This window comes from Gobius niger, assembly GCF_951799975.1.
Source record: "Gobius niger genome assembly, chromosome: 16".
NCBI lineage: Eukaryota > Metazoa > Chordata > Actinopteri > Gobiiformes > Gobiidae > Gobius > Gobius niger.
The window spans coordinates 27,173,142-27,245,056 of NC_136867.1; the positions used below are offsets into that span (position 1 = coordinate 27,173,142).

At 42.4% G+C, this 71,915-nt stretch overlaps 1 protein-coding gene and 1 long non-coding RNA gene across 3 annotated transcripts in view; both read right to left on the bottom strand.

Moving 5' to 3' along the window:
- The window catches only part of LOC306975845, a 54,834-nt gene extending 29,509 nt beyond the window's left edge, over window positions 1-25,325 (bottom strand). The window contains exon 1 of the long non-coding RNA XR_013793725.1: window positions 25,162-25,325. This is a non-coding gene — a long non-coding RNA (uncharacterized lncRNA). The remainder of the gene's footprint in view (window positions 1-25,161) is intronic.
- A 4,476-nt stretch (window positions 25,326-29,801) lies between these two features.
- bag5 (BCL2 associated athanogene 5) lies at window positions 29,802-56,078 on the bottom strand. 2 transcript variants are annotated; one of them, XM_079573520.1, is made up of 7 exons: window positions 55,868-56,078; window positions 36,298-36,601; window positions 35,338-35,586; window positions 35,109-35,276; window positions 33,772-33,995; window positions 31,469-31,724; window positions 29,802-30,211 (listed from the first exon to the last, which is right to left on the bottom strand). In XM_079573520.1, exons 1-7 carry the CDS (start codon window positions 55,888-55,890, stop codon window positions 29,927-29,929), a joined length of 1,509 nt encoding a protein of 502 aa, XP_079429646.1. In that variant the 5' UTR covers window positions 55,891-56,078; the 3' UTR covers window positions 29,802-29,926. The 2 variants fall into 2 exon arrangements, with proteins under 2 accessions (XP_079429646.1, XP_079429645.1); XM_079573519.1 differs by lacking the exon at window positions 55,868-56,078 and adding an exon at window positions 54,799-54,930.
- Between the last annotated feature and the right edge of the window lie 15,837 nt (window positions 56,079-71,915).

Sequence of the window (71,915 nt, forward strand, 5' to 3'; positions counted from 1 at the left end):
TGAACACTGCTAAGCCGGCTTCGTGCTTACAAAGAAAGTTTCTGAAAACATAAGCGTTTTGTCAAAAGTGAACAACAAAATTGCATTCAGGTGTTGGGTTTGTCCTGAGCAGCATGTTTATGGAGGTCGGGGAAACCGGAGCACTGCCTTCAGTCTCCTCGGAAACGATGCAGCACCTCCTGGGTTTGTCCCTGTTTCAGAGCGTGGTGTCCTGCACTGCTCAGCTCCTCCTTCTTCTTCCTCCTGAGCCGCTCCCTCCGCTCCACAACAGTCTTTCACCATCTCCTGGGAAGAGCAAATATAATCAGTTTTATTCTGCAGATCTGATAATCTGTTAAAGTTAAGGACCGTAATAAAGAGATGGGGTGTATGAATAAACAAATAAATAAATAAATAAAATCTACTGCCCAATATTGTTGAGCTGAGACGGAATAAACGGCTATAATAGACCTTGTCACTAATATAAAAGATCATTTTTTCTTCGGGACGTTTCGTTTGGAGTAACATATGGATACTCCGGCTCCCGTCAGCGCAGACTAATCTGAAAACAACAGTGGATCAAGTCATGGCATGAACATGGAGTCTCCCCGTGCAGTTTCTATGTATCACAATCTGGAACACGCTGTTCTCTGATTCAGCCCAGTCATCCTCCTGATGCTAACGCCGCCACGGCTAACGGCAGGTGCAAAGAGAGAGAGAAGAGAGAGAGAGGAGGAGCAGGGATGGAGGAGAAAGAGAGACAAAAAAAGGGACGGGAAAATGGAGGAAGAAGGGAGAGAAAGGAGTGATGGCGAGGACGATGGATGCAGATGGAGAGAGAGTCTTTCACGTGTCTCCAGCCCCGCCCCCTGCACCGAGCTGCCAGGGCTAAATATAGACCGGAGCAGTGCACAACGGCTCTTTCCTTATTCTCAACACAGTCTCCCTCATCCAAACCGCCTACGCTTTGATTTGTAAACAAGACACGGGAGTAATGCACGGTCTGAACAGTCTGGAGGAGGTCGTTTCTGCCTCAGCATTAACGACATGTCCTTGATGGGTTTCAGAGTGACAATATTACACTGTTTTAATCCAAACACAATCATTAAAACCTTTGAGAGATCTGTCTTTGTATCATCCCTGACCCAGTTTGAGCATTTCAGCGTCTGTGTCTCGGTAAATCATGGTGGGGTTTCCGCTTTTGTACTTCTGGACACTTCAGGTCAGTTACAGCTGCTGAAAATGGCAGCACTTGTGAATAAATGTTTCCCTTTGCTCCAGTTCCAGACAGTCACTTTGTGTTTTATTCTGTAAACTTGCTTCTCGAGTGTTTGTTGGTTATTGGTTGCAATATGTTTTATGGTTGTGGGAACTTCCCTTTTTGAAAAGAGGGTTGTGATGTTACTGCGGGTCAGTGAGGAGTGACGGGGCTGGATGGGAAGTTTGTTCAAAACAGTTTCAGTCGTAAACAGGCTGAGGTCGAGGGAGCTGCACTTTTGCTGAAGAGACATTTTGGCAACACTTTATTTTACATCACCCCTGATGTCCCTATACCACATTTAGTACAGTGTAATGTGCAATGTAACAACCTGTAATAACTTGTATTATACTTTGTAGGACACGAGACCCTTGGGTTATGTCTTATTACACTATGTACCTACAAAGTACTAATACAAGTTATTCCATTGTGTATCTAACCCATAAGTACAAGTTATTAGAGATTGTTATAGAGTACATTACATTGTACTAAATGTAGATAGGTACAGTGTATCCAGGGTACTGTAAAATAAAGTGTTACATTAAGGGTATCATGTCTTATTAAGTGATGTGCCTCCAAAGTACTAACACACTTTATTCTATTGTGTATGTGCTACAGGTACAAGTTATTACAGCTTGTTTCAAAGCAGATTACATTGTACTAAATTCAGTTAGGTATAATGTATCAAGGGAGCCGACATCACCTCCCGACTCAAAAGGAAAATGAACCAATTATTATAGAGTGTTCTTTGAAGCCCCGCCTGGAACCGCCACCTTAACGTGATGGAGGGGTTTGAACACCCGAATGATCCTGGGAGCTCTGTTGGTTTTGTGCCCCTGGTAGGGTCTCCCAGGGCAAACAGGTCCTAGGTGACGGGTCAGACAAAGAGCGGTTCAGAAGCCCCTTATGAGAGACCAACAGGCCCGGTTTTCAATCGTGAGGCCGTCCTTCTGTGGACCCACCACCTGCAGGAGGCGCCATAGGGGCTGGTGCAATGTGCTTTGGGCAACTCAGACAGCTGCCCCCACGACCTGGCAACGGACAAGTGGAAGAAGATGGATTGATGGATGTTCTTTGAAGACAGAAGACTTGTTTACCTGTTTTACTAGTTTCAATCAATTCCTGTGATCGAATTTTCTGTTTTAAAGGGGCTAGATGCAAGTTGGTCATTTTATACTCACTACTGCCACCTCAGGTCTTACGTGTAACTGCAGCTTCTATATTAAGCTTGTGCATGACGGCACTTCAGACACCTTTGTGAGTGACAGTGCAGGATTTTAGAGGCAGTTGTGGTGAACAGGTCTGGGCTCATTCTGACATGGCTGGAACATGTAGTGGGAGGGAAAAAACTTAGTTTTAACATTTTTAAACTCCATATAGTCCCTTTAAATGTGCTTGACCTTTGATCTTCCTCGGTAGCATCACCTGGTGGTGAAAGTCACATGTCATGGGCTGTTTCCCAAAGGTACCTCGACCTGGGAAACAGCAGCTTACCCCACCCTCTTGCAATGATCCGACATGGCTGATTGGAGATTTTCTTGCAGTGCTTGTTCTTTTCTTGCTGTTGTTTGTCTGTGGGCTGTATTGGTTTTCCCAGTACTCACGTTATTGGAAGTGGATTTTAACAGTAACTTCAACATAGATTCAGAAAAGTGACGTATTTCCATCTCTCTCCTTCTTTATTATTGTCTACGTTTATATCGTGAGTCGTCGTATTTTACATCACTCCACACGACACAAGAAAGAGAAGTATCATAAGGAAAATGACAGAATATTAACTCACACTGCAATATTTAAACATGTTACTGTGAAGATGAGGTATATGTGAAGGGCCTGTACTTTAACTCCTCTGCTCCTGAAGTCTTTCATCCCTTAATGCCGTTCCACTCCTGTACATTATCATCATCATCATGTGGAGATTAAACAGCGGTTAATGCACGGATGCAGCGGATCGTAGGAGTGAAGCGTCTGCAGGCTCTTCACAGCTGAGAGAGAGAGAGGGAGGAAGGGAGGGCACGAGAGGAGCGGTGAGTAATGGCCGCCGTCGCTGTGGAAACGGTCCAAATATGGCCGTGCGTGTCCTTCAGACTCAGATGGCGCTGAGGAGAGAGAGAGAGAGAGAGAGAGAGGGAGGCTGCTGTTTGTCTTTCTATGGATGAGTTCACCGCTTTACACTTCAAACACACACACACAAGTGAATGTCCTCTGTGCCAGCCCCAAACCCGGACAAATACAGAGACCACGTTTTAAATATGACTTTGAAATAAGTGTATGATGTGTCTGTTTGCCTGCTCAATGTATTTTTCCTATAAAGTACGGGAAATTCCACAGTTACCATGGAGATCCGCCATCTTTTCAGCTGTTAGCATACATTTCCATTGACTAACATTAGCTAAAAACATTATTAAAAAGTTTTCCATTAGTTTACAATTGCTGCTAATCCCATAATGCTTAGCGATATGACATCACATTCCCGAACTCTATAGCTGCTAGCATTAGCCACCAACACCGAAAAGCATGAACCATCCAGATGTTTCCGGTCATTGTTTACTCATTAGGGCAAAGCCTCGTTATAAATCATTAATGAAAGTCCACACTAAAGATCAACTGCTTTTACGATTACCACGATTATAAAAGGAAGATCAACCGTAAGAATTTTAGAAACCACGGTTACTGCTGAAATCTCGCGATGTCTGAGCAGCTGCACAAACAGAATATGGCCCTGGTGTTGTAGAGCCTCAGTACTCGAGCAGTATTATCACCGAGTGCTTTATCTCCCCCTCATTTCCTCTTGACTGGTGTCCAAGTCAAGGAACAAACCTTGCATTTCCAATAAAGTTTGTCCAAATGTTCAGAAATAGATTCCGCAACTGGCTCAGGATGTAAGCAAAAAGCTCCTCTGCATAGCAACAGAAAGGAAAATGAAAGTGAACATAGTGATAATCAGCCGTTCAACTGAGTCCCGTTAGTGCATCTAAGAGACATGTTTAATCAGTCTGTGCATTTTAAACACAACAACTAAAAATATCAGCTGTTTCCTTTCATTTGGTGGATAATAATATTTTATCTCACAATAATGGTGATTCAAAAATGTTAAATCTTGGACTCCCAGTACAGATATGCCATGACAAAACAAAGCCTCGCCATACTTCAGTATAGCGCCTGGCTTCCCTAATCACTTGTGTGTGAGATAGAAGATAAAATTTGACCTTGAGAGGGATTTGCCGACATTGCTCATCGATAATTACTGCACAAGGTCATCAAAAAATACAGAAAAGGCATTGAAAATAAAGTATCAATTCTGCCCCACTTTGTCTAAGCTCCTTGTCATCCAGGACCTTTCCATAAAGCTGTAAAGGTTTACCGATGTCGGCGACTGGACCAGGCTGATTGAGTCGAGGCGTTTCATGTCATTTCTCTGCAGCTTCTTCTCGCTCAAACCTTCACCTTCGGATGCTTTTAGTCCTTTTTCTTTCATTTGTATTGAGTTATTAATAGCGGATGAAAATATCTGATCATTTGAGTTATGGTTTTAGCCTTGATTAACCACTTTCACCCAAAGACACACCAGCAAAGTTTGGACCTTTTGCTTTGTACTTGTTTTTTCTAAGTCTGAAACATTTGTGTATCATATTCTCCTCCGTCCCTCTCATGTTTGTCCACATTTGTGCCAATCCAGTGTTTAAACCCTCTGCTCTGACTGTGAGTCGTTCCCACAGAAGCCTCTGCCGTGATTCGGTCTAAAAAGAGGAGGAAGTCTTGATTCCGCTCCATATAAATCCACACACAGGACTTCGAGGAATGCAGGATTAAAACGCTCCCAGACTCTTCTCATTAAGCTCTCAGGAATGCTCTTAAAACATCGGCTCTCAAACGTATGTTTACGACTATAGGAGGAATTGTAGTATCATGGGACGAGCTGTCCGGAGCAAAACATCCCCAATGAACCTGAGGAGGGGGGAGGCAGGGGCACAGCTCGAGCCATTATGAACCCAATATTTACCTAAACACTGTTGCATTTTTAGCTGTACTTTTGTGTACAGTTCTTTGGGCAGTAATGTGCTTTATGCATATATTTGACCTTGACCAACATTGCTAATCAAACAAACTAAATGTTTTACAATTTGGTGCATTTTAGAGTCCCAGCAGCTTCGAGTGTGGCTCACTTTCAATAATACAATGTTATAGCCTTTTAGTGACTTCATATTTCAGGAACTTTCTACATTCTCCCGTACGGACAAAGCACAGACCTGTTCCTTTGGCGGTGGATTCAAGTGATTGAGTTGCCTTGTGTGTGAAATGCGTGGCATAAATAAAGTTGCCTTGCCTCTTTGAATCCCACCTATACAGGGACTGGGAAAGAAGAACTGAAGCTCTGACAAGGACTGGACGTTCCGTGGTCTCGGCCCGTCTGCTGAGGGACTCCCATTGGCCCTGGGTCTTTCTACAGTATAGCCTGTCCATCCATGGGAGTGGATCTCTCCTCTTTGGTTCTCCCACTGGGTTTTTGAGTGTTTCCTCACTGTGCTGGAGAGTCGAAGGATGGGGAACGCCTCTGAGGCTCGTCACCTCCTGCTGCCGACGCTTATTTGGACATTTCACTTGCCTGAACTTTACATTGTCTTAGATACTGCTCTGTTTCATTGCTTTAATGCTTGTCCAGTGATATTGGGCCATGCAAAACAACTGATCGATTGACACAAAATCGAAGTTCTCTCAAACCCTTGTTGTGGGGCAGAGGGTGCGGATGGAAGCTGGCCCGTGGGTTTGACAGTCTCCTCCCTGAAGGCATTACTGGGTGCATAGTGTCTCTGGAGATTCTGAAGGCTTTGTGGGTGAGACGGGTGGAGTACATGTCCTTAAGCTCTTAACCCCCACTTTAACGGAGCACATATTCTCCACTTCGGCTTTACCCAAATCTAAAAACTTCTTAGCTAAGACCGGCAAGACTGAAATAAGTTATTCCATGCATCGTCGCTTTTTTGACTCTTTTTTTGGTCATGTTTTTGTTGCTTTTTCATCTTCGTTTTCGCCTCGTTTTCATTGCTATTTTGACGCTTTTTTCAGGAAGCTTTTAGATTTGGGTAATGCCTGGATAATAACTGGGGAGAGAGGCTCCGCTGATCTTCTCCGCTGCTCTCACGATGCGCTGGAGGCTCTTTCAGCAGGACGCAGCGCTGGCACCGTCCCACACAGTGATGCAGCTGCTCAGGATGCTCTACAGTCCCTCATTAGCCAGAACAATAGAGGGATAGAAGCTTGTGTGGCTTAGCTGTAAGTCATGTCCGGATACCTACTCATCTGTCCCTTTTTTTGTTTCCCGTAGCACCTTGTGTAACGTCTCCACTGTGCTGCAGGTGTGGGGCCTCTGGATACTTTTTAATCATAGCTTCAGTATTATTATTATATTACTTTGACTCCAGTGCGAGTGAAGGAGACGCTTCATGGGAACCACTGCTCTGAGGTGTTACATAACCACATCAAACGCTTCACGGTGACCCCTCCTGAGCCGACCTTTGACCTTTCACCCCCGTCTGTCCCCGTTTGATGATGTCAGCGCCGCCTCACGCTGCTCACAGCTTCATGAACTCGAATAACGGGGTTCAGTAAATACAGCTGCGCCGCCGCTCGCTCACAACAGCAGCTAAAGCTCACACCGACAGGCGGCTAATGATCAGCAACAGATTTATGGAACTATAGCAACATGTACGGGAGGGGATAGTGTGTCAAAACACGCTTGGAAATGTTTTTATTCTACTAATTCTTCTGCTTTATCTTCATTTCTATGACCTTTATCACCCTGACTCGAATGACTCAAAGTGAAGAATATTTTGCACACATTTATCAGCAGAAGATAACAAATAGTAAACATTTTGAGTCTTTTTGAGGTTTTACTTAAAGGAACAGGCCACCATGTTTCCACACTGTGATATGTTCTTACCTGAGCTTAGACGAGCGTCCCTTTAAACGCACAGAGACCAGACAGGGACAAATCAACTCATCTCAGCTCAGGTAACAACATTATCTGCAACATCGCAGATTTTTGCGCATAACTTTGGAAGCGGTCTTTTGTGTTGGAAACTAGATATTTGAAGCTTTCAAATGAGCCCTCTTTGGTAGGGCTGTGCAATTAATCAAAATTCGATTACGATTTTGATTATTACACTAAACAATTACAAAATTAGCATAATCGAAAAAAACGATTAAAAAGAAAAAAAAAATATTGTTATATATATATATAGACTTAAGAAGATTATTTTCCCTTCGCATTTTACGTGCCATGGCTCGTGCTTTTGCCTGACATAAAAACAAACAGCGCTGTGTGATGATGTCATCAGGCCGCGTTGCTCAGTTTACTTGCGCAGGTGTGAGGGCTGGCCAGCAGGGGGCAGGTGTGAAACAGAGACCTCTCCTTAATCGAGGCAAACTTGAAATCATTTGTACTTTTATGAGTGTTCAGAAAACAGAAAATATTCAGCATAAATATATAAATAAAATAAAGACTGTTTTTAAGGCAACAGATAATCGTGATTTCAATTATGACAAAAATAATCGTCATTATTATCGAGCAGCCACTCTTTGGTCTACGCCCCAGGGGAGCCGTGTATCATCACGGTGAAAATTCGTGAATTTTCTCCAGAAGTGGAGGTTCCTCCTCCTAAAGAACTGTTGTGCGTTTTATGATGCACATGCTCAGATTTATTTTTTATTTTTTGATGAATAGATAATCATAATGTAAAATAACAATGATAATCATAATAAAATAAAATAAAACAAGCCTTAACCATATCCAAAAAGTGTCCAAGGGGATTGAAAAACAAAAGACAAACAACTATAGCATGTTATGTGGATCAAGAAACATGCAGAAATATACACAAATCTTCATCATCTTTTTTGGGGGGGTGGAGTTCAGTCTTGCCAAGGGCACCAAATTGTCTTGGGCCGGCCCTGAAAAAACAGTGGCCTGTTCCTTTAACGCCTCATACATTTCCCTGTGCATACTTTATTTATAAAAAAGACCTGATAGCTCCCTTTAGATATTAGATTATTAAACAAACTGACATTTCAGTGGATTTCAGCTGCATCAGAGCAGGTCCTTCATAAGTTTGTCAGTTAATTATCTTTTGCAAACTCTGACTGTGTTAGTGTCTGTTGCTTCAAACTACTCTGAACCCAAGAATCGGAATCGGATGGGAAAAGGTGGTATCGGAACAACACTAGTTTTCGTACAATATGTTGCGATCCCTACATGTGAAGTGGGGGAGGTGCGGGACAAAGTGAACTCGCTGTTTCGAAGGTGGTGCATTTCCCAACAGAATGTGAGAATGCAGCCATTCTGGGTCAGCGACATGGAGCGTGTTATGAATAAAGTCTGATCGATCGGTGGCCCATGTGCAGCGACACTAACTAACCCCTGTGGTAAAGCCTTGGAAGCGCTGACAGTGACTCCCCGCGTTCAGCTCGACGCTCCTTTGTCAGTGAAGTGCTCATCATCCTCCTCCTCCTGTTTACAAACACATCGCCCTCTGCAGCGCCGCGTGGGCTTTTATTTCAGACCGAGTACATCTGGGCCCGCGGTGTGTTCGCTGCCGGTCGGACGCTTCGGTTACGTCATGGCTCTCAGCTGTGGAGCACTGGAGCGTTACTCGCTTATGTAACCGGCCTCTCCTCCTCCTCCTCTTTCTCTTTCTCTCTCTGCTCGTCTCCTCTGGATGGAAACGTGATGCTGCTGCAAATGAAGGGCTTATGGAGCAAGTGCACAAAGCTTTCTCAAACAAGGCGCAGGAAACGATGGTGATTTAAACATGCATTGGAATCTCAAAAACAAAGGTGACGCGCTCGAATGTTTGGTTGTGGCGCCTTTAAGTCTCATTGCTTTCACTGTGGTGTTGTTTTAAAAGCTTCTGTAATGTCTAAAGATCCAGTGTTCCATTTTGATCTTGTACTGATGATGGGAGAGTGCATCCACATTGCAAAGACTTCTCTAGCACATCCCAAAGATCCACTCTTTCACAATGTGAGCCCAATGAATCCTTGCATTGTTATCTTCCCTACGATGAATACTTCTTGGATGAATGAGAGCCTGCATGAGCATATTCAAAGGCAAAGGCTTTATCTACATGCAACACAAGGAAACTGACAACAAACATCCTCATGGTCGGAGGTGTCACTCCGAACATGGAGGTTGAGGTGTCGCTGTTACTGACTCACCGTGTGTTTTCCATCTATCCATCCATCCATCCATCCATCCATCCATCCATCCATCTATCCATCCATCCATCCATCCATCCATCCATCCATCCATCCATCCATCCATCCATCCATCCATCTTTTTCCACTTTTCCGTTTCCAGGTCGTTGCACCAGCCCCCTATGGCTCCTCCTGCAGGTTGTTGGTCCACAGAAGGACGGCCTCACAATTAACCGGGCCTGTTGGTCTCTCATAAGGGGCTTCTGAGCTGCTCTTTGTCTGACCCGTCACCTAGGACCTGTTTGCCATGGGAGACCCTACCAGGGGCACGAAGCCCCCGATAACAGAGCTCCCAGGATCATTCGGGTGCCCCCTCCACCACCTTAAGGTAGTGGTTCCAGGAGGGGATGTTTTCCCGGTGTTGCTACAAAAAGAAAACAGCGACACGAGGTCAGCTTTTATTTCTATAACACATTTACAACAACCATAGCTGCCCATCTGTCTTTGCACATAATACTGTGAGGATGTTTTTTGTCAGTTTCCTTGTGTTATGTGTGGATGGATCAATCCTCTTTAAGATTCACTAGATTTGAATATGTTTGTGCAGGCTCTCATTCATCGTAAAGAAGCTACCATCCATCCATCCCATCCATCCATCCCATCCATCCATCCATCCATCCATCCATCCATCCATCCATCCATCCATCCATCCATCCATCCATCCATCCATTTTCTTCCGCTTTATCCAAGGTCAGGTCACGGAGGCATCACTCTGAGCAGAGATGCAGACCTCCTCCAGCTGTTCAGGGCGATCCCGAGGCGACACCAGGCCACAGAGACATGGTCCCTCCAGTGTGTCCAGGGTCTTTCTGCTCAATGTGACGGAGCAGCGACTCTTCTCCTGGGTCACTGGGTCATCCGATCTCGAAACATGCGCCCAGCCACCCTGCGAAGGAAGCTCATTTCGGCCGCTTGTATCCGCGATGTTGTCCTTTCGGTCATCACCCAACTCTCATGATCATAGGTCCGATACAGCGACTACATCACTGCCAACGCACCGATCCGGCTATCGATCTCACACTCCATCCCTCAGTCGTGAACAAGACCCTGAGATACTTGAACTCCTGCACTTAAGGCAAGGACTCCCCACCTTTTGGCTCCTTCACATCAGGCGAAACCGATTCATTTTCCAAATCCAAGAGAAGCTACATGTTCAGGAGAAGTTTGATAACATAACATCACTGTGGCCGATCTGTTGAGCTATATATGTGTCAGAAATGATTTATAGTTACCAAGCTCCAACAACAGGAGCTTGTTTCTTCCTTGCGTGGCTTTGTCGCAGCTGTTTGTCACAAGTGCAGCTTCATATGGGGCTGTGGTGTCTTTATTTTGTTTACCATCCTCTTAGGGCAAGAACGTCCCTGAAATAAAGAACGTGGAATCTCGGTGGGACTTTCCAGGTTACGTAAAGGACAAATGAAACATGATTTCTTCAGGAGAGTAAGGAGGGAGACTGCTCAACTGAAATGCCGGGGAACATGTCATATCATTACAAAACCATGAACAATTTCCACAATCTGCGCATTTGCAACTATAGCAACTTCTGCACGCGCGTTTATATATAGCCCTGTTCTCTGCTCAGGGCCATTTGTCAAACAGAGCTCCCATAGACTCGCACAAAACCTCCTTCATGAGCAGCGGAGTCCAAGCGCGTCGAGGTGCTGAATAAATCAGGAGGCACCGGGAGCACATGCTGTTCTGCTGCAATGCGCGGCTCACGGCTGGTTTTAGGGGGGATTCTGCATGAATATTTCACGTTGTCATTCTCCGACGTGAGTCTAAACCGGCGTGGGTTTGCCGTGTTTTAGTCCGGTGCGGTTCCCGGGCTTTGGGAACGTGCGGGTTTTTCGGCCGCCGCAGTGCCATCTCTCTCATGTAAATGTGAGTCTGCAGATGGAGAAGTGATTCAGCAGAAATTGTGGTTAGCGCCTTTGAAACGACCCCCACTGCAGAGAGAGAGGGAGTGAGGGAGCGGGACGGGGGGTGGAGGGGAGGGTTTGAGGGCCCGGGAGGAGGAGAAATTGATGTGTCATGGAGCGTGTTTAGTTTTTGAGTTTGATTCCTTGACTGTTTTGGCCTTTGTGTGTGGAGTTTGCATGTTCTCCCCGTGTCTGGGTGGGTTTCCTGTAGGTCAGGGCAGTGATGGGCTGAAGGAGCCGAGGCACCGACGCACGGATCAAGCACAGAGAGCGACACCCTCGGCCGAGCTGTGTCATGTCATGAGCGGATCATGTTAAAGCGGGGGTATCATGCTTTTTTTCAATCACATAGCACCATATATCACACTACAATGATGACGAAACCTTCTGTTGGTCTGTAAATGCAGTGAATTAGAATAACTGCCTTGTATAAAATTGCTCTCTCAAAATGGCTGTAGTGAATGTCTTGAAATAGGCCTCTGTCTCTTTAAGAACCTCTGACCCTTTCCGACACGCCCCCTCCACACGCTGTCTGTGGCATCAGTGGGGAGGGGGTTCTGCTGAGGAGCAGTGGTTGGTTACTCGGCTGGTGACGAAAGCTCGGAGGCGTCTCCAGGAGGTGGGGGCGTTCCTAGGAGGACTCAGGCAAACCTATCCCTAAAATGGCCGCCATCAGAGTTTTTACAGATTACTCAAAAATATGTGAATGTGCCAAGGCAACACTTCAGGCATGTTTTTAATGAGGGAATGACTTAATAACATGATGTAAAGCTTGAAAAAGTCGATTTTGCATAATACCCCTCCTTTAAAGGAACAGGCCACTGTTTTACATACTGAGATATGTTCTTACCTGAGCTTAGACGAGTTGATGCGTACCTGTCTGGTCTTTGTGTGTGCCCTCAGTCATGCAAAAACACTAAAGATGTTGCTAGCATTTGGCCTCTCCCTACATATTGCTATGGCTCCAAACGGGGTGAAGTTAGAAGCGACCAAGCTCTTCCAAGGGCACAAAGACCAGACAGGTCCGAATCTAAGCTCATCTAAGCTTAGGTAAGAACATATGTGTGTAAAAACGGTGGCCTGTTCCTTTAATACCTTTACTGTGTCATGTTGTATCCTATAGTGTCGTACATATGCAGCAGCGAGCAGCAGTTGAACGAGAGCAACATCAGTGTCATTTTGTGATTAGGGATTTCTGCACCTGGCGCTGATCCCGTGGGTGCTTCTGGGCTCGAGCACCCGCCCTGTGCTGCCCAAATCCAAGCGAAGCTGCCCTGATTACACAATGTTTCAAAAGATAACGTGAAGCACAAGAGCCAACTTTTTTCTCTTTCACGTCCTAGTGCGAGACAATTAATAACATAAATATAGTGTATTGTTTACTATCTCCTATAGCTTTGTGAGGAAAGAGCCCGGTTTGAAGGGGTTTGAGCGCCCGAATGATCCTGGAGCTCTGTTGTCGGGGGCTTCGTGCCCCTGGTAGGGTCTCCCATGGGGTCCTAGGTGAAGGGTCAGACAAAGAGCGGTTCAGAAGCCCCTTATGAGAGACCAACAGGCCGGTTTAATCATGAGACCGTCCTTCTGTGGACCCACCACCTGCAGGAGGAGCCATAGGGGCTGGTGCAATCGGATTTGGGCAGCTCCCACCATGACCACAGACAAGTGGAGGAAAATAGATGGATGAATGTAACTCTCCATTGTGCTCTGTGACTGTCACAAGCAGAAGTATCCTTTATTAAATCTTGGTCAGTGACTTCATCATTGATACTTCTCATTCATTTGTTCCTATTCTCATTATCCCGAGCAGTTTTCCTCTGACTGAATTATCGCTCTGAGCTCATTCAAGACGATTTGGTTCACATTTCTGGACGAGAATAAATGAGCTCAGTCAGTGTTGAGTTCACTGTTTTCAGGCTCAATGGTCTTGTGCTTTTTCACCACCAGAGGGCGCCAATACCATGTAGCCGGCCAACACAGTGTGACACAGTGTGATACAGTTATGAAAGTTTGAGGAATCATCTGCCCATCACAAGGTCAGGAACCAATTATACTAATAGTCCTAATCCTAATCTGAGAGGTTTATTGTTTCTTTGTTTAAGGAGCCCCAGCTAATGTTTACTTCAGTTTATGTTGGTTTGTGAGTCCTTCACCCTGGAAGATTTTACAGTTTTCTTCAGGGCTGCACAATATATCTAAAAAAATATATCGTATCCTGACATTAGGTTGTAAAAGGCCACGATATATCGCAACATCACTAAAGTCTTCATCCGACTCAGATCGATACAGAACAAACAACGCATTGAACTTATAAATGTGTAAAAGTTCAGTTTTAGTTAAATTTTAGTCCATGTTTGGTGTTTTTTCCCTGTCTTTTGACACAATTTGCTGAAAAACTAGTTACTTATGATTTGTGTTTAATCGGGATGGACCAAATCACGTTGAAATGGTTTAGTGAAACATCAAGGAGGTATCCGGGCATGACTCGCGAAAGCCTTCCATCTCTATTATTGTTCTGGCTGATGCACATTCACTGGAGAATAAGATTTTTGTATTCACAGTCCTTGCTAAACTGTAAGGCGGAGTTTCACAGGTGACCCTCAGGTGACAAATGGTGTCAGAGCCCTGGGAGGAGGACAACAATGAAGATGAGAAGGAGCGAGAGGAGGGAGCTGCGGAGGAGGAAGAGGACGAAGGAGGTGGAGGAGGAGCAGGACACCATGTTCTGAAACAGGGATAAACCCAGAGGATCCAGTGCTCCAGTTTCTCCTGCCTCCAAAAACATGCTGCTCAGGTTGGCCCACCATGGACTACAATTGTATCATGAAAGCATTTACCTACTTACTAATCGCCCTTCTTGGTCTCTCATCAAAAGGAGCTTCTGAACCACTCTTCCTCCGTCAGCTGATGGACTCGTTTACCATGAAGACTCTACAAAGCCCCTGACAATAAAGCACCTGGATCATTATCAAGGTCATACATAAATCATTCTTATTTCTTAAACCTTCTGAGACGCCAAAAGGGGTTTGGATCTTGTGCCTGATGTTGCAACTGGACCCAACAATTTTGCTTAAAGGAGCTTCTCATCAAGTTCCTTTTCCACGCTCAAAACAAAAGCAGGTTTTGAACAATAACACAGGATACGTCCACTTCAGTTCAGCCGAGGTGTGTTTTAGATTCGAGGGCACTTCTCGTCTCCTCTTGGGCTGTTGGCTGTAATCACCGGCTTCAGCTCTGGACAGCGAGGAGTTAATGGAAGGGTTAGAGTCAAAGCAAGTAATCACTGTCATTTAGGGCGATACAGACTCCTCCTGCCACAAATATAACCTGACTATACTGTCAATTGTGCCTCTTACAGCAAGAACAGTTTCAGTAGTTGTGAAGTAAGTATGTCAAGGATAACCAAACATAATATCATTTTTCTTCATTTAACTTTCTTATTGTAGCATATTCAGTTTCAGTCAAGCAGACGATTTTCAACAGTCGATTGTTGAGATAAAGATAAGGCCACATAAATCTCAAAGGGCGAAATCAATTTGACATGTTATAAAGCTAATAACCCTTGGTATTTCTGAATTTCTCTGCCCTGATTGTGCACACACAACGATGCATTTTAGATACATTCATTTCTCAGTAAAAGGAAATGCGATCTTTCATGTTTATTCCTCCACACTGGCTGCTAAAGGTCACCCTGTTGTGTGCATAAAGCCCACAGTCCGCCATTGCACTCCCTGACGCTCCCCCTCTTGCCTTCCCTCTACTATCCCTCTCTCCTCCTCTCTCCTCCCCTGAACTTTACTCCCCTCTCCTCTTCATTCCACCCTTCTCTCCTCCACTACCGTTTCCTCCCCTGTTCTCTTCTCTTCTCCCCTCCCCCTTTCTCCCCTCTCCTCCCTTCCCCAGTTCTCCCCTCCCCTTCTCTCCTCCCTCATCCACTCTCCTCCTCTCTCCTCTCCTCTTCTCCCCTCCCTTTCCCACTTCTACCCTCTCCTCCCCTCCTCTCTCATCCACTCTCCTCTTCTCCCCTCTCCTCCCCTCCACTCTCCTCCTCTCTCCTCTTCTCCCCTCCCTTTCCCACTTCTCTCCTCCCCTCCTCTCTCATCCACTCTCCTCTTCTCCCCTCTCCTCCCCTCCACTCTCCTCCTCTCTCCTCTTCTCCCCTCCCTTTCCCACTTCTCTCCTCCCCTCCTTTCTCATCCACTCTCCTCTTCTCCCCTCTCCTCCCCTCCACTCTCCTCCTCTCTCCTCTTCTCCCCTCCCTTTCCCACTTCTCTCCTCCCCTCCTTTCTCATCCACTCTCCTCTTCTCCCCTCTCCTCCTCTCTCCTCTCTCCTTCTCCCCTCCCTTTCCCACTTCTCCCCTCTCCTCCCCTCCTCTCTCATCCACTCTCCTCTTCTCCCCTCTCCTCCTCTCTCCTCTCTCCTCTCCCCTTCTCCCCTCCCTTTCCCACTTCTCCCTTCTCCTCCCCTCCTTTCTCATCCACTCTCCTCTTCTCCCCTCTCCTCCTCTCTCCTCTCTCCTCTCCCCTTCTCCCCTCCCTTTCCCACTTCTCCCCTCTCCTCCCCTCCTCTCTCATCCACTCTCCTCTTCTCCCCTCCCTTTCCCACTTCTCCCCTCTCCTCCCCTCCTCTCTCCTCTTTTCCCCCCCTTCCCCATTTCTCCCCTTTCCTCTCCTCCCCCCTCTCTCATCCACTTTCCTCCCCTCCCCTCCCCTCTCATCCCATCCCCTCCCCTTCGCTCTCTCCTCTCCTCCCCTCTCCTCCACAGCTGATGTCCCGCAAAACCCCGCTCTGTGATTGGCTGCTCGTGATTGGCTCGCGCTGATTGGAGGCGCGTGATTGGTGGATCGGCGTGATTCATGTGCTGGATCGCCTCGCAGTTACGCAACGGGAGTCTGCACAGAGACATTCAGCACGCAAGAACTCAAAAAGGGAACCGCCCGGGAGGAGTGTGGCGCCCTCTGCTGGACATGAGGGGAAACGACAGGGCTAATCCGAGGAAACTAGGATTAGGAAGGACTTGGTGTAATAATAGATAAATGACATAACATCACACACACACATTATGAGCAAGAGAATCCACATTTTAAACACGCAGCCTATGTTTCTGAAGCCTCTCGACTGTCCATCATGTAGAACTGTTTAGATGTCGTCGACTAGATTGGGTTGGTGCTAAATTCCACAAAGCATGATATAAAACCTTGCCCTTTGTCCCGCCTCTCATTAGAACGAGTGTAAAGCAATAATGCAGAATCTAGGATTAAGAATGTTGGGAATCATGTTTTGTGCTTTTTGACATGACAATATGGTCCTCACACTTCTTATGTGGGTCATGGTGTGAAATGACTGAATAAGCATGCTCTATGGTTCAAAAACATAATTAAAGGGTACTTCACCAATAGTTAAAGCAGAACTAAGTAACTTGTTTACCTTAATAACTCCATTCCGTAGTCCCTCTGTGGGTAATGCAAGTGTTAGTGGGATGATTGGTGGGTCTTTCATCTCCCCCTGGTGTTTCTGGCCAGAAAACCACCAACACACACTAATGGAATCACGTGGAAGAAGCTAACAGGCTAACGGGCAAAGCTAACTGCGGGCTAGCGCCACTTAAACAGTATTTACAGCCAAGTTTAAGTGAAAAAAATTATTTCCATTGTGTAATTGGATGAACAATATCCCTCTGTCCCTTTGTCTTTTCTGTGAGCGTAGTATTTACTCTCACGGACAATTAATGAGCAAAAAAAATCTCAACTTGCTACGACACCTGTAGTGGTGTTTATGGCCTCTAGGGGCATGAGTTACTTATTTTTACATTTTTTTGTGTGTGTTCCTATTGGAAGTTTCTGGAAAAAAAGTTCAAAAAATTTAGCAGCAATTTGCTGTCCCTTTGCAACCCTAGTAAGGAGCGAGTAAAGTAATTCCTAAATGTGCAAAACTCTAACGCTCTAACGCTTAAAAATGAGCATGAAAAACTAGAATGATCAGTGAATTCAATACATTTCAAGTCTCGATACCTGGTTCCAGAATTGAAATATTGACATTTTAGTATTAATCCGGCCAAAACTATACACACAAAAACATGTAAACAAACTAAAACACAAAGTCAAGTGTGAGCAAAAAAGAGGAGATATAATCTGCTAGCAAAGACTTTCAGACTTGAAATGTGCTGTGAGTGATCAGAAAGAGGAGCTACAGACTGATCATGTCAAACATATCTGGTCTCTAAGTGAATTAATCAATCAATCAAACTTTATTTATAAAGCGCTTTTTAAGGTATCACAAAGTGCTTTACAGATTACAACATTTAAAACAATACGCCTGGCACAACCTCCCATATATATATTTTATATATTAGGATTAAATAGATTAGTCAGTTAAAAGCTAAGTTAAAAAGGTGGGTCTTGAGCTGCTCTTAAAAACATTTTCGTTCTCTGCAGCCCTGAGCTCCTCCTCAGGTGGTTCCAGAGGCGAGGGGTGTAATATTGAGTCTTTTTGTTGACTTTAGGAATAACTAGAAGACCCCTGAGGAGGAGCGAAGGGGCCATGAAGGTTCGTAAGGTAAAAGCAGTTCTGAAAGATAAGAAGGACCAAGACCATTAAGACATTTAAAAACCATCAAAAGAACTTTAAAATCGATCCTGAAACACACGGGGCCAATGCAGCGATTCTCAAACCGGTGTAATGTGGTCCCGCCTCCTGGTCTTCGTCAGGACAAGAGCTGCTGAAGTTTGTAAAAGTTGTAAACCTGAGATACTCTTTATAGGAAGACCTCTGGTGATAAAAGCATGCATGAGCGTCTCCGTGTTGGCCCGAGAGAGAATGGGGCGGACTCTGGCTATGTTCTTTAGATGGTAAAAAAAACGATCTTTGTGATATTCTTAATGTGTGGAATAAACGCCAGCTCAGAGTCAAAGATCACACACAGGTTCTTCACCTGTGAGGAAGGATTAATGGACAGGGCTGTAGTTTGGGTAAAAGTCTCTCTCTCTGGGGCTCAGGGCCGATGATTAACATTTCAGTTTTGTCCTGGTTAAGGGGAGACACTACAGGCAAAACTCCATTTTTTAAGTTTTCAGGTTTTGGGCCAAATTGGTCTCTGAACATATAAGCTTTCATGCCTAATCTTCACAATAACATGTTTAAATATTGCGCTGATTCAATGTTCCCCCATAGACTTATATGGGAGAATGCAATTTCAAGGGCCTTTTTCTCAAAACACATTTTTCTGTCATTGTGGCGACACTATGTCCACGTCAGTCGGACCTAAAGACTTCACATTTTCCAGCCTTGGACTGAATAATATTTGGAAGATTTTTTCAGAGGGATTTTTTATTATTTAATCCCTAGCCCCATTTATTGAGCTTTGAATCTCAAAAAATAAGGCGAAAATTAATTTTTTACAAAATTTTCCACTAAAAAACAGCTTATTTTAAAACTAAACAAGAAATCCAAAATCCCCTATGAAAAAGTCTTGGCAACTCATTTATCAATAAAATGAAACCATAAATTTGAACGTAGCTCTATCCATTATTCAGATTTCATCGCCAAATGGTGCTGTTACAACTGACCCCGTCTCCCTTATTCATAATTCAGCGTTTGTTAAAGTAATGGTGGAGAAATGAGAGAAAGTTCAGTTTTTCCTGTCTTTGTTTCCCTCTCTGCTGCTCATCTCTGTTGCATAAGTTTCACCTTTGAACACAAACAGCACAAAATGAGACAGTTTTTCTGCTGAAAGAGTTTATTTCGTCCGGTCTGTTTCACTCACACGACATTTCACTTCACTGTGTGCCTCTGTACAAAGCAACGGCCTCCGACACCACGACACCAAACGCTCGAGACGTCGCACAAAGTCTCCGCAAAGTCTCCGCGCGATTAAAGGCGACGTTTAGAGAAGACACGATTGGAAGAAAAAAATGAAACCTTCACGTCCTTCACAGTAACACCGTCGAGGACTCCGACAGCAGCGACCAAGCAAAAGGAAACAGAAACGTGTGAAATTACAAAAAAAGTGCATTTGTCGGAAATTTACAGGAAAATTAAAATCATTCATCGGCTTTAGGTTTTCCCCAGTCAGTTTCAGAACAGTATCGTGCAAACTTTGAAGAGAGGAGGGCCACGCAACTCATGCTGTCACAGGGACGTAGTACTTTTCTCTATAGTAGGATAGGTTTAAAATAGTAGTCATCTGGACGAGGTTATCCTGGAGCTTTAGGAAGAATACCCAAAATACAATTAAACAACTCAATAATGGAATCCTGAATTTGGACTTCATTTTGATTAAAACATACTTGTAATTGTAATTAATTAACTAAAATGACTTGAAAAGTGCTATTTATGCTGATTTTGAGTAGATTTTGATGATTTTATTGTCTTTTTTAAGGGATTTTCTTGATATTGACTTTTTTGGTCTGATTTCAAGTTCTTTTTCCCTTCTTATGTTATTCTTTTGTTATCAGTGTTGGGAAAGTTACTTAAAAAAAAATATATATATGCTATATTTGTGCTTTAAAAATGTAATATGTTTTGTATTACATATTACTGTTTAAAAAATGTAGCTGAGTTACACCACTTCCAGTTAATTTTGAGTTACTTTTGGCAAAACATAAACTGAATATAGTAATAAATCCACTGAGCAGAAGTGCAGACAGAGATTTGCTTTTCCTTTGCTTTCCCCCATTCTCTGGTGTTTACATTAACCTCTTAACTCGCCCCTGAACCGAGAGGATCTTTTTCCTCACGTCATCAGATTTTTTTTCCATCATTTTTTTGTTGGGTGTTCAACTCAATTTTTTTTGTCATTTTTTGTCACATTTTTGTCATTTTTTCATCAACTTTTTGTCAATTTTCTATCACATTTTTGTCATTTTTTTGTCATTTTTTCATCTAATGTTTGTCATTTTTTCATCTAATTTTTGTCATTTTTTGTCACTTTTTTGTCTTTGTTTTTGTCATTTTTGCCACTTTTTCATCACTTTTTCATCACATTTCCATCATTGTTTTCGTCTCAGTTTTGTCGCTATTTTCACACCTTTTTTTCCAGAAGCTTTTGGATTGGGGTAAAGCCAAACTGGAGAAAATGTGCTCGGTTCAGGTGGGAGTTAAGGGGTTAACTACAGACGGCAGATCTTATACACCGGTGTCAACATGCTTTTTATTCATGTAATGACTAATGTATTCCAGTGTTTTAAGTAATATGTTATATTCCTTAAAGGCACACTGTGTAACATTTTGGACTATACTAACACTCCTAATGACCAGCTCGACACAGAAAATGCTCTTACTGTAGTGGACAATCAAAGAATGGATTTGGACCCACCCACTCCCTGTAAAGTTAGAGTCATATGTTAGTCGAGCTGAGCCGCTCACAGCAAAGGCTCATGTTTGTTTGTACATTTATGAGGTATTTCTCCAATGATGGAAATATCTGTTATAAAATAAATGATTTTATTAAAATGTTTTTATTGGGGAAAATTCTACTCGGTGTGGCTTTAATTACTGAAAAAAGTAATACATTTTAGTTATTCTTTACTTTTGTAATACTGCTTATTGCTGGGTTGCAGCTTCTAGAATATGATGATGTCACCGGACCCAGTGGGGGGCGGAGCCAGTTTTTCCTATTAACAGCATCACACTTCCACAAGTCGTAGCTAAAAAGAAAATGTATGAATTAAAAAAAATGATCATTAATATCAGTCACTGGGTCCGTGATCTCTCTGTACAAGACCAAAAATTTCCTCAAAGACAAAATAATTTTTCCTCTATATCAGGGGTGTCCAAACTTTTTTCTTGTGGGGCTGCGTACTGAAGCGTACACAGGGTGAAGGGCCATATCGGTGGTTAGTGCCGCAAAACCTTTGACTAGCAGAGGTTTAAATTGTGCCCCACACCTTTATTTCTGCTCAAAACCTTCATGCCAGCTCTGTCTCACAGTAAAAGGTTAGTTGTTAGGTTAGAATTGTGTGGAATTATTACATTTCAAATAAAAAGGACTATCTCTGATGATGTGTCCCGATTCAGCAAAAAGGCAGAGGGCCACCAAACATTGGTCTGAGGGCCGCATTTGGCCCCCGGGCCGCACTTTGGACACCCCTGCTCTATATATTAGTATAGGCCTTTAGAAAGCTGTGATGTCACCTGCAACCCAGCAAAATGGCTTGTTCTATTGGCATCTCATTTTCAGAATAAATCATTTCAATTCAAGCACTTTTTAAGGACTATTAGAGATAAGACGGCATTTTTTTAACAGAATGTCGACTTAATTTAGAATTTTGTTAAATGTTAATAAATAATAAAGTGCTGAAAAGTCTAAATCAGAGAAGACATAAGTGTCTAGTTTCACTTCTCTAAAACCCAAATAAATAACAACAATTTCACTTCAAATGACACTAAGGTTAAGTCTCAGGTTTAGTCCTGGTTTAATCCAGGTTTAGTCCCAGTTTACCTTGAGTTTAGCCCTGGTTTAAGTCATGATTTCAATAAACTTAAGCCACTTTTGTGTTTATTTCTTTGATAAGTTAGATTCAAATACAAAAAGTTACATTTTTCCCCCTTATATTGTAGCAAACCTTTTATATTTCCGACTCTTAAGTCAAACACATGAACAGTAGATTGTGTGTCCCTCCTCAGCTTCCGTACATAAACAAGTGAATAACATGAATCATTCTCCACATTTGTCAGTCTTTCTCCACAAACAGCAGATCAACTTAAAGAAAAACTTTGGTGCAAGCGACAGAAGCAACAGAACATTCAGAGACTACATTCAGAGAGCGCGAGGAACGAGGGGATTCATCGTGAATTATACGTTTGTGGATCATTATTATTATCGTTATTAAGGAGAAAGAGGCTGAGGGGGGGCCCGGTTACGCTGCTGGTCTGCTCCCGTTTTCTTACAAAAGTCAAAAATCTTAAATATTTTCTGTGTACAAATGCATTTTACAAGAATGAGCCGTGGATTTGGGCCAAGTCTCAAACGGCGTACTTCACTTCAGAGAAAACAAATTACAAGTTTAAAGGAACATTTGTAAAGCGAGACGCTGCAGGTGAACAAGAAACATAAATAAATATAGACTTTTGCTGTAGATCACGGACATGAATATAAGGAAGAAATGTTGTGCAAGTTTTCTGTCATTTTGTGTTTCCATATAAAACTAAGGCATTTTGTGCATAATAATGGATTGAGCCAGGTTTAAATGTTGGTTTTACGTTGTTGATATATTGCAAAGGTTTTTCAGAAGGATTTTGGACCGTGTTTAGTTTTCGAATAAACTATACAAAGGACAAAATCTGTAAAAAATAAAATTTTGCCTTGTTTTTTGTGCTTCAAAGCTCAATAAATCAGGCAAGAATTTAATATTTTTAAAAATCTCTCTACAAAAATCTTCAAAATGTTGTTAATGCTTTTGAAAATATGACTTACAACAGATATTATCCAAATAAATAAGTAATATTTTAGTGAAGAAGTAGTTTTAAATAAGAAATGTCGGGCAGGAAAGCTTTTATTTTCATTATTAAGCTGCTGACAGGAAGTGACATAGATAGAGGTGAAGCTCCATAGATACAAACGGCATCTCCATATATGGTCATGTTTGAAAACAGTTAAGGGGGAAAACAATTTGGAGAAAAATCTAATCTTTCTCTAATTATTCAAAAACTACTAAAACAAATGCTGAATTATGACCATAGTTTTCTACTAAATAAAGATACAAAGACATGGGGAGGAGCAAAGTGGTTCAACAGCCCAGAAATACATAAATAACGGAGAATGCTAACTTGATGCTACATGTTAGCATCGTGCTAATGCTAACGGGCCGTTCTTTCCACTGCTACTGAATAATCTGCTGAGAGAAAATATCCATATGGGCCCGATTTACACTTGACTTTATTTGTATGTGATAAATAAGTTCATATTCCACCAGAAAATGTCTAAAAAGAGTGAAGAATAGCATTTCCCAAAAAATTATATTTTCCCTTTCGGCGAAGCCACGCCCCCTTCTATGACGCGATGCCGTCTGTATCTATCTATGTCACTTCCTGTCAGTGTCCAATCAGGAAGTGAAACTATAAACTTCTATGACCAGATGCCGGCTGTATCTATAGCAGTTTGACCCATTTCCCATTGACATAACATGGTTGGCACGGCAACAGCTTGCCTCCATCTATGTCACTTCCTGTCAGTGTCCAATCAGGAAGTGAAACAAAGTGTGAATGTGAATGAATAAGCGTGGGGAAAGACCAGGGAGCGCCGCCATGTTGGGAGTTATTTCCTGGAAAACTCTGAAGCGCTGCTCGATAAAACGTTATAAAATAATCATCGTGAAGCGTGAGTTTAATCTACTTTTTACTCTGACATTAAAACTAAGATGTTCAGGGAGAAAACTAGACTAAAAAATGTATGTTTCACCTGCAGCATCTCACCTTTAGGGGCCATATTACATTCTTCTATTTAAATTATATGTAGTTTCATCTACTGCTTTGAGTCTAATGTGTTACTTTTCTTGTAATTGCTTGAGAAGTACGCAATTTGAAACGATTTCCAAGTTATCCCAAAAAAACTCTCTCAAAACACTGATTTGAAATGGGCTTTTCGAGCTGATTTTATAAATATACGTCGGCTAAAATATTCTTAACACTATCAGTCAATATGTTTAAAAATCAATATGTTACAACACTGTTTCAAAGGTGCGATATTAGAGATTTAGTGTAACGGTTTTTGTCGTGTTGCTGTGAGTTTCATCGCTCTTGTTTAAAGTAGCAGAGATTTAAAAAAACGATATCAAAATCTCTTCCACTTCCGAAACGTTATTGTCCAAATGTCAGTGTTTTCCGGGGCTTTAATACTGATTGAAAAAAGGTTTGACTTTCCATACAAACAAGTGCAAAAACAAAGGTGCTCTCCACAAGAACACGGTGAAAACACACAGTAGACAGTAGAGAAATGGACGAGGTTCGCCGCAATGATGAGCCACAGTTTTAAAGCAAACACTTGTAACTTTTGAGGTGCACGAGCCACAGCTGGACGAGTGAGAACGAGAATCATTTAGTCAATATTGTGGACAAAAAGTTCAAAATCTGCACTGTGAACTGAATTCCAAATATAAAACGATGTTGACCTCTCGCAAAAGCCCCGCCCCCTTAGTTACTGTTGCTACCTCGGTCAGGAAGTGGAATTTAATTTAACAATACATTTTGTGATGCTGTTATGACAGAGAAATGAAAGGGGAGGTAACTAGGGATGCACCGATACCTTTTTATTTTTGAAGTGAGTAGACAGTTTATAGAGTGACATTTCCTTGAGTAAAGTAGGCGACACTTTTAAGAGAAGTTATATCAAAATTGAACAGATGGCATTTTATTTTTTTCATTCAATATTATTTTTATTTTTTATTGCATTGTCCATCAGACAGAACAGCTCCTCAATGCCTGTGCTTTATTCATTTATGTATTTTTATTTAACAATAGTATTGAGATGTTACTTATTACTGCCGATAAATGGTCTCTTTTCGTCTTTACTTCAGCTCTGTGTAGATTTTCTCGTGTGTTTATAGTAGCTTTATAATAGCTTATCCAGTAGCTTCAGCATTTTGATTGTTTTGCTGCAGGTCATTTTCGCTCAATATAAACATGCTGTATCTCTTTCATTTGGGTTTTCTGAGGACTTTTTAGTCGATGGGTTAGTTTTTCAGATGAATAAGCTCCTGGGAATAAAACAGAGTAAGGATTGCCAGAACTGTTAGCCGTGAGTTTGCGGCTAGTTAGCAACATTAGCCTGTATCTTGTAAACACTGCAGACGCTGCAGCACTAACAACATCAAGCTCTGGTTAAATCCAGCTCAGACTCTGATTCAAGGAGTGTCGTCTGTAATAAAGTCAGCTCTATGTGGAATATTGTGTTTCCACTAAACAATTCTCCAGTTTGTTGATATTTTCTCTCCTCAGTGGAGCTGTGTCCTGTAGAAGCGACGGCCAAACGTCAAGTGGTATCGGTTTCTGGCATCGGGGCCTGATGGCATGTGGTATCAGCCCGATACCCGATACTGGTATCGATGCATCCCTAGAGGTAGCTACGATGTGTCCCTGTGTGTAATCCACTCAGTCATTGGCCGCTGTTTTCTCCGAGTGTCACTTTTGGATCGGTAATATCCCCCATTCTTTTCCTGTGTGTCCTAAATCGGGATTAAAAAACCAACATGTTTGATTTCCTGCAACTGCTGTCTAGTCGTCTGTCTGTTTTGTCGGCCATATAACTCGAATGTGAGTTAAAATATGTGACGAAGAGTAGTCAGCAGTCCTGTTCTGTTCTGTTTCAAGTTTTCGAAGGAGAGAAAGCAATGGTTGCTATGAGGTACGACTGGACAATGACCGTTTGGGGGCGGGGTTTTGCGAAAGGTCACTTGCACTTCCAAAACAGTGCAGCCCGACATCATGTGACAAATATATTCACCTAAATCAAATCTTCATCCACGAATGATCTACTGTCTACACATTACACAGATATAGTTTAACAACACGACTATGACGAGACAATCGAGAGCGAATGATAAAAATAAAGGCACAATGCTTTAGACTAGTCCCTCTCTGGAAAAGAACAACAGAATCAAAATCGTCTTCATAAATGTGAAGTCAGTTCCACTCCTCTTCTCGGGGACAAACAAACGCTGAAATCAAAGGGGCAGTAGCAGCACAATTCTTCAAAATGCTCACGGTTTTCATCTCAGCTTCAGCCGTTCTCGGGCGCTTGTGGGGAAGAGGTCGTCTCGTAAAAAATGTCCTGTTGTTGAAGTTTCGCTGGCAGCCATTTTGTGCGAGACGGAGAGGGAGGAGGAGGAGGAGGATCGATGTTTCTTATCAAAGTGTTGCTGGTGACGCATGGAGATCGTGGGAGATTTTCACATCGAAGCTGGTTTTTGTAACGTTTCGCCAAAGCTACTCGTCTTAAAGGTCCCATAATGCGCTCATTTGTTACTTTAAAGGTGTTAAAATGTAAAAAATATTCGACTTGGAGTGATTTTTTTTCATCCATAGATGCTCGAAATGCCTGGGTACCGTAAAACGACATCAGTCTGGTATCGGGAAAAAAATGAAAATATGAAAAGCAGGTACTGAAAAAAATAAATCTTTAATTTATAGATCCAAGTTTTGAATTTTTCAGCTCAAGTAAGTTTTTTCCCTCAATTTTCCCCCATTTTTCCCCTTTAATTTTTTTTTTTTTTTGCCCCAATTACTTTTTTGCCCCTTTTTTAAAATAAAATTTCCCCAATTTTTGCCCTTTATTTTATTTTTTAAATATTTTTTTATTTTATTTTTTTCAATTACATTTTTTTTGCCCAATGTTTGCACACATTTTTTTCTGATCTTTGCTCAAATATTTTCAAATTTTCCCAATTTCTCCCCCTTATTTTTGCTCATTTCTCATGACTAATATTTTCCGGCACGGTAGCGCAGCGGTTAGCGCTCTCGCTTCACAGCTCGAAGGTCCGGGTTCGATTCCCACCTGCACGGGGCCTTTCTGTGTGGAGTTTGCATGTTCTCCCCGTGTCTGCGTAGGTTTCCTCCGGGCGCTCTGGTTTCCCCTACCACTAAAAACATGCACAATAGGCCAGGATGAATGATGTGTGTGAGTGAATGGTGGTGGTCAGAGGGTCTGTTGGCGCAGACGTGAATAGTCGCGAAAGCGCTTCTGACAGTCTCCCCCAGGGGAAACTGAAGCTACAACCATAGCTAACCACCACCGAGTATGGTGTAAAGCGCTTTGTGACTATATGTCTGTGAAAGGCGCTATATAAATAAAGATCTTCTTCTTCCCAATTTTCTCCCATTTCTCCCAAATCACTCCCCCTTGTTCACACATTTCCTCACATATTTGTAATGATCAGGTCAGTTGTTTATATTAATGTAAACTAAAGCCTGTCATATAAAGGACATTTACTGTAGTTTATTTAGTGATCCCTGTTAAATGTAGAGTTTATCAATAGAATTAATTGATAATTGATCTGTAACATCATGACAGTAAAACATGACTTTATTGAAAATGGAGAAAAGAGACATTTTTCACTAATTTTTAAGAAAGTCTCTTGGTATCAGATATGGGCCGATACTCAAACCCCAGTATCTGTATCAAACTGGATCGGTCTATTTCTAATTTTTAACGCAACATTGTCTTTTTACTCACAAATAGTGCTTTTAATTGATTACTTTCTATATAAACTACAACACTCCTGAGGTGGGAGGTACACGGACAACCTCTGACAGGACCAAGGGGTATGCGGGGCAAAAAAAGGTTGGGAACCACAGTTTTAAACCATAATATTTGTATTTTTGATGTTTTTTTTTCACATTTAGACACTATGTATATATTTACGAAGTGGTAATCAGACAGAATCACTTGTTTTCTGCCACTTTTAAGGCGGTTCCCTCGGGTCCATGCGCCCTCTTCTGGCACTAATGGTGTTGTGCGCACAGAAATCCAGCCTGAGTTACTCCTTTTCCTTTCATTTCCAAAAAACGAGGTAAAGTTTTGTTTAAGAAAAGCGCATTACAGGACCTTTAAGTCGTCTAACTTCAATCGCAGAAGCTTTTGGGAAAACTCCAAACTTGATTGAAAGCGATTGACAGCTTCCGCTTCTTAAAATAAAAAACGTGTCCTAGTTTTTCCCAGGGCGTTCTCTTTCCAAGGTCTAGCAGCATCTGTCAGCTTCAGTAACGAGGTCAACATTATGCGGCGCAGGAACGGGGGCCGTAATGAGAATAAAGTGGTGACGTTTTAATCGATGTATTTTTTTTCTTTTCGGTTTTTTAAATGAGAGCGTTTGGAGCAGCTTTGGCAGCGGACACTGAGGGGACGGGCGGACACCGAGCTCGGACAGCAGAGGGCGACAGAATCCTCTCGGACAAAGAACTGGGGCTGCTGCAGTGCACTCTGGGAGTTGGAGTCTATTTACAGGCTGCGGAATGACCAGTGTTTGTAATGTACATGAGCTCAGGGGAGTGAAGTCCAGCAGGTGCGACGGAAAGAGGCGGGTAAAGTTAGACGACTGGCCACTACAGAGTCCAGATCATTGTTGTCAAACTTTCCCTTCACCAATAAAAGATCTTTGGGAAAATCAATGCAACAATGGACATAAATAAAGTGTGAGACATTGCAGGATTGTGGTCAAAAGGAATATAAGAGTGTACAGTGGGAGGAAAAAGTGAATACACCGATTGAAATTTCTCACATTTCTTCCTAAATTGGTCATAAAATGTGGTCTGATCTTTATTAAAACCACAGGAATGATTAAACAGTGTCTGCTTAAACTAACACCACCCAAACATTTACATGTTATCATATTTTTATTGGCCATAGCATGTAAATATTCACAGGACAGCATGGCATAAGTGAGTACACCTCCTGAATCTCGCTGAACTGCAGCAGTTTCGTGAAGAGGAATGATCCAAGATTGAGCGTCTGATCTGCAACTACAGGAAAGATCAGACAGATATTTGATACAGGGGTTCACTTACTTACTCCATATGCATGTTGTGAATGTCTCAGGTCTCTCACTGAGGCAACAAAACAGCCCCGCACTGTGATTCTCCTGCTCCAGACTTCACAGTGGGGAGAGGGTTTTGATGTTGATGTGCTGATCCATTTATTTATTTATTTTTAGACGCTCAAAACGATCAGGATGAATCTCGGATCATTCCTCTGCTGCAGTTCAGCGAGATTCAGGAGGTGTACTCGCTTATTCCACGCTGTCCTGTGAATGTGTACATGTTATGGCCAATAAAAATATGATCAAATGTAAATGTTTGGGTGGTGTTAGTTTAAGCAGACACAGCTTAATCATTCTTGTGATTTTAATAAAGATCCGACCACATTTTATGACCAATTTAGGCAGAAATGTGAGAAATTCCACACGTTGTACTCACTTTTTCCTCCCACTGTATTGTAGTGCTTAGATGATTCCAGGCTTACTTTTGAGCTTGCGCCCCATGTGACTCCGACCAGACTTTTCCAATTCAGTCGTTTCCCACTGAGGGATTAACCTCTTACTCAAGCACATCTTCTCCAGTTCGGCTTTACCCAAATCTAAAAGCTTCTGGACTGGTGCTCACCGCCTTTAAGGAAGAGTAACGCCTCATTTGAAAGACCTACACGTGATTGATGCTTTTCCAGCACATTGTTGTCGCTCTTTTGTCATTTTTTTTTGGCTTTTTTGCATTTGGGTAAAGCCAAACTGGAGACAGGATCAGGTGGGGGTTAAGAGATTAAAAGAATAATGTTTTTGCGCAAGACTTTTCAATATTGTGCAGCCCAACGGAACTGTCTGACAGTCCAGGAGGAAGTCACATGTGGATTCTGTGTAAATAATCCATTGAGCGCAAGACTTTACGTTGTTATTTTCATCGAACTGGACTCGCAGTTGTGTCAAACCCGTACAAATATCTCACGAGACCAGCCTGCCCCGTCGGCTAACTTTATTCCCCCCCCCCTCTCTGCAACGCTGCCGGGCCTCACTCCGCTGAACGCGCTCGTGGTCTCGCTCTCAGTACTCCCACTCGTCCGTCTTCATGTCCAGGTAGTTGAGGATGTTCTGGGCGAACTTCACGGCCTGTTTGCGGGACACTTTGGTGGGCTCGTGCCCCTGAGGGTCCACAGCGTCCAGAGCCAGCAGCTGTTTGGTGAGCAGCTCCTCCAGCATCAGGTAGCTCTTATCGGCCCGTTTCCCGTCGAAGCCCAGCACCTGCGCCTGCAGCTCCGAGAGGTTCCCCAGGACGTTCCACACGGTGCGGTAAGCGTGAGGCTCGCCGGGGCAGGGCTGACGAAATGTCTGTGCGGAGAGAGGGAGATGGTGAGTCAGGAGAGGGGACATGTCAGACAAAAACAACTTCTTTGTTCAGGTTTTGACCAGGCTCTATTGTCTTGAGCAGTGGTGTTCATTACTAAAAGTACACGTATTACTGAGGTGTTTAGTACTGAAGTATTTGAAGTACAAATGAACAGCGGTATGTGAACAGCATCTTTCCAGCTACAAAAACATGAAAATTGCACCACCCGTACGATGGGGACAAACGTTGTCCTGAGTCTAGTATCCCTTAAACCCGTAGCAAGAAACAGCGCTCCTCGTAAATAAGGACGTTTTTGGAAAGGCTTCCTGCCGCTTGTTGCTGCAACATATCTAGCGTTGCTCTGATTGGTTGATGCCGTCTGTCAATCAGACGAAATTATTGAGCTCATGTTTGCTCCCAGACTATATGCCTTTGAAATATCTATGAAAAAGCATGTAGTTTGGCAGGCCAGGCAACCCACATGGGTCATAGCGATTTTCAGAAAAAGAAAAACTCTTTGGAGCCAGGCTTTTAAGCCGTTCTTGGGACGTTTGAAGTCCCATTAGAAGTGTCTCTTGGAGTCGCCCCTGGCCACCAGGGGGCGGTATTACAGCAATGTCAGCTCCCCACCAGAAGGACCATACAGAAGCAGTTCCTCGCCCATTGATGCAGGTACATGTTCAGTACAGAAAATATTTGACTTGTTTAATTCGGTTCCAGTCGTGACATTGTTCTCTGTGATTGGATCGATGTGAAACTTTCAGATTTGTTTGGCTGTGAGCAAAGTTCCAGATGGTCCTGCTTTTGAACAGACACAAAAAGCAGGAGTGGACAGATGACCAGGCAGTGCGTCTATGGCACTGACAGCACGTTTACCCGGCGCCCCCTATTGTTCTGGAGTGTGCATTTTCAGGCTTTGAACAAAACACATGGACAATGGACATTTTACTTTGGTGCCTTTATAGAAATGTAGTGGAGTAGAAAGTATTATATCCATCTTTTAAACCCTAAACTGACAAGTTCTCAAACAAAACTATAACTCCAGTAAAGTACTTCAAATTAAGAAAAAAACATGAACGATCTTATTTCAAGAAAGTAAGTGAATGATAACAAGTGCTTGCCTCCACACGAACAGGACTAGACTGGTTCCTTGGTTATGACTTTGTTTTTACGTGTGGTATTAGGCTTTAAATGAAAGCTTGTATCTTCCTTCCTTTTTGTCCTCATTGCATAAACGACAGTCACTAAGGCCTGCTCACCAGCGCCTCCCGCAGGTCGAGGAAGGTGATGACGGCCTGCACCTCCACCACCGCGCGGCGCCGGGCCTCGCGGATGCACGGGTTCCGCGCTGTGTCCACCTGGTCCAGCCGCGTGAGGAGGCTCTGCATCTCGGCTTTGGGCCTGAAGCTGAAGTCGCCCACGAAGCAGCTCCTCAGGACGGCCTCGCGCAGGTGGGACACGTGGCACCGCACCGCCTCGATCTCTCGGATGGAGTCGTTCTGCCCCAGATCGTACCTGCGTGAGACACATGAGACACGAGCGAGAACAGAGAGAGAATGGGTTTGACTGAGCCGACTGAGCTGAGGTTGTACTTTCCAAACACTGAGAGCCAAAACAGCTATCGGTTCTGTATCGGATGTTTGGAATCGATACTCGATATGGGGTGTTTCTCAATTGCCAGGATCCTCGGCGTCTGAACCACTTTGGAGGAATCCACGTCATCAGAGCGACTCCAAGTGTTTTTTTTAATTCACCCAGACCCTCGTGCTCTTCCCAGCTCCACTCCGCCGTTCGGAAATGAATGCCTATATCAGCCGATATAGCCTAATATTTTAAGTAATTTAATTTTATGTCATTTTTTTATCATTCAAATAGCCTATAGTTAAACATTTACTATTATTAGGGCTGGGAAAAAATGTTGGATTGCATCGCAACAAGACAATGCTGAAACATCTGACCGACAGCTACCGTTGTGATCACCAGTGACGGACACTATAGCCTCACACCAGTGTGTTCCTCCTATTGTGTGTGACAGTATGTTTATGTTTTTGTGTCGAGTGTTGATGTTGTGTTTTGTATGTTCTGCAGATGCAGGAACCTGCTGAAAATCAGTTTGTTCTGAGCCAGGCCCGATTTTTTATTTCTTTTAAATCTTTCCTGCCTAATAAATAAAATGAAAATGAAATCGCAATATTCTTCACTTTATACTCTACCGCAATACTTTCAACACTGTTGAAAGTATAGTGTTGAAAAGTTTTGTGTTTTGAGGCATTTTTTATCCTGCACTCCATTGTTTTCCAGTAATAGCATCTTAAAACTAAATGTTTATAAGCGCTGGACATATGACTGTTTTCTTTTTACGCATTGTACTTACATAATGACTTACTATGTCACAAGGTGTATCGTATTATCAGTTAAGTTATCCTTTATTAATCTCTGTAGAGAAATGTGTTCTCTCCATTTGACCCATCCTCAGTGTCGCCGGGCGACCTGTAGGAGCAGTGAGCTGCCAGCATGGGCCGGCGCTCGGGGACATCTCCATGATGTGGAGCCGGGCTGGTGGAAACACCTGGCTGGAGGATTGACCTATTGCACATATTTTTTATAACCTACCACTAACCTACGCAGACACGGGGAGAACATGCAAACTCCACACAGAAAGGCCCCGTCCAGGTGAGAAGCGAACCCGGGACCTTAGAGCTGTGAGGCACTAGCGCTAACCGCTGTGCCAGTGTGCCGTAAATACATATCGGCTTGTGACAAAAGTGTATCGTCCTAATTATTATAGCAAAGGTTTATAGAAATTAAAATATATAGAAATATATCTAATAGAGGTCGACCGATGTGGGGTCTATAATCTGGTTTTTAATCCTGTGTATGCTGCTCCCCTGACAGCAGGGGGCGCTGTATATTCATGTTTACTAGGTACTTCAGAGGGAGCAAGTCTCCATCTCTCATGGTTCCTAAATTATAAGCAAAAGTCTGCAACATGAAATAGATGTGAAAGCTTGTGGTCGATGTTTCTCTGCCCTCCAGGCTCTGACTGAGCTCTTTCCAAAGCAAAAAACAGAAGTCTCTACCACTTTCAATTCCGGAGATATCGGCCGTTTTATCAATCGTGTGGATCCCCTGCTTCAATGGAGAGCTGAATGTTACCCACAATGCACTTTTTCTTCTTTTGTTTTTAGCACAAAATTTATTTAGCAATGAAATATGATATATATAAGGTATATGCTCGTGCTCAATAAAATAAATATAAATTCAACTGTGTGTTGTAAGCAAGTTATAAAAAAATAGGTTTATTTAAAGTTAATGTTAATGAAAGGCCTAATACATGAGCCTAAATTTATTGAGACATTAGGCCTATGGTTGTTAATGCTTTGGAGGAGCCCAGTCCAGAGGAAGTCAGAGGAAGGATCCTGGCAAATGAGAAACAGCCATGGTATTTCTTCCCTGTATTGGCTCCGATATCTGAGACTCGCAGTAATTTGACATGATTGCATTGACTAAAGGACGGTGGAGGTGTTGTGTGGAAGTTACAGACTGTTCAGCTCCGCCTCACCTGCGCGTGTCGTCGCCCTCGCCCTCCAGGTCCAGCTGCTTCAGGAGCCCGTTGATCTCCTCCACCACCTGCTTCCTGTAGTTCCGCACCACGCTGTTCCCGGAGACGTCCAGCGCGTCCAGCTCCACCTGCAGCTCCGTGAGGATCCGCGACAAGTGAGCGCAGCTGTCCCGCCCGCTCAGGCCCATGAGCAACGCCACCAACTGGCCCCTCGCCACGCTCACCTGTTCGTATCGGAGATTCGAGAGAAGACGGTGATTATGAAAGTTCACCTCTTTTGGATGCCTCAGAATTGATATTTTCTGTTATATAATGGGTCAGGGCAGATGATGAGTTTGCCTGAAGCTCCCCCCGCAGGCAGCAGTGGGAATAACTTTAAAAAAAAACTCATGCCACTGTGAGTAAATCTTTAAGGTAAAATAGTTGTATTTTGTTACTTCATTCTTCATAATTTGTTTTTATATATTTCTTTGGTATTCCTTGTGAAAATGTTAAAATGATAACATGTTTTTTCCTCTTATTTTAAGTCACTACAGAAACATGTACCAAACTTTTATGCTCAAACAGTTACTCAGCACTCAAAGTACTCATGTAACGGTTTCTCCAAGTACTTTTTTACTCTTACTCGAGTAAATATTTTGGCTACTCTACCCACCTCTGAAAGGACCAAGTAGCAGCTAATCCTAAAACAATAAAACAACAATCATCATTCTTTATTCAGACTCCAGGTCCATAGTATAAAAAGACATATATATATATATATATATATATATATATATATATATATAGATATATAGACAAGACTCACATAAACAATACATACAAGATACAATAAGGCCGCAATGACAAACATTTACTTTTCTGCAGAGGTATAATAGGGTTGGTCCATATCATATCGCTCACGGTAATACCGATTACCGATTACCGAGTTTTTGGACACTGGTGTAAACTTTCATACCACGGTAGATCATTTGCATGCGCAGCTGATTTCAGAACCAGGTGGAGAACTCAGTCACTCAAAGCAGCAGCATGGCAGGTGAACTTACAGGAGCATTTTACTGGGATGGAGATGAAGATGCTAATAACTGTAGCAATATTATCTTATCTTATGTAAACAGAGATTTAGGTGAATTTAGATGAATAAAAGGCTTTGATTTTGAAGTATTTTGCCAGGTGTAAATTATATCACCAAATATATCATTATCGTGATATTTCTTTTTCATACCGTGATGTAATTTTTTGGCCATATCGCCCTATAAGGTATACTCTTGAAGTACATCTTCCAGCTCTAATGTCATCTCCAGACAGAAAACCCTCTGCGCTCGTGCCTTGCTCACCTTGACCATGATGGCGTTGATGCGGTGCACAGCCTCGTGCGTGTCGTCGGACAGAGGGAGCGACAGCGTCTGCTGCGTCCGCCCCTCGATCACCTCCTGGACGGCGCACAGACGAGTGAGCGCTCGGTACCGGGCCTTCCTCAGCGGGACCCTGCCCTCCGTCTTCACCTGGAGGACGAGAGACGTTACCCTGTGGCTCTAAAACATTTAGATGAATAAACGTCGTTACCTGCGTGAGCTTTAGCACCAGCTCCTGCAGCGCGTCCACCAGCTCGTCGTTGATTTCGGCCACGCCCCCCGCTCTCTGCGGCGCCACGATCTTCTCCTCCACCAGCCGCCGCGCCTCCGTGCTCAGCCCCTCGATGGTCACTCGGGACGGGTGCGTGGCGTTCTCCTCCATGTACCGCAGCAGCCCCTCCACCTCCTGAGCCGCGCGCTTACGGGCTACCTGCAGGTCCCCGCGGCCCTCGGTGTCCACCTACAGGCACAGAAACACAGACATTAAAGCCTTTAACTGTGATCAGAGACATCAGAGATCACACTCCTGCATTACAAAACTGGAGAGAGATAACAGAGGTTTCTATGAAGCTGATCAGCCTCTATGTCAGTGTGCGCTTAGCAGGGGGCACTTGGAGCCATTTCAGTGCTAAAAGGTGAAACTGAGCAGTATTCATTCCATCCATCCATCTATATATCCATCCCTATCTATCCATCCATCCATCCATCCATCCATCCATCCATCCATCCATCCATCCATCCATCCATCCATCTATATCCAATATCCATCATCCATCCATCCATATCCAATATCCATCATCCATCCATCCATATCCATCGATGTCCATCCATATATCCAATATCCAATATCCATCCATCCATATCCATCATCCATATCCATCAATCCATACATCTATCCATCATCTATCCATCATCCATCCATCTATCCATCCATCCATCCATCTTCTTCCATTTTTCCGTTTCCGGGTCATGGGGGCGTGGCTCATGGGCATGGAGGGGTAATACCCCAGATCTCATAAGGCATTCTAAAGTAATAGTTCATAGTGAACATTTTGTGCGCTAACTTACAGCTCCGCAGAGAAACCCGGGTTAATTTATGCCAGCTGATAACCCACTTCTGAGAACTTATCATTAACTTATCATCACCAAACCCATCCCGTCCCGCACTGACCTGATCCACCTCCAGCTGCAGCCGGGCCAGCTCCCTCTCCAGCCTCTTGTACTCGCGGTCGTTCTGGAGCCCGCTGAAGGTGCAGACCTGGGGCCCGAGCGCCGTCACCTCCCTGTGCACCTCGTCCAGCCGCGCCATGGCCGGGTGCTGCATGGAGAAGCCCGGCACCGTGAAGCCGGGCACGGAGAAGGCGGGCACGAAGGTGGGCACCGCGAAGCCCGCCTGGGGAGGCTGCGTCTGGGGCTGGGGCTGAGGGACGCCGGGGTCCATCCGTTTTCCTCCATCAAAGGGCTTCCCGAACAGGCTGCGGGAACAAAACAAACGGCGAGTGAGGAAGAGGCTGAAAACGTGCTCATGGAATGGATTTAATTGTGAGTCAAGTTCCTGCTCTGTGAACTGGGCCAGAGCTCAGAGACCGAGGAGAGAACTGTTCAGAGACTGTCCCTCATTCTGTCACTTCACTGAAACACAACTCAAGACTTTACTGCAAACTAGGGCCTTCATCTCAGCCGCTGAACACGTCTGTCCGATACAGAGCCTGAACTGTCGGCCGGGCACAATAACAACCTTTAAAGCTCCATATACTGAGGCGGGGAAATATCACAATGAACGATATTAGCGACTCTCAAAATAACAACATTTCAAGCCATTCATTGAAAATACGTAATTAGTCATCCAAATAGGCAAAATATCGTGTACAAGAGAAGATCGACATTGCTGTTCGGAAAATATGTAATCGAGTTTATCTCACATGTCAAGAAAAAAAAGGAACAAATAGAGATCATCATAGTGCTCCTTTTCACCATGTTCTGTTTATATTAATGTATGAACCGGCAAAGAAAAATATGAATATGGATGAACAAATAAATAAATAAAATTAAATTGGAGGAAAATCAAGAAAATATGGGGTAAATTGGGAAAAATGTTTTAAATTATATGGGAAATATTGGGAAAATATAGGAGGAACATTTTGAAAATATAGGGGGAAAATTGGGAAAATAAAGGGGGAAATTGGGAAAATATAGGGGGAAATATAGGGGGAAAATTGTGAAAACACAGTGGGAAATTTTTGGAGAATATGGGGGAAAATTTGTAAAATATAGGAGGAAAATTTTTAAAATATAGAGGGAAAATTGTGAAAATATATGGGGAAAATTGTGAAAATAAAGGGGGAAATTTGGAAAATATAGGGGGGAAAATTATGAAAATATATGGGGAAAATTGTGAAAATATGGGGGAAAATAGAGAAAATATAGGGGGAAAATATAGGGGGGAAATAGAGAAAATATAGGGGGAAAATATAGGGGGAAAATAGGGAAAATTTGGGGGGGAAAAGTTGGGAAAAATATGGGAAAATAAAAGGACAATATAGGGCAAAAAATAAGGAAAATATGGGAAAGTAGGGAACAAATTGGGGGGATAAAAGGGAAAAATAAAAAAAGTGAAATGGAGAAAAGAAACAAAGCAGGATGGGGTGAGGACATCAGTGGGTCCATATAAAGTAAAAAAATTATCAGCTGCTCTTCGAGGACAAAAATGGAAAACATGCACTGAGAGGCACTGTAATGGTATAGTTCGTGCTCCATACCACGTATATGGTGAAGAGCAAAAAATAATAATAATAAAAAAAGAGAAAACAGTTTCGACCTGGCACATCAGGGCTAATGGACAAAAGAACTGTCAAACATTTGAATATAGACCAAGTTCACATGCCAAGTTCTGTGTAACTTTCAGTCTTACACCTTTGTCCTTCCACCTCCAGACTTTCAAAGATGAGGCACAGAGATCACTGCGTCCGTGCTTATTATCGCAGTAAACTAAACCGGTGGAGGATTTCGTACGGATTATGTCGTTAAACACCAGATCTGGATACTGCTCATGTCTGTGCTCCCATCATGCTTTGCTCCCTCTTATGTAAGGGCCTCTGAAATGCTGATTCCATATTCAGTCACTAATGAGGGGCTCGGGATGTACAGTGCGATATATGCTACAAATTAGGACGGCATGGGAGCGGTGCATCCAGAGCAGAGGGGGAGCCGTGACTTTGTGATAAAATGTTAATAGTCTTTGCTAATTGCGGTGAATGACTCCTCTGCAGTTAGTCACGTTTCTGACCCGCTGAACTCCCGTATCCGTTTCCTCGGCTCATTCTGATTTAAACAAACTGCTGGAGCGGCCGATGAGTCACTGTTTGACCACAGCAGCCCACGTCCTCTGCTCGGATCCACAAAGTGCTTAGTTCACACCGAGGATTCGCACACACAAGTCGTCTGAGGAACCGAGGTTAGCGAGTGGGGAGACGTGGTGGAAGCTGCTGACCCGTCCTTCAGCGTCTCCGGGGTGAAGCATCTGCAGCATTTGGAGGATCTATTGTGGAGGTTTGAGGATGACGCGCTCTCTCAGGTCTCGGGTTTGAGGCCCTGACCAGACGACGCCTTTCTGTGAAGGAGTTTGCGTCAGAACGGAGGCTAAAGGTCAAAAGATGCGCTCAAACCATGACTAAATAACTAAACAAGTGAGTCAGGACTAGAGTTGCAAAGGCGAGGAAAATACCAGATACATTTCCAGAAATTCTCAAAGGGAACTTTAGCTCATGAATTTTCAAACAGTCAATAATAATAAAAAAGTATTAGGTATTAGGTACTTGTTTTTACTTGTAATGCCATGAATAAATGCTTATTTAGGCGACCAACAAGCTAAAGCTAAGCAAAAGTATCTTAACTACTCTGAAATAGAGAAGAAGAAGATCTTTATTTATATAGCGCCTTTCACAGACATAGTCACAAAGCGCTTTACATGAGACAATTGTACATTCACTCCATACTCGGTGGTGGAAAGCTACGTTTGTAGCTTCAGTTTCCCCTGAGTGAGACTGACAGAAGCGCTTTCGCGACTGCACACGTCTGCGCCAACGGTCCCTCTGACACCACCATACATTCACTCACACATCATTCATCCTGGCCTATTGTACATGTTTTTAGTGGTAGGGGAAACCGGAGAACCCGGAGGAAACCTACGCACTGGGAGAACATGCAAACTCCACACAGAAAGGCCCAGGTGGGAATCGAACCCTGGACCTTCTCGCTGTGAAGCGAGAGCGCTAAGCGCTGCGCTACCGTGCCGCCCGACATCGGGTATTTTACCATATCGGCTAAAGGGGACGATATCATACCGCTAAAAGGAAGATATTTCCAGAACCTAAAGTGATGGAGACTGTAGGTCTAGTATAACGTTGTAAAGTACACCTATTTTATTTACTTTATGTTGCAGACTTTTGCTTATAATTTTGGAACCACAACAGATGAAGACTTACTCTGAAGTACCTACTAAACATAATGCCCTGAATAAATCAGCCCTATGCCCTAATAAAGCACATTCTGCTGTCACAGTTCATCATTGACACATTTGTAGAAGCTTCATACACGGGATTATAGACTAGACTAGGGCTGAAACATCTAATCGATTACTAAAATAGTTGTCAACTATTTCAGTAATCGATTAATTGTTTTCTAGTGAACAAAGACTAAAATAGTACAATTATGTATTTTGGATAAAAACGTACTTTATTTTTAAAGTTAGAGTCTGCAGTGTTTTGTACATTGTAAATTTCATAAATATCCGTCTTTGCCTCGTCCAATCAGAAAGCAGAATTAGCACAAAGAGCCTCCTACAAATGTTTACTTTGAGTTTACTCCATCAACATGTCCTCAAGCGGCGCCACTTTAGCTCTATGTGGTTAAAAAATTTAAAAAATACAATTTCCATTCACCTTTTACAGCCAAGCGATTAATCGAGTAATCGTGAAAATAATCGGTAGATAAATCGATTATCAAAATAATCGTTAGCTGCAGCCCTAGACGAGACATTTTTAAAAATCTGCCAACAATAAAACCCATATCAGTCGACCTCTGCTCTGTTAATACTAGACAAACACACACGACTCTCCCGGAGTGTCTTTTCTAATGAAAATTAGGAGCGTCTGCATCTCTGGGCAAGGATAACTTGGTCCATGATATCAATGCACTGTTGTTAGCATCAACGCAGCGGCAAAGAAAGTACAGCATATCTGGGATATTTGTATTTTTTGGACTAGAGACGACTGGCTGACACTGATGGATTTACTTTTCTTCTTCACTTCTTCTTCACTGTCCACTCCGCCAACAGTCACGTGTTATTTATATTCACTATGTCAAACTTTTTCTGATCAATCTGCTTCCATCTTCTTCTTTTAAGAGTCTCTTACATTTCCAAAAGTACTTTAAGGAAGAGTCTTTTTAGAGCATTTGACCATGTTAATATGTTGTTCTCTCACCAAACACATACCTGGGGTTGTGTTACGAGCCGCTCACGCATATTTGAATAGTCTTTGAATAATCTTTGAATCTTTCCAGAGGCTTTTCTCAGCAGCAGCTCCCAAAAAGCTCCTCCTACGTATCCAGGAAACGCTTTTATCACCTCTCCGTCTCTGACAAAGCTTAATCCTTTAGTTTAAGAGAAAAAACACCTGTCACAGCTTCACTAGAGACACACGAGGATGTCCTGCAGACGGGAGCTTATGCTGACAATGCTATAAGACAATCAGGGATTTCTAAGTGTAAAGATGTGTTTAAAATGAGGGGGGGTTAAGCTTTGTGCAGGTATTTGGTTATCATTTCAAACACTGTCCTCTTAAAATGTGGCCATGACGATTTCTTGGACATTATTCGTATTCTCTGTGTATTCTCTGTGAATTCCCATCAATTTCCAAAGATTCCTGTTGATTCCCATGGAAATTGAACAACAGGTTTGCAGAGGTCCAAACATGAATCTGATGCGACCAAAACAAGCACTTTGAGCATCGCCAAAAAACCAAAACAGGAAGAAGAGAGAGATTTTTGGATTACAGTGAGCCGTGTCTTGGTCAGTCTCCAGAGCGGAGGATGTGGGCGGCGAAATCTAGGCTAAAGTCGTTTCGGTTTGTACGACTGAATCACAAATGAACGCGTTACATGGAAGTGGTTAAAACTACACGACGAGGGCCGGGGAGAAGGAGATGATATTATTGAGTTGAGTAATTCTGCCCACGTCTTTCTGAAGACAGTGAGGCTGTGTTTAGTTTTTTAGGGAGTGGTCTCCTGCTGGTCCCAGAGGAAGGACTAAACACTTGCCTTTATGCTGCTATAATCTGGAGCAGTTTCCTGAAGACATAAGACAGGCCTCAGCTCAAATCCAAAACATGTCTATTTAGCTGTGGATATGACACTGAAGGAGATGCATTTTCACATAGCTTAAATTTGATGATTCATATTAGTTTTATTGATTTTTGTTTGTTGCAAAAAGAAATCCAAACAAACCAACTTCTGTAAACTTCTGGTTGTCAAGTGTGAGTCAGCTTTCACACTGAAGAACTTAACTTTCATTCCTCAACATTTCCAGGATGAATAATAATAATCTAAAGTAAGGTAATCACGATATTTTTTATTTATTTTTTGAACAGTTTTCTGAACAGTAATAAAAGTATAACATTATTTCAAGTTTGCCTCGATTAAGGAGAGGTCTCTGTTTCGCACCTGCCCCCTGCAGGCCAGCCCGCACACCTGCGCAAGTAAACCGAGCAGCGCGGCCTGATGGCATCATCACAAAGCGCTGTCAGGCAAAAGCACGAGCCATGGCACGTGAAATGCGAAGGGAAAATAATCCCAACGGCCGGAAATAATGCAAGTTTGCTTCGTGAGATCGCTTTGAATGGACAAGAGGGAGGGCATCCTTAAAGGGACTATACAGAGTTTAAAAATGTTAATATTAAGTATTTTCCTCCGCCTACATGTTCCAGCCATGTCCTAATGTGTAGAATGAGCTCAGACCTGTTCACCACAACTGCCTCTAAAATCCTGCACTGTCACTCAAAAGTTGCTAATTCAGGTCAGGAGCGCCGTCATGCACGAGCTTAATATAGAAGCTGTAGTTACACATATGGCCTGAGGTGGCAGTAGTAAGTATAAAATGGCCAACTTGCATCTAGCCCCTTTAATAAACGTTTTTTTGTATAATAAGATAAAAAGATGAACATCCTAATCATCAACCAAACATTTACTAAAGCTAATACTATTGTTTTATTATTATTATTTTTTTGGTATGCATTGTGCTGAAGTGCTGTTTTGTCTGTCTAGTCAAGACTACTGGATTTTGTGTTGTTCTATAATTTTGTCTTGGTGTTAGTTTGTCAAATGTATTGTAACTGTTGAAATTGTTCGTCTTTTGGTTTTTGAATAACAATGAGGAAAAAAAAATTGCAATCACATTTTGATTAATTGCACTGCCCTAATCTAATGACTAACTAGATTCTTAATCATTGACTAAATGCAATGTGTTTTTTGGCTGGAGATGAAAATATCTAAAATAGCCGACTCTGGAGCGTTGGGTCAAACAGAAGACACTGATGTCCCGAGCCTTTCATCCTTGACACCTTCATGTTTTGTTGAAGAGTGATTGAAGATCCACAATAACAGACCATCCACCACTTCTTCAGTTTTTTTTGTCTCAGGTAAGAACATGTCTCAGTATGTAAAAACAGTGGCCTATTCCTTTAAAACTATTCATCCAGAGACAGTTCTCCTGCTGTTCTCCTGTATCTGAAGGAGGTTCTGCCAGATCGGCTCCATCTGTTATGTTTCCTGTAGATCTTAGTAGCTATCATGTTCAGTAATTAAACTTTAGTCACGACGAACACTACGATTTACGGGTTCAGGAGAGTTCAGACTTAGTATCGTGCCAAAATGTTGAAAGCCTTGGCAGCAAAGCTAAGAAATGTCTTGTGTGACCCAAACCTTCCTGCTTTCCCATATTCATACACAGTACTTTTTAAACATCCGAGTTTCTCTGTAAAGCACTTTGATTTGCTTTGTGTGCAAATTAATCTCCCTTGCTTCGTAATTGACCCTCATTGAAAACCAAGCCGCAAGCATTACAATATTTCCACTGGAATTATGACGATTTAAAACTTATTTTGCCGCCGTTTCCCACATATTTTACAATGGGACGGAAATGGGACTTTTTCACAGACTCACTTTCTGAATCAATTTCCATTTGTATTTTAGGAACAACAACAGAGACGAATTGATCCTATTTTGCTTTCGATAACAAAGTGACTCACACTCGGCAGCAGCAACAACAACTTCCTCTTTGGGTTTTGCTTTTTTTTCCCCCTGACAAACACTTCAGAATCGGCTGAAAAGTATGAACTGCCTCAGCGATGCGAGACGTTATATCATTCTAAATAACTGAGCAGGCAAAACCGCATTCTCTGTGCCCCGACAACTAAACAATGAGGAAATATTACACCCGTCAATCATCAACGGCCCATATTCTACTAAACGGACTCTTCTCTCTCTTTTACCCATGTTCTATCATTTCAGCACTCAAATTATGTCCACTACAAAGCCTTTGGCAGTGAATTTACATGATGAGGCACTTTCAAACTGTGTCACTGAAGCTCTCATGTTTTTAGTCCCTTCTTTATTTCATTTTGATTTAGCTTTAGGCTTATTTACCATAAATAAACAGGGTTTATACAGGGGCAGAGGCAAGTCAAATGTAATGCTTTTCAATGCCATTTTAAAGGGATATTTTTGACATAGGGCCTCATTTCCTAGTTATCCAGAGTGCACTTCGGACCCGAAGTAACACGTTTTTGAGTGACAGTGCAGGATTTTGGAGGCAGTTGTGGTGAACAGGTCAGAGCTCATTCTACACATTAGGACATGGCTGGAACATGTAGGGGGAGGAAAATACATAATTTTAACATTTTTAAACTCCGTATAGTCCCTTTAAGAGGTTAAAAAAAGAAAGTGAAACTAAACAAAAATTTTGATATTACTTTCAAAGAACAGTTTGTTTTAATGATGGTTCTCAGTAAAAGGCTTGACTTTGAACCCAACACTCTACTAAATACTGAATAATGTATGTTTAGTTGCTCACTGTAATAAACTTTTGGCAAGATCCTCGAGTTCGGGGGTACTCGGAGTATGAATTAATACCTCAAGGAGTACATGGGGGGAAGAATAATATCTGTTGTGGAAGTCAGTAGTGCGACAGCTGCAGACCCTGTTTCCATTCCCTTCATTGTCCGCGATACAAACAGGTAAAGACAATCCCTTTCCACACGAGCTTCAACACATCCACAGTGACTCACCGAACCTCCGTCACCTCCAGTCGAACGACGCGACGGCGGCGGCCTGGAAACATCACACAAACTACACACGATCTTTTATCCGAGGGAGACTAAACCACGGACTGGACGGCGGCAGAAAACATCCTGCCCTTTCTTGCTTTCAGTTTAGCAAGTTGCAAAACCAGCTTTATCAAAACAGCACGTGGTTATTAAGGAAGAGCAAACAAACTGGGAGTCATTGTACAAACAGTGATCCTATTCCTTTGCATGATTAAGCCGATATCGGGCTGCAAATCGAAATGAATCCTTTCTGAGCAATAACATAACCTGACTCCATATAAAGGTAAGGCAAGTTTATTTATCGAGTGCTTCACAGCTACAATTACAAGAAGGCAGATCAAATAGATGAATAAAACATCAATCTAATCACCATCTTATTACATTACAAGGCAAAGAGTGCAGGGAGAATCCTTTGAGTTGTGAAATGCCGCAGTTAAAAAGAACTGTTTATAGCTTGGGTCTGAACATCGTCAGAGTGGAGGCGAGTCTCGCATCTTCTGGAAGTCTGTTCCAGATTTTGGCTGCAGAAAATGAACAGACAGCTTAACATTTGTGAAGTGGTTCCTATTTCAAATGTCTCCTCTCAAATGTTATTGCTCCTGAACATGTAACGAAGTGCAAAGTGCTCCATGGACTTAATAATGCGTCTAAAACAAGGACCGGGCGATATTGACAAAAATGTGTACATCAGTGTTTGTGGGGGCTTTCTTGATGTCGCCTCCTGGAGCCGCCATCTTAACGTGGTGGAGGGGTTTGAGCGCCCGAATGATCCTGGGAGCTCTGTTGTCGGGGGCTTCGTGCCCCTGGTAGGGTGTCCCATGGCAAACAGGTCTTAAGTGACGGGTCAGACAAAGAGCGGTTCAGAAGCCCCTTATGAGAGACCAACAGGCCCGGTTTATCGTGAGGCCGTCCTTTTGTGGACCCACCACGTGCAGGAGGAGCCACAAGGGGCTGGTGCAGTGTGATTTAGGCAGCTCCAACAGCTGCCCCCACGACCCGGCAACGGACAAGTTGAAGAAAAGTGATGGATGGATGGCTTTCTTAATTACAATAATGAAGCGATATTTTCAAAAAACATGCACAAATCTGCTGAAAACATCTTACTTTAGATTGGTTTGTCGCTCAAAAAGATACCTGACAAACAGTTAATAGGCCTACCCTTTTTTAAGAGACTACACATGAGGTATTTGGGCTGAAAGATATATCGTATCGATATCGATATACAAACATTGAAGATATTAATTAATATCGAAAAAAGCAAGATATAAACGACAAAGATTTTCATCAATAAAACTGCACTCTTTATTACTGGTTTTCTCCTAATCTATAGTTATATCGTACCGTATCAAAATCGAGATATGAAATTTTGACCACATCGTTCAGCCCTATCAAGTTTATTTAATTTTTTGCACCTCTTTGTTGGTTTCTTGAAATTGACGATAAACTCGATACATTTGAATCGTCTTCCAAACAGCAATTTCAACTTGATCTGGTATTACCCACCTCAACCTAAAACAAAAGCTCCAAGTCTAGTGTTGTGATGGATGATGCGCCCCCTCCTGTCAGAAACACGCACTGATCTTTTGTAGGCCCAGTAAACCTACACACTTTGCAGGGATTGCACAGCAGACGGTCCGCTCCCGTCGACTTCACAGCATAAAGAACGGTATTTGTAGCGCACAGATGAATATGCATTGCAAAAGATCAGATACAGGTCACATATGGGCAAAAAAATAAATAAATCAGAATTGGGTCGTTTCAGCCTCAGTCTGAACATAATGCTGGTTTAATATCCTGCCAGAGAAACAACGTGTTAGTCTGTGAAAATAACATTAATTCTAAGCACGCCCAAAACCCCCCACCCCCGAGACCATCATCCATCACGATGATTCACTGTTAACATCATCAACTGCTAATTAAGGGGACATCGCCCAGCCCTATGCAAGTCTAATATCTACTTCAACACCTGTCAGAGATATTGCAATGTTGGACTGGGATCTGTTAAACGATACCAGTATGATATGAAAAAAAGTTTAGGTATCAAGAAAATAAGGAAAGCAGGAATCGAAAAAAAAAATAAAAAAATGACATCTTTAGATCCAGGTTTTGATGCTGTTGGTCCAGGGACAGCGTTAAAAGAAGTGACTTTGGTGATTCAGCTCAAATTAATACAAAATAAATACATCCTTTCCTTTGGAGGTAATGATGGGATGATTGGAGGGGGGTCTTTCATCTCCCCCTGGTGTCTCTGGCCAGAAAACCACAATTGCCTCAATACTCTGGCCCCAATACACAAAAATGGAATCACAAAGAAGAAGCTAACAGGCTAGCAGGTAAAGCTAACTGCAGGCTAGCACCACTTAAACAGTATTTACAGCCAAGTTTGACTGAAAAAAAAAAAAGATCTCCATTGTGTAATTGGATGAACAATATCCCTCTCTCCCTTTGTCTTTTCTGTCAGCGTAGTATTTACTCTCACGGACAATTAATGAGTAAAAAAACATGCTTTAGCTTATGGCCTCTAGGGGCGTGAGTTTCTTTGTACTGCTTTAAAGTACCAGTATTGGAAAAAAGTGTAACGGTGCCCAGTCCTACTGCAATGAAATACTTTTGTAAAATTGTGCAGCCCACGTACTGCTTTTGCAACACGGTCTGAACTTCTGAACCTCTTTTAGTGATTAAAAAAAAACATGTATAGAAAAGTGTGATGACAATAAAAGCCCAAAGTAAGTTGTTAAACATAGTCCTGGAATCTCCAAATCTACAGTGTTTGTTCTAACATACACGAAAGTACCTTTTCCCTCAAATCTATACACAGTCCTTACATGGGCAGTATAACAACCCTAATATTGTGCAGCTTGTTTTCAAGACTAAAACATGTCTATTAAAAACAAACTCACCGATGCTTAAGCTGATGTTCAAAGTTTTAACAACAATAAAAGGCCTTGACCAACAGTTCATGTGGAGATATGACTAACTCAATATTCAATAACGAAGATGCTGGTTCTGACTCATGGACAGTGACGTAGTGTTGTAACAAAAACAGCAGCTGAAGGAGGACGAGGGGGGGGGGGGGGGGGGGGCTGGGAGTCTGTGGGAAATCTATGAAGAACACACGGCGTTTGGTGATGGGCAGGTGACTCACTACAGACGAGAAGGAGAACACACCCCAAGGCTTTCATCAACACAACAGAAACAAGAGAAAGAAATACAGCAAAACTGGCAGGGAATGGAACCCGAGACACGCCACGAACGCAACAAATCTATTCATCACATCGAAATATTGGCAAACATTAGAAAATGTCAAGACAAATGAGGAAACTTCTGAGAAAAATGTTTAAAATGGACAAATAATTGACAGAATCCCATTCAGCTGAACTGTTATATTGATGTTTTTGATCAATTGACATCCAAGACGTTTATTTTGGCATCATTTCTAAAATGGCTTAAAGGGGGTCATTTACCGAGCGTTTGCAAAACCAGTAACATGTGAAAATGTGTGTATCTGATCCTCTCACACAGCATTCTGGCATTTACTTATCAGACTTTGGTTCATGTAGGAACCGATGATGTAATAATGGTTATAATGATCATCATCAATTAAACATTAAACATTGTTTTTGTTTTGTTTTCTCTAAATATGATTTTGTGTTTTTTCATCAAATTTAGTATTTTGTTATTTTTCACTGTTGTATTTTTCCACTTCCGGGAACTTATCATATCTCACATATTGTTTCCTATGAAGGTGGCCAAGAGAAACTTTAAATGCAAAGTGCAATATAAATAAATGTGTTATTATTAGTAAAACGTGTTCTTATGACAGAAAGGTCACGGGTTCGAATCCCTCCTCTGACAAGTGCGTGACATTGCCGTGTCCTTGGGCAAAGCACTTCACTCACATTACATTTGTATGAATGCGAGACATGTGTGAGTGAGTGCTTGGTGGTGGTCGGAGAGGCCTATGGCAGTTTGGCAGCCTGCCCAGGGCAGCTGTGGCTATAGTCATCGTCTGTAGAAGTAAAGGGGAAGTTCTCAAGAAAACGAGCATTATCATAATGTTGTTGATGTTTTAATCATTGAACCAAACTGCGTTTTAGTCAGCGGTGGAAGAACTCCTCAGATACAGGATACAGATCCGATTCCCAAATAATGTTTTATTACATTATTTGCGGAATTTATAACATTTGTGAACGATTTTTGGTAATTAACCGTGATTACGTTATTGGCACAGGAGAGTTACTATGTTATTGGTTCCTACAGGGCACTATTTGTGTAATATGGCATTTTCAAAAGGTCTACAAAGCATAAACAAACTTTCCTGAGACCTGTTGGAAACTGAATGTTTTGTTGTTTGTAGAAATGTAGAAAACAACCGGAGCCTTTCTGCTTGGCTAAACGTCCCATTTACGCTGCGCTTCCTCCTCGATCGTGAACCGTCTCGCTGCCCCGCGGTTGAAACCCTCTTGTGGGAGCTCCACTTGAGCAGCGCGGACCTGAAAATATTCTATAGATGAATAAACAATGGGAAGTGGACAGAATAAAAGGTTTGAAAGAGTCTGTTTTTCCGCCGTCGTGTGCCGTTCACCGCTCGCTTCATCGAACTCCCGTTACATAAGACGGTTACGGACTATTTTTACGGTTTGTTTTGACACCACTTCGCTGCTGCCATGAGAATTTCATGGGTCTATAGGAGCCTGTGAAAAGCTTTTGGACGAAAAAGGTCGGACCGAAACAGCGGCTGTGGTAGAAAGAGCTGAGCGATTGATTAAAATTGTAGAGAACTCGCAAAAGCAGCTCAATATTCTCTGCAAACAACGAAATATCCCGTCTCCACCAGATAATCCTGCAGGTTACTCTCAATGTTAAAGGGATATTTCAGGATTTTGACATAAGGCCTCATTTCCTAGTTATCCAGAGTGCAGTTCTTATATTTGAAGAGTTTCGTGGCGCTAGGCTAGTGCTAGGCTAGCACATTTCTATGGTATCAGCTAGCCTGCATTAAAAACAGTCTGACCCGCTCCACAGAGCACCTGAGGCAAATCACTTATAACACCAGACTAACCACATAAATGTCTGTGTCGATAGAATAATGTTTGGAATATAACTGACCTGCATCACATGAATGATCGCATTTTGAGGGACTATTTTCTAGCAGATCACTCCGCCGCTGCGTAGCTTATACAACCACGAAGCTGATGCTGCTCAAATATAAGTTCTTTTAAATGCAAAATGGTTCAAATTATTCTATCGACACAGAGATTTATAATGTTAGTCTGGTGTTATAAGTCATTTGCCTCAGGTAGGGCTGCTCGATTATTGAAAAAATAATTAACGATTATTTGTTGCCTTTCAAAAAAAAAGTCTATTTTATTTATATATTTATTAATTTAAAAAAAACTATGCTGAATATTTTCTGTTTTCTGAAAAAGTACAAATGATTTCAAGTATGCCTCGATTAAGGAGAGGTCTCCGTTTCACACCTGGCCAGCCCTCACACCTGCGCAAGCAAATGCCTGATGACATCATCACACAGCACTGTTTGTTTTTATGTCAGGCAAAAGCACGAGCCATGGCACGTGAATTGCGAAGGGAAAATAATCCCAGCGCCATGAAATAATGCAAGTCTGCTTTGCAAAAAAGAAGAAAAGGAAAAAATCTCAAATTTTGTAATCGTTTAGTGCAATAAACTAGGACTAGCTGATACCATAGAAATGTGCTAGCCTTGCATTAGCCTAGCGCCACGTAGCTGTACATAAGAACATAAGAACTGAATGAATTACAAAAAAAATATCTCCAGAAATCAGCAACACTCTGGATAACTAGGAAATGAAAAAAATGTCAAAAATCCTGAAATATCCCTTTAATTCTCCTGGACATGGACAGAGAACAATCCTATTTCTATATTAAAGGGTGCGATAAGCTTGACTTTTGCAGATAATTAATGTCCAGAACCTCACACAAGTTCTGGTCACTTCTATTTCCTCGTCACAGCAGCTGTAACTTCTGCAAGGCAAGGACATTTCCACATATTTTTGTCCACCAGGTGCGGTACTTGTTTCAGACATGAAATCTCCTGCAACAGTAAAAACATCTCCCCACTTGAACTCTTGTGAGAGACTTGAAATGTACAAACCACTCGCGTTCAACAGGTCATGGCTGAAACCAGCAAACTTTTCACTGCTCACTCCAGCAGACGGTGTCACGGAAACTTTTACACTTTAAAATCTTTCCAAGTGGTTTTGAAATGGAGCTGGATGTGTAAAAAAAAAAGTATTGATATCCTTGTATAACAGCAGGTGAAAGGGAAACTTTTTAAATTCAGGAGATATCAATTTGAAACTTTTGCTGTGGATTAATGACATAAATATTAGGAGAAAATGTATTGCAAGTTTGTCTGTAATCTATGTTTTCAGATAAGAATAAGGCCTTTTATGCCTAAAAATGCCCTAAATTTATATTATTTTTGGCAGTGAAACTTGTATAACTGAAGCCAGTTTTAAATGTATGGGTTTAGCTTGTGGATGCATAAGTTCCACAGACTTTTTGTTGTGGATATATCGCTTAGTTTAAAATGAGAAAAAAATGGTGAATGCCTATTAGCCTGACCTTAGCCATCCATAAACTCCGGTCAATTCTAATTTCCCTACATGTACGTCTGGGTCCGATCTCAGTGGCCGCGTTACAATGGTTGAATTTCAACCTACCATTGGAGGACACGGTGGCGCAGCGGTTAGTGCTCGTGCCTCACAGCTCGAAGGTCCCGGGTTCGATTCCCACCTGGACGGGGCCTTTCTGTGTGGAGTTTGCATGTTCTCCCCGTGTCTGCCTAGGTTAGTGGTAGGTTTATAAAAACATGTGCAATAGGTTAATCCTCCAGCCAGGTGTTTCTGACCACCAGCCTGGCTCCACATCAGGAAATGGGTCCCCCGATGCGACACTGAGGATGGGTCAAATGCAGAGAACTAATTTCTCTACAGTCATTAATACAGTATAACTTAACTTAACTTCAGCGAGCGTGGGAGGACGTGACGTGGTTGTAGTTTGGCAATGGCGGCGGATACAAAAGTAAAGGAAGCTCTTCAATCCGTTCTGGCTCGGCTCCCAAATATCCAGAAATTAAAAATGAAGCCTTTATCAAGAGTTATGATAAAGTTATGATCGCTGCTTCATTCACTCAGGCGTCACGACCAAACGCTAGTGAAAATCAGATGCAGTCGTTTCAAAGGAGTTCCCCCCTCCCACCTGATAACAGAGCTCTATTGTGAACTTCCAGACCCTGGTACGAAATGAGCACGAGGGTATGGACCAGGCTAATTCTAGCTGGAAACGGGTGATTTTTAATGGAACAACTACATAGTTGGGCAGAGCTCCAGCGTTCTAATGGTACATTGTGTTCGCTTATCGTTTTAGAGGGTAATTTATGATTAGAAAACCTGGTACAATTATGCTAGCACTGCTGAAAACTGTTGTGCTGATTAGAGAAGCTACAGAACTGGTGACCACAAACTTTTGACTGTAGTGTAAATGGTGCCTTGTTTTTTGGAAATCCAAAACTCAATAAACCAGACTAGGTTTATTATTATTAGATATTAGAAAATCTCTCTAACAAATTGTTGATTCCAAGGCTGGAAAGTTTGAAGTCTGCAGGTGTACCTTACATGGGGATATTGCACCAATGTGAGAAAAATGCATTTTGAGGAGAATGGCCCTTGAAATGATTGTTTCCCAAGTACATATATGGAGAAACATTGAATCAGTGAACATGTTATTGTGAAGATTAGGTTTTTGTTTTGTTTCCAAATTTATGACAAGGTTTTGCCTGTAGTGTCTCCCCTTAACCTAAACAAAATCATCATCAATTAGATAAACAGAGTGAGGAAAAATCATGGCTAAAAGAACTGAACTTCTTTGCATATTTTTCAGTTTTGAGTTGAGTTGTTTTTCAGATCTACTGTAGCTTCTTGCACACATTGCGTCACAATCTGTTTGCCATAACAATACCCTGGCAATACATTGTGCCGGCCTCACCTCGATGCCATCTCACATTACAGCAGGGGAGATCCATTTCTGACCAACATGTTGAAACGCATTAAAGAGGTCATGCCCTCGACCAACATCGTGCAAGCTTCACGACGGCATTTACTCCTCCATTGTTGATCCTCTAACAAGTAGACTTTGAATTATTTGCGCATATTCTAATGTACTCATGATAAGAGTGAAGTATTGTGTCTTTAAGGTCAGTGTGGAGCTGCAGTCTTGTAAATGCAAATGTTATCGGCTAATAATAGCAGCAACTTTCCCCTCACTGTTTAATCCACTTACATTACTGTTAGCCAGGTGTGTCACATCCGTGTTTTGTGCCGGACATTTCCTCCCATTGTGGACAGTTTCCCACCCCAAACTTTTAACTTCTTACCCCCTCCTGTGCAGGCTTTACCCGAATCTAAAAGCTTCTCGACTGGAGAGCAACAGTGCAACGCCTCATTTCAAAGCTAAGGCCCAAACGCTCAGCAACTTTCTTTGTAGGCTTGAAGCAGCTCAGTAAATGTGAGCGTCTACATGGGTAGACTCAGGTCTGTGAAAACGGCGTGATTCATCCTCCAGGCCTGTGTGAGGCGCTGTGACGCTAACACAGCTAATAAGATGTAGAGGCGTATGTGCAGTAAACTTATGTGAAATGTAAACAGTGAAAATGAAACTGATTCAAGGATTTAGGATCTACAGAAGAGACGAGGAGAGTTTATTCTTCAGACGTAAAAACCTGTCAGTGACTTTTACTGTCAGTCCAAAAACACAGACTGACTCGTGTTTTTCTACTTGTCACCTGTGGCTTGTGGACTGCAGTGGAGCAAAGAGGGGCGGAGTCAAACCATCATAGCTCCATGAGGAAAACTCATTATAAGGTCAGTAGATTATGGATCACAGACTCTGGAGCTGTGATGTCATCGTTTTAGTAAAAGTTGCGGAGACGTCGTAACAACGGAGCCACGTAAACGGCGTTTTCAGATCTTTCCACTCTGGGACATAGTTTGGAAAATGTTCGTTTACAGACGCCCAAAACGCCGGGCTCGTATGGACGATACACTGGTACATTGATAAAATATCTTTTGCCTCAAGTTCAATTTGTATGGACACAGGGCCTAAGACCTACAAAACTGATCGTAACCTTTTTGTTGCTGCTTTTTTTGTCACAGTTTTGTTGTAATTTTTTGTTGCTTTCTTCATAATTTTTGCTTTTATTTTCGTCACTTTTCAATTGTGTTTTTGTCGCTTTTTATTGTGTTGTTGTTGCTCTTCTTTGTTGCCACTTTTTTGTCGCTTGTTTATTGTATTTTTGTCACTCTTTTGTTGCTGTATTTTCATCCTCGTTTTCGTTGCTGTTTTGACACTTTTTTCCAATAAGCTTTTAGATTTGGATAAAGCCAAACTGGAGAAAATTGCTTGGTTCAGGTGGGGTTAAGAGGTCAATAAACTATTAATGTTCTAGTAACTACATATGCACTCCTATATTGTCACTATTATGTAATATATGGTTAATACTCCCGTCTATACATACCTGGGAAGATTCCTACAGCTGAACGCGCTCAAAACTTCTATCTAAACTCTCTTTGTGCATCACATCCTTGTTTGCACATGCTGTTCCTTAACATCACTCCAACTCCACTTGTCAATAAAGATCTACGGCGCTCCAGCTGTTTTCTAGCAGCTTCCAAAACACGCTCCCGCACGCGAGCACGGCACAGATTTGCGCATTATGTCATCGCAACCACGTTAATCCCATCCAGGTGCCAACTGTGCTTTTAGACACCCGTCCCTCCTCCCCTCCATTTTTACACACGATTACGAGTCAAAACAATCACCCAAAAGGAATGCAGCGCGCACGCAGCAACAATAGGGGGACCGAGGCTTGTGTAAATTGTGCCACGTTAAGGAAGACTGAACACGGGTTGAACTACAATGCCTAAACCGGGGCTAACTTAAGTCTATCCTCGAGGTGCACTTGTCTAGGGGCTGAACTGGGGATTAAACAAGTGTCCAACAAGACGAAACCGAAGCTATGTGCTAAGACAGGAGCTAAAACGACACAGAACCAGGTCTATTCCGAATTTCCGGGAGAGCGTAATGCGCGTAAACGTCTTGGGAATATAACGTACAAAAATTCTGTGTACTGCACGCATCAGCGACAGACAAGCCCCCCCAAAAGGCACCACACCTTCGCCGTAGCAGCAGCAGCAGCAGCAGCAGCAGCATCACTCGGAGGCAGGCAGAGGTTATCGATGCAACTCACTCACCCCTTTATGGCTCCGAACACGTGCGCACACATTTCTATCGAGGCGAATTCCCATCTGACGAGGCGAAACGCGGAGGTAGCATCCCCGGGGAAACGCGCAGGGACACGGGCACGCAGTTGGAGCTACTCGGTGTGGGGGGTGAGGAAGGAAGCGAGTGACAGCCGAGAGAGAGACTGCGGTGGTGGGTTCAGCTGCCCCTCCCCTGCGCGCTTTCCTACGGCTCTTCTTCTTCTTCGCGCTCCCGAGTTTGGAGAGGTATGCGCCGGCTGTGCGTAATGCTGCCACCCACGGTTAGAAAGGCGAAGCGCGGACAGCAGGGTCTTCCATGGCAACAAAGGGCAAAGTTAAAGGCGTATTTGAGAAGAGAAAATAAATCGGAGTGAGATTTCAGTGTGTTTTGGTTGATAAAAGCCTAATAACAAGCGACGGTTAGCTACACATCCGCTAGCTATTCACGTTTCTGCAAATGGGAGAACCTAAACTAGTCTCAACCAGGACAAATCCAGTACTAACATAAGAAATATTTATATAAACATACAGGCCTACGTCTTACTTGGGAGACAGTGCACCTTTAATGCTGTTTCATATCATAGGTTTAAATCACAAGCATATTTGGCCACATTTACGCATTGCCAGGAATAAAGGCGCATTTATTTAGGATTCAAATCAAACCAAAAGTCAAATTCTCACACAATAAAAGCAGGTAAACGCAGAATACGGAGCAGGGACGAATTGTTACACGGGGTGCGAATCGGGACACAACACCGGTCAAAGCAGCACACCCTGAAACTGAGGTACAGCCTTCTTCTTCATGATGATCTAGAAGAAAAACGCCCAGCCTGTCATTAATGCCCCTTTAACTAACACACACACTGCAATATAAGGATCGCCCATCAACCAAATCTGTATCAGTATCTTGTGTTTGTTTATGATGGGTTTAGCTGAGCAAGAACAGCTCGTCACCTGACTTGATCCCACCGCCACTTCGGCTAAATAACTCAATATTTTGTCCCCAAACCGGCACGATTTATCGCATTTATCGCAGCGCCGCGTTAAAACACTGTCTTACCTGCACAGCCAGCGCACAGCCATCAGAATAATCTCCAAACGGGGCCTTTTCGCTGTGTTTAAAGCTCCACATTAGCCCACCTAGCCGCTGTCTAGTTGTTACTTTGAGGATTACAAGTCAAAAGCTAGCGCGGAGTTCGCCGACGCTTATGCCGGTGTGAAATATCAGACAGTTGAGTGATTTTAACAGGCGATAACAACATGAACTGTCAGTGTGGGGTTGTTGTAGTTGGGGTACGTTTGTAGAAGCTGAAATGTTTGCTTAATGTGTCCTTTTTGTAGGAAAATATCGCAAAGACACATAAACGCAGGGCTAGTTTTGGTTGGCCAACAGCGGAAGGCTCGTCCCGTTTGGCCCATAGCAACAGAAACGGACAGAGGCGGAGCTCGAGGCGGTGCAGACGGTCAACTTTAGGAAATAAAATATTATTATTATTGTTATTATTATTATTATTATTATTATTATTATTATTATTATTATTATTATTATTATTATTATTATTATTACTATTACTATTACTATTATTATTATTATTATTATTTTTTTTTTTATTATTATTATTATCATTATCATTATTTTTATTTTTATTTTTATTTTTATTTTTATTTTTATTTTTATTTTTATTTTTATTTTTATTTTTATATATATATTTTTTTTATTTGTATTTTTTATTATTATTATTATTATTCTATTTATTTATTATAGAGTGAATAATTCTAATAATAATAATAATAATAATAATAATAATAATAATAATAATAATAATAATAATAATAATAATAATAGTAATAATTTATGATGATAGGTTAACCTCTTACCGAGCACATTCTCTCCAGTTCAGTTTTACCCAAATCTCAAAGCTTTTCGACTGGAGAGCAACAGTGTAAAGCCTCATTTGAAAGCTAAGACCTACCAAAGTGATCGTAATATTTTTTGTCTTGTCGCCACGTTTTCGTCACATTTTTGCCCATTTTTTTTTTCTTTTTTTTGTGGCATTTTCATTGCTTTTTTTTCATAGTTTTTTTTCTCCATTTTGGTCGCACTTTTGTCACTTTTTTGTCGGTTTTTACTGGAGAAAATGCTTTTGGTTCAGGTTTAAGAGGTTAAAGCTGCGGCACCTGCCTTTTTGTTGCTGTCGAGTATTTTTTGTTGTTCATCAAAGCAAAAAAAAAAAACAAAAAAAAAAAAAAAAAATACTTAACCTGTTATTGTGTTACTTACTTTCACTCATTTGACGGCGTGAATAAATACATAAAACTGCTTAATTTAATTTATTTTAATTTGATAAACTTTCTTATCTCTTTGCACTTTACTGGTTCATAATGTAAAATTTCATTGTACAACACTGCCATCTGGTGTTCATTGAATGTACTGCAGCTCACGAGCGCCTTTTCGAAAACTGTCTGACTTGAGGTAAAAAAAAAAGCTCACTCAGTTATTTTCCAAGTAAGTTTGTTAGTCTGTCATAGTTAATACTAAAAACATGTTATTTTTCTCTTTTATACATCGACTTTGTTTCATGCTTATTGTTTGCTGTAGCAATTTATGCAAATAAAATCCCACGCAACTTTGCAAGTTTTTATTCGTTCGAAAATGACACGGGTTTGAGTCATTTTACTTGAGTCATTGACAGAGGATTTGAGTTATCTGTGCACTCATTGTTTTGTTAGATGTAGATAATGCCACATAAAGGATGCAGCACATTTTGTTTTTTATTTTATTTTAGGAAGCTATCAAAGCTAGCACAAACACGACATATTAGCGCTCGTGCTTCAGAACTAGATTCCCGGGTGCGATTCCCACCAGGACGGGGCCTTTCTGTGCGGAGTTTGCATGTTCTCCCCGTGTCTGCGTATGTTTCCTCCGGGTACTCCGGTTTCTTCTACCACTAAAAACATGTACAATAGGCCAAGATGAATGAGAGTGTGTTTGAGCGCGCGCATGGGGGACGACAGATGGAAATGAGCCCAAAGCTACAATCTGGTGTGACTTGTTTACATGCATGAGACCCATGTATGTCCCTGTCTCGACCAAAGAAACCAATAAATAAAATAAGAATAATCAATCAAGACTTCAAATTAGAAATAATAAGGCTTCAATGACTAATTTATTGATCATGTCCTGTGTTTGGTTTCCCCTCTACAGGTCGGTGGAGAGTCCTTACCTCAAGTGGAGGAGTTCAAGTGTCTCGGGGTCTTGTTCTCAGTGAGGGACGGATGGAGCGTGAGATCGACAGACGGATCGGTGCAGTGTTAGCAGTCGCTGTATCGGACTGTCGTGGTGAAGAGGGAGCTGAGTCAGGCGTTCCCACTCTCACCTATGGTCAAGAGATTTGGGTAATGACCGAAAGGACGAGATCATGAATACAAGCGGCCGAAATGAGCTTCCTGCTGCTCCTTCACGTCGACAGGAGCAGCTGAGGTGGCTCGGGCATCTGTTCCGGATGCCTCCTGGTCGCCTCCCGCGGGAGGTGTTCCAGGCATGTCCTATTGGGACCAGGCCTCGTGGAAGACCCAGGACACGCTGGTGGGACTATGTCTCTGAGCTGGTGTCGCCTCGGGGTCAGAACAGCTGGAGGGGGTGTGCGAGGATCGGGAAGTCTGTGCATCTCTGCTCTGAGACGCTGCCTCCACGACCCGGCCCCAGATAAAGAAAATAGTTGGATGGATGGATGTCCTGTGACCAATAAAAATAAAAAGATGATCACCTAATTTAGTTGCATGGTATGAGAGGAAACTAGCAAAACTGTAAAGGAAATATTTTTACTATTTCAACACATAACGCTCCATTGAAAATATGCCAAAACAGATTAGAAAATACTATCAGGAACTACATCATGACTAAAACTAAACCAAATTATTAGATCACAATCAGTGCTGAGCAAGTTACTTCAAAATGTTTTATTATATTCTATATATAGGAGAGTTGCACTACTTTGAGTTACTTCTGACAAAATCTAAACTGAAAAGGTAATAATACCACAGCAAAAGTGCAGTCAAAGATCTCCTTTTCCTTAGTTTTCCCCATTCTCTCGTGTTATCTTTTGACTTTTTGTGGCTGTGTTATTGACAGATACAAACATTTCTGTTAGATGTCAGGCCTCAGCTATTCAACATTGGAGCTTCTTGCAATTTTGATGGCTCCATGGCAACTTGGTAATGGTTTCACTCCATTACCAAGTTGCTTTCACTTCTGTCCATTGCTCTTTCTCTCTCTCTCTTTGAACCTTTGCCCCACAGGTGACAGGCTCCAGTGCCAGCGTCTAAAACGAGGGGTGTGTTTGTCTAAATTTAGCCGCGGAGAGAGCCCCCTTCTCTGGTGACACTTCCACCGCTCCCTCCCTGGCCTTTCCCCCCCCCTCTCTCTCCGGCCGCTGCTGCTCTTGACTGACTGCCCTTCTGCCAATCCGCCGGTCCAAGTTTCTTCCTTTACAAGCTACAACCCAAGACATAAACATCAACAAAACGGATCTGGACTCGGATCTCCCTGCGCGCTACCTGCATCTTCGAGGACGGTGAGTCGACATTGAGCTGACAGGGGTTTTTTGAGCTGCAGTAAAAGGTTCTTTGGTGGGACGCGGGCGGCTTCTTGTGGTGCAGGGGAGGGCTGTGCAGAGCTAGTTCAAGTTTGATTTAGAGGTTAAAGCGTTTTAGTTTGGAAACAATTGCCCCAGGTTGAGTCAGGCCTTAGAGATGGGTGGATTTAGAGTAAAGTTCTTGTTTAGTTCTTGTTTAGTCCTGATTCATGCAGACTTTAATCCAGGGTGAGACTGGATTCTGAGCTTCTGTCAAACCTATTTCAGTCCTAGTTTAGTTTGGAACTGGTTTGTGTTGTTTATTCCCAGAAGTGATCAGGAACAAACTGAGCGCTGCACTTCAGTATTATTTTTCAGTGTCTGCACTTGACTGGAGCAAGATTTGAATTGAAACTATATCACTTTTACTCCACTATATTTGACACTGATGATTCTATAAAACAGGGGTAGGCAAGTTTTCTTAATAGAGGGCCAATTGTTTTCATTGTTAAAAGACCGAGGGCCAAAGCCACTGGGAAAAAGATAAATGACTTAAAATTGCTTGAATAATGGTTCTTTATGTTGAATTTGAGTCTTTTTGGACTAATCTTAGATAAAGATACAAATGCTGATGCCAATGGAACAAACATAAAACCCACAAATGAACTTCTACTTTTAAAAAGATTTGTTTTTCACTTGAAATGATACAATATAATCTGAATTAAGAGGATAATGACTTGTTCCATTGGCGATAAGATGTTTTACCTGATCAAAGATCTACTCAAACTTTAGATTCAATCTCTTAATTCAAGTAGGTTTCTGTCATTTCTTCCTTCAAATTATCATTATTTTTCCAGTGCACTTTCTGTTGTTCATATTATGGCCTCATTGGGTGTATTAACAGTATTTCTCCTAATTAACCCTAAAAATGTTAAAGTGCTTTCTTGTCATAATGTTTCTCAAAATCTTGAGGGCCAGAGATTCTGTGCTGGAGGGCCGGATTTGGCCCCAGGGCCTGACGTTGCCTACCCCTGCTATAAAAGCTTCCAAGTAGAAACTGGCAGCACGTTTTGTTCCCAGTTAAAAACCTCGTGATGCTCGTCTCCATGACAGTAGGTGAGGCTGTGCAGTGGCAGAGACAATGACTCACAACCAGAAAGAAGCTTTGTCCCCTTTGTGATGCCGTTCAAATGGTTTTTGAAGTTGCACATTTGTTTGCTACACTTAGCGTCTAATTATAAACCATTTGTACCAATTTTTTTTTTTTTCTTTTGCCAATTTTGTGACAGTGAAGTGGTGAAATGTGCCTATGAAAATGTGGACGCTACACACATGCAGGAATGTTAGGAATGAGTTTGGACCACAACTAACATTAAAATTTAGTAGCTTCCTCTTTCAGTGTCAGGTATAGGGCCTTTAATGCAATTTTCAGTCTTAATACTTTAAGGTATACAGGGGGATTTTCCTGAATTTTAGGAAAGAACCGCCCTCTCCACTTTTAAAAAAAATGCGCATGCGCAACGCTCTACCTGCCCCCGAGGAGGAAGAATCTCCCAAAAACACTCTGGTCTTGTTTCTCTCTTCTGAAGCCTTTCTCTTCTTCTCATACACTTCGAAGACACTTTTTCTCTTGCGACCCTCTGCCATTTTCAAACGACTCGGTGCGTTCTGCGAGCAGCAATGAATGGCTAACAGCGTAACAAGGGACGAGCATGCACGGCGGCCTTACGTAGGCATATCACCAGAATGATTGACAATTAGGAGGACCAATCGTCTTGATGATCCACCCGGAAATAAAACATCCTCCGCTATACCTTTAAATAAATTGGTTTATAAACTTGGACACATGACATATGTTTTCTTTTTACACATTTTAAAGCAGTACTAAGTAACTCTTGCCCCTAGAGGCCATAAGTGCTACTGCAGGTGTCGTAGCAAGTTGCCATTTTTTAACTTATTAATATTCTTGGAGAGTAAATACTACACTGACAGAAAAGGTGAAGGGACAGAGGGATATTGTGCATCCAATTACACAATGGAAATATTTTTTTTTCTCATACTTGGCTGTAAATACTGTTAAAAGTGACGCTAGCCCGCAGTTAGCTTTGCCCGTTAGCCTGTTAGCTTCTTCTTCGTGCAATTGTGGTTTTCTGGCCACACCAGGGGGGAGATGAAAGACCCTCCAATCATCCCATCAACACTTGTATTACCCCCAGAGGGACTAGGAAAAGGATTTATTAAGGTAAACACACTACTTAGTACTGCTTTAAAGTAAATATAATATGTAGTCGGACGGCACAGTAGCACAGTGGTTAGTGCTCTCGCTTCACAGCAAGAAGATCCAGGGTTCGATTCACACCAGGACGGGGCCTTTCTGTGTGGAGTTTGCATGTTCTCCCCATGGCTGAGTAGGTTTCCTCCGGATACTCTGGTTTCTCCTACCACTAAAAACATGCACAATAGGCTGTCTATTGTCTATCTAAACAGTAAATTCTCCCCAGTGCATTTCCTTTCACATAGCTTTTGATATTTTACAGTCAGGTCATGAAAAGTCCTCTGCTTTAGCCTCAAGGACTTGTGCAGCGTGAACCGGAGCCACACTCGTGCTCCCGGGTCTATTTCTGTGTCCGCATTCCTGACGACACGCACCGCACTTTGTCGCACTTGACAACATGCAACACCCGCGTTACATGTTACACACGGCGATCGGGCTGAGTCGGTAGCGAAAAAGTGCGGCGGATCCGAAGGTGCACTGGTTGTTTTGCGTGAGGCGTTTAAGCCGGGATTTGCTGTCCTGCTGCTTCTATTACAGTGTGACCTTTATTAATGAGCCACTGTTGGGTGGATACAAAGAAAGGGCTGGAGAAGCAAATCAAAATCACATTTTTATTGATACTTCTACAATATGAAGGCAATAATGTCCTGTGCAAACATCAAAACTTCCTCATTACAACAATGTAGTTTACACAAGAGCTCCAAAATATATCACCAAATTATCGTTATTGCAATATCACAAGGCATCGCTGCAAATAGTCATACTGTACCTTGGTGAATTAAAAGGATTGGAAGAATATTTTAATCTAATGGGAGTAATTTTGACTTGCCAAGTAGAAAAATCTTTGTTTTAAGAGTGAAACTAAATAAGAAATGTGCTTTACTGATACATTTTTGCAAACACAGCTTGAAACAAAAACCGATGGGAACTTGAAAATATGCCAAAGTTTAGTTTTAGTCACGTTTTTTTACATTTAATTCCATTTCAGCCTTGTTTTGGTCATTGTGTCGACACATAGGTCCTAGGTCAAACCTCTACAAACGTGTTCTGAAATGATTCTTGAATTAGTTTGGCAGTTCAGATTCCAGTTCTCTCTCTAATGTTAATTTTCCTGTATGTGTTTAAAATGTGCAGACTGAACAGAATGGGATTGTTGAGTGATGAGGCTGTACTTCCGGGTCCTATTCACTATAATGGGATTTAGCTGTTTTGTCACGTCGTTCCTGTTACCAAGTTTTTAATGTGTAAATCCAAATATGTTTCTGTTCAAATTTATTTAATCAACATAGCCAAGAAATGTAGTTTCAGTGGGTACAGCATGTGCTTCTGTGCTGGTTAGCATTAGCCTGCAGTTGGCAAATTGGTCAAATTTGGTCATTCCTGTTACCCTCATTCCTGTTACCATTCTGAGGAAGAGAAATAGGAAAAATCCATGAAAAAAATTAAAAAGAGAGAAACGATGGCCCCCTAAACATATGCCAATTTATAGGCACTATATGGAGTTTAAATATGTTAAAACTAACTCCCCCCCCCACATGTTCCAGCCATGTCTTAATGTGTAAAATGAGCCCAGACCTGTTCACCACAACTGCCTCTAAAATCCTGCACTGTCACTCAGAAAGTTGTTTTTTTGGGTCTGAAGTGCCGTCATGCACGAGCTTAATATAGAAGGTGCAGTTACACATATGAGCTGAGGTGGCAGTAGTGAGTATATAATGGCCAACTTGCATCTAGCACCTTTAAAATATATCAAGAACAGTCATTAAAACTGTTATGGGGCGGTTTTAAAGCTGAAAAGGCACAGATTTGGCGGAATGGCTTAACTGATCACACAGAAAGGTAATTTTTCCATACACAGTGAAGGCTTATTATAAATATAAAGATATCTTCATTTTTTGCCTGGAGAAATGGGAGGGAAGAAGAAGGGAAAAAACTAAACTTTCTCCCATTTCTCCACCATTACTTTAACAAAAGCTGAAATATGAATATATTTTTCTACTGAATAAAGATACAGAGACATGGAGAGAAGCAAACTGGGTCAACACCCCATAAAGGTCTAATGTTAGCTTTATGCTACATATGCTAACTTTAGCAACAAGTGCCGTTTTTCGCTGCTACTGAACAATTTGCTGTGAAAAATCATCTGTATGGACCTGATTTCGGCTTGACTTTATTTGTGTGTGATAAATATGTTTATAGTCCCCCAGAAAACAAATAAAAGTTGTGGTTCCAATGAGAGGTTTTCTAACCCCTCGGCTAGAAAACTGTCCAAACCACAATTCTGACTTCAGCCCTCAGTCGACTTCCAGCAGTACCTTGAAGCTGTTTTATTTTCCTGTGTAGTCATCGTTTCTAGGACTAAATGAGGTCTCTAGAGTTGAATCATTACTTTGCACCATCGCTAAAGCACTAAATGTCACTGTGACCTATAGCATAACATGGCGATGCTGTTTCTATTTCCATATTCAAACTAATGAAGGAGATATGGCTGGAGATTTCTATTATCGTAAGGTCAGCGCACTCACCGGTAACTGCTACATCATGTTTATTATTTAGATGCGAAGTTGCTAGATTTCACATTTGAGTGCCAGGAATTAGCTTTACTTGACTTATTTTTTCACAATTCCATCTCAAAACGAACCAAGTTAAGCCGTATTTCACTGTCTCCTGTTGGGAACTTATCTAACGGAATTCATCATTCCCCCAAATTTGGGAATGCTGACTTCATTGTAAAGCCATTCTCAAAATAAATTCAAATATGCAAAGGCGTTTTCTGGGAACTTTGCAGGAAACATGAGGCGGAAATTGGAGGCGCTGCTTGTCAACAGCTCTTTAGACAAATACTCTGTCTAAAGAGGGACAGTAGGAAAACTCAGTCAGCTGTTTAACAGAAATACCTCTCTTACTACACTTTGGCAGTGGGTATTACACTTTTGACTAAATTCTATTCACCTGCTTAACCTTAGCTGTAGCGGTAAATGTAGCTTTTGCAGTAGCTGTGGTGGTTGTAGCAGAAGTTACTGGGCTGACAAGCTTTTTTAATGAAGAACAGCAATATTAATATTAATTTATTTGTTGGGTCTGTCCTGAGCCGTCATTGTGGTGCCAACCTGAGCAGCATGTTTTTCAAGGTCGGGGAAACCGGAGTACTGCCTTCAGTCTCCTCTAATCCTCTGAGACGGTGCAGCGCCTCCTGGGTTTGTCCCTGTTTCAGAGCGTGGTGTCCTGCACTGGTCAGCTCCTCTTACTTCCTCTTCCTCCTGCGCAGCTCCTCCACTCCACAACAGTCTTTCACCATTGCGAGTCTTGCCTGGATACCTCCTTGTTTGTCCCTTCATTGTTTCCTGTAGTGCCTCTTGTGACGCCTCCACTGTGCCGCAGGTGTGGGGGGCTCTTGGTGCCTCTTCAGTGCCTCAGAAGAAGAAATTCTGCAGGTCTCAAATGTCTTTAGCTCATAAGCTGCTGTTTGTTTGCTTTTGAAAACCCGAGGCCTTCATGGCTGGTACAGACTCTCTGCAGTAACAAAAAACACACTGAAGCTCACAAAAACACAGCAAAGATGCACAAAAGTATCTAGTAAAACAATGCGGAACACAGAAACTACAATTGCAGTTTGCAGAAAAAGCAAAAAACATAGAGACCAAGAAAGACCATCCTGCCTTTGCTCTGCCCGATCCCGTCAGACCTCGGAAGCTAAGCAGGAAAGGCCTGGTCGGTCCTTGGGGGACCGGTCTCCTTGATGGGAGACCGTTTGGTAACACTATAGGAAGCCTGGGCGAATGTAGTGACTGAGTGATGGTGGTCGGAGGGGCACAGACTAGTTGCCTCGCTTCCATCAGTCTACCCCAGGGCAGCTGTGGCTACAATAGTAGCTTACCACCATCAAGTATGGAGTGAATGAATAGTGCAATGTAAAGCGTCTTTGAGTGTCCAGAAAAGCGCTATATGAAACCAATGCATTATTATTATTATTAGAGCGGGAAGTACTTTATCTTACAAAATATATAAATGTAAATGTATAAAGCAGTAGTTACCATGGTGAGCGGCTCGGTGGCACAGCGGTTAGCACTCCTGCTTCACAGCTTGAAGGTTCCAGGCCTGATTCCCTGGTCCGTTCTCCCCGTGTCTGTGTAGGTTTCCTTTGGGTACTCCGGTATATGTGAATGTGAGAGTGGGTGGTTGAATATGCAGATTGGCCGCCTTGCTTTCCCGTCAATCTACTCCAGGGCAGCTGTGGCTAAAGAAGTAGCTTACCACCACCGAGTTTTGAGTGAATCAATTGTCCCAATGTAACATGTGCTTTGTGACCTTTGTGTCTGTAAAAGGTGCTCCTGAAAAGCTTTATTTTGGGGCTTGAGAAGTTTGGGAACTGCTGACAAAGTATCACTGGCAGAAGGATCTGGAGTGAAAGTACTAGCACTAAATTGCCTGTACTCATGTTCCCTGAGTTTCCTGCTTATTACTTGTTATGACATAGTAACCCGCAGTCTTTCGCTGTTAAATTTCCGGGATTGAGAGGGTGAGGCAGTCGGACTCCGCCTGATAATCTCCTGTGGATTAAACCCAGGCTTGAGCTGCACAGAGCGAGGGGCGTGTGACTCTGACAGACAGGAGCAGAGGTTACCAGACACGTGCAGCTCAATCCTGGAGCAATTACACTGACTGAATGAAGAAACGGCTCCTGAGAACATCACAGTGTGCCCTAAAGTCCAAAAAGAGGGTGAAGCTGACGTCAATATGAGTCTTTTTCTTTGTTGTAACTTTAACTTAGGTGTATTTGTAGTTTGATTTTTAACATAAACTAGATTTCCAAGTGTCATGAGAAAGCACTAAAGTGACATTAAAGTGACAGTCTGTAAGTTGAACTGTTATATAAATTCCACAGACTGCATAAAATTGACCGCCTGGGCCTGGACTTTGACACAACGCGAGTAATACTTAATATATTTTTGTAAAGTTCCTCGCTTTGCTGATCTCTCTCTTTTTCTTTTGCAAACCAGGAGGGGCTTCTCATGGGCATTTGGGTATTTTTTACATGGGCTGTCCATAGAATCATTTTTGGGAATTGCATTTTGAGGGACTATTTTCTAGCAGATCCCTCCGCCGCTGCGTAGCTTATACAACCACGAAGCTGATGCTGCTCAAATATAAGTTAGTTTAAATGCAAAATGGTTAAAATTACTCTATCGACACAGACATTTATATGGTTAGTCTGGTGTTATAAGTGATTTGCCTCAGGTGCTCTGTGGAGCGGGTCAGACTGTTTTTAATGCAGGCTAGCTGATACCATAGAAATGCGCTAGCCTTGCATTAGCCTAGCGCCACGAAACTCTTCAAACATAAGAACTGCATGAATTACCAAAAAAATATCTCCAGGTACCAGCAACACTCTGGATAACTAGGAAATGAGGCCCTATGTCAAAAATCCTGAAATATCCCTTTAAGCTCGTGCATGACGGCACTTCAGACCCGAAGTAACACCTTTTTGAGAGACAGTGCAGGATTCTAGAGGCAGTTGTGGTGAACAGGTCTGGCCTCATTCTACACATTAGGACATGGCTAGAACATGTAGGGGGAGGAAAATACATCATTTTAACATTTTTAAACTCTGTATGGTCCCTTTAACCTCTCCAGTGCGCCGTCCGTAGATTGTTGCTGAGGGGACTTCTGCGTCCAGCGAGTGACACTGGTAGCAAAAAATACATATAATACAATCTGATTACATAAATAATCGGCATCGGCTAATAAAAATAAAATTGAACATTGAAATTCCTTGGCTTTTTTCTAACTGCATAAGTTCATTAAAAACGCAAAAACATAGGGTCTAAAACACATTCAGCAGTGAGATTCTTCCCGTAAAGTCTGATTCTTTGTGTGGTAACAGGGACCTCCAGCTATAGCCCAGTTATTGTCAATAGCGAAAGCATGACTCACGTTTTATATGACAGTGATTTTAGCGAAGGGCGCGCCTCTGATGTGACCGGCTCTGCAGCATTCACACTTTAATGCTGAGCCTAACGACACAATGACAAGGCAGCAAATCTGACACCGCCTTCAGACAGGTTTAAGTGTCGAGATCCGTTTGGCAATTCATCCAGGAGCAATAACATCAGACAAAACGCCTAAATATGAACTGGTAAAGTTGTAATAGTTAGTTGCAAACTACAATTAAATGAAACTTAAAATCCCTACACAAATGGATTCAAAGTGCGTAAACAGAATGGGAATAATGTGTAAAAGCCAGTGCAGATAAAAAGGTTTCCATTGTGATACGTGTTTTGGCGTATAATCAGGATTTTCCGCACTCCTCTTGTTCCCAGTCACATTCTGGGATGATGGTGTTCTGCCCTGGGGCAATCTGACGCAGACAAAGCTACCGTTCTACACCACAGGGTTCAGGACATTCTGAACACACATCTCAGACAGAGGTGTGGGACTTTAAACTTTGACTTTTATGGGTTTTTTTTTTACCTTTGTTCATTTTTGCTGCAGAAAAGACTAGGTGTAGGTATTAAAGGGACGGATCATGCAGTTTTTCGAGCTTTTAATTGCAACATTGTAGTGTTTATCTTCATTCACACAACTTTGAGTGATCCTGTTTAAGTTGGTTGTTTCGTCTTCTCCTGCAGAAGCGCTCTGATCTGTACTTCCTTCTGGTTTGTTGATGATTTGTTGATGTAGTTTTGGTTCTACCGGTATAGAAAAAATGAAAGTATCAAAAGCAGGAACTGAAACAAAAAAATGGATCCCAGTTTTGATGCTGTTGGTCCAGGGACAGCATTAAAGGAAGACTTGGTTGTTTCAGCTCAAACTAATTATTTTGGTCCCGTATTCGTCCTTATTATCCCCATTTTCTTCCCTCATTTTTGCTCATTTGTCATTACTAATATTTCCCCCCATTTATTAAAATTTTTCCCAATTATTTACCCAATTTTTCCTTATTATTGCCTCAATTTCTCCCAATTTCCCCCCAAATTATACCCAATACTCACACATTTCTTGACATTGGAGATGAACCCGATATTGTAAATCATCTTCCACACATTATTGTTCTCTGTTCCTCTTCCACACTGTTGTTTTCTGGTTCTAGACGACACATATTTTAGGTAGCAGAAAAAGTATTGTTCATGTATCGGCACTGAAAAGTATCGTTTAAGTTCTGATATAGAAAAAGTAATGGTACCAAGCTCTACTAAAGCTGATGCGGCCACAATAATGCATGTTCTTTTCAGCCATACATAGCTCAAAACATCTAAAGATGAAGCTTAAGCTGGTCCTGCCTCAATGCTTGATATTTGAGGTTTCTTGAACACTTGGTCCATTGACTGTGGAGACCCGTGTAGACCAGGTAAATGAAAGGCAGCGCTGAACCCGGTCCGTAGCCAGTGTGTCCTTGCCTAAGTCCGAGGTCCACTCCAGTGTCTGCATCGCTAAAGTCGCACGTGCTGCTGACTGACAGCAGCCTGGCATTACATTACTGAGACACCGGACCAAAGAGGTTTAAACTTTCCCATTCAGATCTGCGTCAGAGCTAACGTGCGCTAATGCTGCCTGCGCTGCGGCTTAGAGGTGACTCCTGCTTCCGGATCACGGCCAAACTCATGCAATACAATAACACATCATTCTGGATTAGTTCACATTTATATCAGAGCACAATAGCTAATCATGCATCAAGATAAAAGTGCTGATAGATAGAGTGTTTTTTTCCAAGTGTTACAACTTGAGGTGGACTGATGTGGGTTTTGCCGATATGCACCACCAAGATTTATGGCAGATTTTAAAATATATCTCATCTCTGATCTCGTATATGAAGCCTCTAAACCAGGGGTGTCAAACTCATTCTGAGTCGTGGGCCGAAATTCAGCTCCCACAGCATATATGTGTATAATAGACAATTTTTTTCCAGTAAATGAATAGTGATGAGCTGTGGTCAAAGTCAAAGCTCCAGCTTGACTGTAGGTTCATTAATAACAACGGCTTACACCTGTAGTGCTACATAGTAGTCATTATTCATTAATTTACCACGTGGCTATATAATGTGTTCCTGAGCTCTTATTATGTCAGTGCCCTCTGCTGGACACGTGTGGAACTCCTTCCTTTTTTAAATGTAATGCCCCCTAGTGGCTAGAATGAGCATTTTGGTTATTCTTTAAAAACTCTGAACTCCACACAGGAATGGACTAGAGACTTACTTACCTGTATGTTTGACAACCCTGGTCTAAACTGTATAATGGAATATAAAATACGATCCGAGCCTCTAAGGTGTTCAAACGTGTGACCGATTTTCACTGCGATGTCTCTCTGCTCTGATCTGCTCCGCTCTGATCGGGCTCTTTCCACCGTAAAGAATGGGAAGTCTCTGTCACTTTACGGCCCCGGACTTATCTGCCTTTTATCGCTTTCATTACATAGCTACATTTTTTTATAGCTTACATTGTATAGTAACCGACCGTTTGCCAATTCCCAAATGCCAACATGCTTTAGTGGGATTGTCCAGTGCCTCAGCAGTCAAACATGGACTGCATTCATCTAAAAACAAAAACAAGTTTTTTGAGAATACTTGGCTCAAAAAACATTTCATAATCTTGTGACAAAGACTGCATGCATGACCTCATCTTAGGTAAAATTGTAATGAGCCATGGTTAAAAAGGAAACACTTTGCTTTCACTATTTATAGCATAGGCTTTTCTTTAAACCATCATACAAATGGGTTTTATGGCTTTTCTGCAAAACAAAGTCCTCTTCGTCAACATTTAATACCAAATTGGACACTGGACCTGCTCTTCACCAAATGAAGTGACTACAGGACGGGGTTAATTGACTCCTTTAAGCCCCCCCTGAGCCTGTGTCTCCAGAACGACGCACAAACAAAGGCGGAGGTATTCGCTGGAGCCCAGAGCAGGTGGTTATTTTGGCGCTGTCACCTGTCTCCGCTCTGTGCCCTGTCAGTCAGGCGTCATGCGGTCCAACGCTGAGCTGCCAAATCAAAGGCACCTTCCACTTTCCGCACGGGTTTAAAACCGGCTGGAAACGTGACAAGATGCACGACATGGTTTATGGTTTATTTATTTGTACCACAGAGACAACAGAATAGAAGAAGAGATCACTGTTTATTGTAGAGTTTGTAAGTTCTTCATATTCTGGTTCCATCAGATACTGGCCATCATTGTGACAGATGTTGCTTTTTACTGCAAGTTTGATCATTCTACACGATTATAGCCTCGATAACAAAAAAAAGAGGAGCCCGGAGTAGAGTCGCTGCTCCTTCACGTCGAAAGGAGCCAGCTGAGATGGCTAGGGCATCTGTTCCGGATGCCTCCTGGTTGCCTCCCTCGGGAGGTGTTCCGGGCATGTCCTAGTGGGTCAAGGCCTCGTGGAAGGCCCAAGACACACTGGTGGGACTATGTCTCCGAGCTGGCCTGGTGTCACCTCGGGGTCCCCCCAGAACAGCAGGAGGAGGTGTGTGAGGATCAGGAAGTCTGGGCATCTCTGCTGAGACTGATGCCCCCGCGACCGGGCCCCGGATAAAGCGGAAGAAAATGGAAGGATGGATATTTTCCCCTGTTACCCACTGAGTGAATGGTCATCGCGCTCTACAAGAAGTGTCAGTACAACAGAAGTGCCGGCCTGTGGCAAAAAGAGGCTAAAAGGTCGGGGCGGAATAGGTGAATCCACTTAAGATAACGATTATATGTAAGATACAACTTAATTAATCCATCCACTTTCTTACGCTTTATCCGAGGCCGGTTCACAGAGGCAGCAGTCTGAGCGGAGACTTCCATCTCCACGCACACTTCCTCGTGCTCTTCAGGGGGGCTCCCGAGGCATAGTCCCCCCAGTGTGTCCTGGGTCTTCCCTGGAGCCTCCTCCCAATGGGACGCGCCCGGAACACCTCCAGTTATTAATAATACCTTCATCAAACTCATGCGCCTGGGGGATCAATATATAAAAGAAACAAATACATTTAATAAACCATAGAGAAACTAGAATATTTATTAATACTTATTTGTAAAAGTGCAAAATGTAGATTATGTTATATCATGTAATCTTTCCTTGCTAAAAGGGGAAGAACAATCCAATGGCAGCCGGTATGAAAGAACCTTCTGTCTACTCAATATGAAACCCACCATGAAGAAAGTTTAGACACTCCTATAAGCTACCACTTTGTATAAGCTCAAAATCAATCAAAAACCAAATGTGATTCATAAACAGATTGCTTGTTGTTTCTGTAAAGATTGTGCTATTGATTTTATCCCAAT

Excerpts from the sequence above, each read along its gene's own strand:
- bag5 (XM_079573519.1), bottom strand. The coding sequence starts at position 54,830 with ATGTGTGCGCACGTGTTCGGAGCCATAAAGGG. Across the intron at positions 36,602-54,798 it reads GTGTTCGGAGCCATAAAGGG|CCTGTTCGGGAAGCCCTTTG; the intron begins GTGAGTGAGTTG and ends TTGTTCCCGCAG. Across the intron at positions 30,212-31,468 it reads TCGACCTGCGGGAGGCGCTG|ACATTTCGTCAGCCCTGCCC; the intron begins GTGAGCAGGCCT and ends CTCTCCGCACAG.